This window comes from Nycticebus coucang, chromosome 9, assembly GCF_027406575.1.
Source record: "Nycticebus coucang isolate mNycCou1 chromosome 9, mNycCou1.pri, whole genome shotgun sequence".
NCBI classification, from domain to species: domain Eukaryota; kingdom Metazoa; phylum Chordata; class Mammalia; order Primates; family Lorisidae; genus Nycticebus; species Nycticebus coucang.
Genome location: NC_069788.1, coordinates 76,007,515 through 76,079,603, shown reverse-complemented (window position 1 = coordinate 76,079,603; position 72,089 = coordinate 76,007,515). Strand labels below are relative to the sequence as shown.

Genomic DNA, 72,089 nt, shown 5'->3' with positions numbered 1-72,089 from the left:
CTCAGCCTCCCAAATAGCTGGGACTATAGGTGCCGCCACAATGCTCAGCTATTTTTTTGTTGCAGTTGTCATTGTTGTTTGGCAGGCCCGGGCTGGGTTTGAACCTGCCAGCCTCAGTGTATGTGGCTGGTGCCCTAGCCTCTGAGCTATGGGTGCCGAGCCAAGGGACCTCATTTTTTTTTTAAAGCCTACAGGATAGTTCTTCCTTATTCCTTTGGGCTTATGTTCCCTTAAATTTCACCTCATGCAGAGACTGGACCTCAGGAGCCCTGGAAATTTGCTAGGGAATGATGGCTTTTGAGGTTTCTTCCAACTCTAATAATCTATGATCATATGCTTTCTAGGCAACAAAGCTAGACCACACAAGTAGATGAGATGAAGATTAGAGATGTTTTTTTAGGACAGAGTTTCACTTCATTGCCCTCCATTGAGTGCCATGGGGTCATAGCTCACAGTGACCTCAAACTCTTGAGCTTAAGCAATCCTCTTGTCTCAGCCTCCCAAGTAGCTGGGACTGCATGTGCCTGCCACAACACCTGGCTATTTTTAGAGATGGGGTCTCACTCTTGCTCAGGCTGGTCTCGAACTCCTGAGCTCAAGCAATCCCAGAGTGCTAGGAATAAAGGTGTGAGCCACTGTGCCCAGCCAAGATTTGGTACTATTATCCGAATACTTAGAGCCCTCCACATTCCACTCTGGAAAGAAAGGGGCATGTGTGGAATGGTCTGAATCAGACCAGTTGCCACTACTCACATCATGACATGTGAGTCTCCCACTTCACACTTTGCTATTTTTATGTAAAGATATCAATTTTTCTTTGCTTTGTTATTAGCAGAGGATGATAGAAATGTACAAATTGAGACTTTAAGGCATTCTTCAGCTTTTTTTAGAGAAGAAGCTCCTCTCTGCCCAGTCCCCCCCTCCTCTGTCTTATGTCTATCAATGCTTAGGAGGCTCTAGAGTTATCTGCCTACTTCCATATCTACTGGGCACTCTCTCTCTCTCTCTTTAATATATTGCTTCACAAGCTGTTAAACATGAGAGAGACAAATCTTACCACATCTTGTATTTTTGGCCCCTTTCCCTCGACTTGGAACTGAGTTCACACCCCTTAATGCAGTTGAATGTTGAGTCATCTGCTCCCCTCACACCCTCCTTCCCAGACTTCATAGCACTCATGTTGCAGGGCAGCTTCCAGGGAGCCAGGCCCAGATGATTGTACAAACCTTCCCTGTCATGCTTTCCCAGCAGTTACTGAGATCAAATAAAAGAAAACATTGGAAACATTTAAAGCCATAGAACATGTAAAGTTTTCTACAATCTAGTCCCAATATACCTTTCTAGTCTTTGATGTCACCCTCTCCCCATGTATTTGCTCTGTACAGATCTCTGAAGCAACCACTGCTTGCCAGGAATCAAACCACATGCTAAGATGACAGTGGAACAAGAACAAGAAAGTCCCTTCTTTTATGAAACTGACAGACCATTGGAGAAACAAACATTAAACTATATAAATAAGCAAGTTGTTATTAAAAGTGTTATAAGAACTGTAATATAATAAAAAATACATATATAGTCTTTGTATTGAATCTCAGTTCCTGGTACAGAGCTTCAAAAACCCTTGGAATTTTCTGAATGGTAGGAATGTCTTTATTAAGCTAATGAAGGAACTACTAGTAGGCCCCCAGATAGTCTCAGGATGAGGCTGGTCACCAAAAAAACCAACCACATAATTTTAGCGTTGGAATTTTCATCTTCCCAGATTCCAGGGAAGGGAGGGAGGTTAGAGATTCATTTAGACCTGTGACCAATGAGTTACTAGATCATGCCTACATAAGGAAACCCTAATAAACTCTCTGGACACAAAGCTCAGTGGACTTTGGTGAACACACTGATGTGTGGGGAGGCTGAAGCACCCAGACTGCACGAGGAGAGGGCATGGACGTATACTGTGTCTCCCTACCCACCATGGTGACCCGTGCATCTCTTCATGTGGCCATATCCTTTGGAACAAAACTGTAATTATAAGCATAATGCTACCTGATTTCTGTGAGTGATTCTAGTGAAGGGGGATCCTGGGAACCCTTGAATTTATAGACAAGTCAGACAATTGCGAGCGGCCTGGGACCCACAAAGCATAACTGGCATGCACATTTCATGCAGTATTTTGGATACTGTGGCCCTTTAATCTGTGGGTCTGCACTAACTTCAGGTAAAAGGGTCAGGATTGAATTGAACTACAAAATACCAAGTTGCCGTCAGAGCATTGGTATCAGAATGTAGAAGCATATAACTAGGGGAGCTGTCCTGATTGAGGAGTCTGGGAAAACTTGAGGAAGGCATGTAAGCTGACACCTGTGGATGAGTTGGGGGTTTGGAGAATATCTGCCTCTTCTATACTCTTTATACCCCTTTACTCTTGGTCTTACACTTGGGGTTCCTTTTGCCTTCACTCTACCAAACTCCTACCTAGCCCTCCATACCCAGCTTAAGCTCACCCTTCTCAGGCCTTCCCTGGCCCAGGCTGAGCCTCAGGGTTTCCATTTTACTTCCGCTACCACAGGCCTCGTTGTCTGCATCACCCATTTTGTACTCATGAGTTGTTCTTTTGCTGATGTGTCTGTATTCGTCAAAGGATAAACAATGGGGGATCTAAGACTATGCCTTCCACATAGTAATAACAATGGTAGTCATATATTATCCACATAGCTAACATGCACTCAGTGCTTAATTTGCACCAGGCCCAATCCTAAACCCATTCCAGGGGTTGCCTCCTTTAATTCACATGAGTAATTTATAAAGTGGACATTATTATTCCCATTTCAGAGATAAGAAAACTGAGGCCAAGGGAGGCTAAATAACATGACCAGGTTTCCATAGCTAAAGAAGAGGAAAGTATCAATGCTAGGGGCCTATTCATATTTGTTAAGAGATGATGGGCTCTGTAATTGTCAGTAGAGGCAACTATTCTTTTTATCATCCTCATGGCTCTTTTCTTGACCACAAAAGTTGCAGGAAGGCAGTCCATGAAAATCTAAAATTTCCCTTTCTAGGTAATAAAGGTTAACAGGAAAAGAAGCTGTTAAAAATTAGCCATTCCTCTGAAGGGTTGAAGTTCCTGGCTGCACACTGGGGACCCGGTGGGCTCTTGCACAGGTGGGACTCAGCATCTGCTGTGCTCCATGGTGCTAAACCCTTTCTCCATTCAGGCACTCCTTATTTAACAAACATGCATGAAGTGCCGTCTTGATGCCAGAGACTGGAAACACAAACTGAACAAAACACAGACTCTGTTTATAGGGAGCTAGCAGTCCAGTAGGATAGAGTGACAAGCAAATGAGAGATTATAGACCAAGTGATAATCACCAACAGACAGTAATGATGCCTGTTGCTGTCCTCCAGCCCAATCAACGACACAGAGATATCTCTGCAGACAGAATGATTAATTACGGGAAGACTGAGGCTCGCTCAGGCTTACAGCCCTTGTTCATTTTTATTCACTGTATTATATATCCAAACTCATCACATAAGAATAAGCAAGAATAAAGAACAAAAGCATTAATTGAGACTGCTATAAAAAAGTTCTTTTTAGCATAAATTTAGGTAGCAAAGTACCTACTTGTCATTTCTAAGTTTGGAGCATATAACTTGAAGATAAACTGCAAGGACACCAGGCTGTCTGTTTCTGTTTGCCCACCACCTCCCTAACAAGTTAAAAGAAGCTTTTGTGTAATTTGAAGTTAGGGAGTGAAGAGTAGCAGTTCAGCTCCAGACAGGTGCTAGGACTTGATGGGACCTCAGGGAATCAGATCTCAAGGCCTTTTCAGCTAGCAGGGAGGAATTAACCCCTGAGTCTCGCTTATAGCCGAGAATGGAATTTTCCCGTCTTAGGTTCTCGTACCACAAGGAGCACATATGAGACAAAGCCACCTTTCTGGGCTGCTGAGAACCGTGCCCCTTCAGATGCCCATGCCGCCTTTATGTGAATCAGGAAAAATTCCCCCCTCTGAGTGGGCCCAGAGCATGACAAGCAAGACTGTGGAATGAAGAGGCGCCCCTGCTCTAGGGCAGCCGAGCACAGGGCTAAGTGTTGCCCCCAGACCCTACACCTGCCGTGGCACTGAGCACTGGTTCTGCAGCTTGGGAGACACAGGTGACCCGGTCTGGCCAACATGATCTGGGAGAGATGTAGAATCAGAGTTGGACTTTGGTTCAGATCTGATGTCTGAGTGGTCTTGAGCACACAAATATTGAATTAATTTTCTTCATCTAAAAATGAAAAGGAAGAAAAAGATGATGATGATGTCGATGTCGCCCAACTCACAGGGTTATTTTGAGTAGTCCATGAGAAAAGCTTACAAGGACAGAGCAAGGTCTTAATAAACATTAGTTCTTGTTGTTTTTCACAGGCTGAGACACAAGGATTTATGACACAGGAAGGAAACTCGAAAAGAATAGGACCAGAGTGAAAAGGGAATCTGAATTGCAAAGCAGGGGGCCTTCCCCTGTGGTGTCAGCTCTAGCCAGCCCTGCTCACCTCCGAGCTCCTTGCTATATCCCCAGCCTGCCCAGGAAGGGAGGGAGCCCCTGTCCTGCTGTCTTGTCTTCCAAGGATTGCTGTGAGGTGGATCCATCTCCTCCTGACTCCCAGCATGAGGATACTGACTGCATTCTTAAGGTCTTCCACTCCAGGACTGAGCTCAGGGAGCTCTCCGTTTCTAAAACTACAGAAGCCCCAGAGCAGCTTAGCAAAGAGGCCCCCTCTGACCCCCTTCCTCCAGCTGCCTGTTCCCTCCAGTGTTAGTACAGTAAGGACACCCTCCAGGCTCCTGCTGGTGCATTTTTCTAATTAAAAGCACAAAGAAAGACTCCAATGTTACATCTGCTGAGGGTGTAGTGCTGTGGATGAGTGAGCATGCCTCTGCCTGTGTGCCTGTGAGTTTCTATGTGTCTTTGTTCCTGTGTTATATGGTCATGTGTCTGTGTGTGTACTCTGTGTGTATGTCTGTGTGTGAGTGTCCATGCAAATCTGTGTATCTGAGTATGTGTCTCTGTGTGTGCCTGAATGTGTGTATCTGCGTGTTTGAGTACATGCATGTCTGTGCATAGAAAGCACATAGAAATAAGCTGGGATTCATTTTCATTCTGTTGTTTGCGCTCTCTCTCCAACAGTCTCAGGAATGAATGTCCCTGGAGAGATGGTGCACTGATCACAGGTGTGTAGGGACAGCAGGAAATGGGTGTCTTAGTGGATGCAGAGCAGACCCTGAAGCCCAGAGGTCACCAGTCCATCAGTGCAGGGCTCCACTGTTCCTTCTCACTTTCACCTTTCTTCTACATTGTTAGGGAAACAGAAACCCTGGAAACCTATGCCTCTCAGATCAAGAGAATGTGTTCAGAAGTACTGATGGACACATTAGTTAAAAGTTTGATTTCATTCGGGTGCAATAATCTATAGGTTCCTAGCAAAGAAAAATCCGCTCTATTCTAGTTTACTAGGCCAGTCTCCACCCTGGTATGCCCCATCCTGTCTGGCCCTGAAACAGACTCTGCTGGGATCCTGCTACCTCCGTGTTTTCCCTTTATGAAATGCTTTGAACCCACCAGTTTGCTGGAAGTGAATACCAACACTGCAGCTCACCTCAAAACACCTGTGAACTGATTCAGATTTATAGATTTAGTGAGTACACATTGTATAGCTAAGCCTCATGCTAATTGCAGGAGTCCAGCCATGCACCTGAACAGATGCAGAACAAGAACCAATATCATAATGTTTAGGTCTTACAAGGGAGCAGTGGACAAGAGTCAAAGAAATGGCTGTGTAATCTCAAATTGTTGTAAATGCGATAAAGCAGAAATAACAGTGCACTTGGAGAAAGATGAATGGAGACCTACTTGAAATTTTGCAGAACAAGAAGGCATCAGTGTGGGAGGGCTGCAAATAGGAGATAGGGTGGTATGGGTATGCTTTTAGGTAGAAAAAATATTGTGTGCCAAGTCCCTGAGCTGGGACAAGGACAGGGACACCTCTGGGACACCTCTGAAGACATAAGACAAAATCAGAGAAGCTAGAGAAAGAAAACAGGAGGCAATGTTGGAGGCAGCAACTGGTGATGCCAGGCTAGGCTGGCTGGGAAGAGGAGTTTGGCTTCACCGCAGATGCAATGGGAAGTGATCACAGCATTTTAAGCAGAACAACCTAATCTGATTAGAGTTTCAGATCATAACTGCAGCTACTGTCTAGAGAATGATTTGAAGAGGGGGTACCTAAGGGGAGATTGGCAGTGAAAATGGAGAAGTGATTGGAGGTGAGAAGATTTGGAGGTAGAATCCGCAGGATTTCATGATGGTATGAACGTGTGGGGGCAGGGTGAAGAAGGGCTCCCAAGTATCTGGATGGAGCAAATTGGTAGTGGTGCCAGTCACCAACATGGTGATGTCTAGGGAGAAGCAGGTTTGGAGAAGGAAAGGAAAAAAGAGATTAGCTGTTTTGAATGTGTTAAACTATATGAAGAGGTGGAATCAAGGGAGGGATTTCTTGGGGGCGAGAGGGGGTGGTAGTAAATGTTGCATCCAACAGATGGAGAGACTGAAGAGGAGGAGTGAGGGAACTACAAAGGGAATAAAATTCCTGCCCGACTGGGAAGGGCTGGGATGAGGAGCTCCCTGCAGAGGGATCATGACAGAGAAATCCTAGCTCACCAAGAATGCGGGAGAGCAGGAGGGCAGAGGCACACGGTCGTGGACTTGGCAGCAGGACATTCCCTCTATTTTTTCAATGGAGCAAGATCATCTGCTGAGAATTAATGTGGACAGTGGAAGTTTGGAAAATACAAAGAAGGTAAGAAATAATCATTTTGCAGAGTGGAAAAGTCAGTTTACTAGAAAAAATAGCAGGATTGTAGGCTAGTGCTGAGGATTCATTTGTATTGTTAATTATGAATTTGTAATGACATAAGTCTTTCCTGTACTCTCTCAAAATATTCTGCTGAATTAAGAGAACTAAATGAGTTAATTCACATAAAGTGCTTAGAACCATGTCTGGCTCCTAGCAACGGTCAACCTGTATTAGCTGCTATTATTTTAACAGCAACAGTGACATCAGTGGTTGCTGTGTGTTAGTTCAGGCAGAAGAAGGCAGTGGTTGGGTACCCAAGCTTATGTAATGAAGGGAGGGAAGCAAGGAAATTGAGGATGTTTGCAAGAGGGCAGTGATAATGATGGACTATGGAAGAGAACTTGAGTAAGAGGGTTGATGGCAGAGAGAGATAAGGATTCTGTAAGTCGAAAAATTTAACACGTAAAAAAACCATCTTAAAACTCACATGGCATCTCCAGGGATCCCAATTAGGCAAGGCAATCTTGAAAAACAAAAACAAAGTTTGATGTCTCAGGCTCTTTGATAACTTACTATAAAGCTACAATAATCAAAACAGTCTGGCATAAAGACAGTCACATAGTCCAGTGGAATAGAATAGACACCCTCACATATATGGCAAAATGATTCATGAGGGTGCCAGACCACTCAGGGAGGAAAGGACATTCTATTTTACAAACTTTCCTGGGAAAACTGGATGTCCACATGCAAAAGCATCAAGTTGGGCCCTTACCTTCCACCATATACAAAACTAACTCAAAATGGATCAAAGACCTAAACACAAAAGCTAAAATTATAAAAATACTTATAAGAAAACACAAGGGAAAATCTCCACAGCCTTGATTTTGGCAATGATTTTTCAGCTATGGCATCAAAAAGATTTCTCAGCTATGATAGACGACAAAAGAAAAAATAGATTGCTTGGACTTTAGCCAAATTAAGAACTTATGTGACTGGGTTATAGCTTTCATGTGAAAACCCTAAATTAGTTTCATAGTAGGGCTGAGTACATTGGGTACATTTTCTTCCATTCTTGAGATACTTTACTAAGAAGAATATGTTCCAGCTCCATCCATGTAAACATGAAAGAGGTAAAGTCTCCATCTTTCTTTAAGGCTGCATAATATTCCATGATATACATATACCACAATTTATTAATCCATTCGTGGATCGATGGGCACTTGGGCTTTTTCCATGACTTAGCAATTATGAATAGGGCTGCAATAAACATTCTGGTACAAATATCTTTGTTATGATGTGATTTTTGGTCTTCTGGGTATATGCCCGGTAGAGGGATTACAGGATTGAATGGCAGATCTATTTTTAGATCTCTAAGTGTTCTCCATATCTCTTTCCAAAAGGAATGTTTTAATTTGCATTCCCACCAGCAGTGTAAAAGTATTCCCTTTTCTCCACATCTACACCTAGGGGTAAAGGGAGGGGAGGGAAGGGGGAGGTGGTAGAAGGAAGGGAATTGGTGGGATTACACCAGCAGTACCTCTTACAAGGGTATATGTGAAACTTGGTAAATGTGGAATATAAGTGTCTTGGCACAGTAACTGAGAGAATGCCAGGAAGGCTATGTTAACCAGTGTGATGAAAGTGTGTCAAACGGTCTGTGAAGCTAGTGAATGATGCCCCATGATCATATCAATGTACACAGCTGTGATTTAATAAAAAAAATAAATAAAAACATCAAGATAATAACAACAACAACAAAAAAGAACTTATGTGCATCAAAGGACACACGTGAAAAAGTAAGTATTTACCAGGTATGTATCTGATGAGCAATGAATATCCAAAATATATAGAGAACTCCTCCAACTCAATAACATAAAACCAAACAACCCAATTTAAAAATGGGCAAAGAACTTGACTAGACATTTCTCCAAAGAAGATATACAAATGCCCAATAAGCATATGAAAAGCTACTCAGCATCCCTAGTCATTAGGGAAATGCAAATCAAAACTATAATAAGATGCCACTTCATATCCATTAGGGTGGCTATTGTTTAAAAACAAACAAACAAAATGGAAAATAAGAAGTGTTGGAGAGGATGTGGAGAAATTGGAACTCTTATGCATTACTGGTGGGAATGGAAAATGACGCAGCTGCTGTGGAAAACGCTTTGATTGCTCCCCAAAAGTTAAACTAGAATTACCATATGATTCAACAATTCCACTTGTGGGTATATACTCCAAGGAATTGAAAGCGAGGATTCAAACAAGTATTTGTATGCCAATGTTTCTAGCAGTGTTATTTATAGTAGTCAAAAGATTGAAACAATCCAAGTGTCCATAGATAGATTAATGGATAAACAAAATGTGGTCTAAACATACAATAAATATCATACAACCTTAAAAGGGAAAGAATTCTAACACATGATACAACATGGACAGCCTTAAAAGCATTATGCTAAAAAAAATAAGACGATCACAAATGCAAATATTGTATGACTTCCATTTATGTGAAGTACCTAGAATAGGCAAACTCTTAGAATAGTGGCTGCCAGGGCTGGAGGTGGAGAGAGGAGAAGTTAGTGTTTAATGGGGACAGAGTTTCAGTTGGGATGATGATAAAGCTCTGGTGATGGTTGCACATCATTGACATAAGTGCCATTGAACTGTACACTTAAAAATGGTTTAAAATAAATGGTAAATTTTACATATATTTTACCACAATTATTATTTGATAGAATTTAGAATCAGTAATACAGTAAGCTAGAAAGACCAGGAAGTTGTAGCTAGAGGTGGCGTGTTGTGGTATATTCTTTTGGAGATTGCACAGTTCTAGATCATTAGAGTCCAGCCTATGACCATGGGAGTGCCTGTCTGAAGCCAACAGAAGCCAGTACTTTTGGCAGGCAAGAGAGCAAGGCACTGAGGCTGCATGGCAGCACGCCTGCCAGTGAGGACTCAGGCTCAGGGTGGTGAAGCTTGAATGGCAGTGGAGGCGTAGGAGACTCAGAGATGCTAGTTTGCTCCAGGAGCCAGCTTATGGTCTGCAAGTGGCCATGTGCAAACCTTGGGGTACAGGAAAACCTCAGGCTATAGGAAAATGAGCAGCCTCCCTAGGAGGGATGCAAGGAAAATGATATTCCAGGAGCAAACTAGGTTCTGCCAGGGTGAATAGGTGATGTTGGGCAAGGGAAGGGTGCAGAAGCCCAGAGAGGTGGTCCCTGCCATGCTGGTGGGGTGTTTCCAAGGAGTCCATGTTTGTCTTGAGACTGAACCCCTCTCTTCGGCTCTACCAATTTTCAATTTCATAGACTCCTCGTGGGAGAATGTATGCCAAAGATCTGTTTCATGACTATTACCAAACACATTTCACAACCAGCAATCATGATGCAAACACAAAGGAAATCTTGGCAGAGTGACAATCAATTTGAGATCAACAGGCACTGGCCCCAGGGTCTGAGCCATACCCCAGGGAACAGTCCTAGCAATGCTTCTTTCTCCTTTTGGTTCAGAGTATGAGCCAAGCCACGGCTGACACCTGCAGAGAGCATAGCTTGAAGTCAAGAGTAAGTCAGGGCTGAATGAACATTTCTGCATAGGCACACATTAAATCATCAAAGCGATAACAAGCCCTCTCTCTCAGGTCAAACACTGTTCATACTTGTCTTACTGGTGAACGTATATGCTGCACACCCAAATTCATCAACTTGAATAATTAATCCAGCTCATATGAATAATTTAGGCTCCATTGAGACCTATTGCTGAGAAATCCTACAGTCATTTGGCTTTTTCATGAGGTGTGAAGGAAAGAACCAAAGTAGGCGACACAGAGTAGAGAACACTCCCCTGCAGCCAGTCCCACAGGGAGCGAGCTGAGGCAGTAGCCACCTACCTATTCAAACACACAAGTCCACCTCCTTATCATTCTACAGGCCAGTCCTGGAGCCGGGTGTGTGGGGCTTCTGACTGCTTAGATCAGCAGTTCTCAACCTGTGGGTCGCGACTCACAGGAACTGTATTAAAGAGTTGCGGCATTAAGAAGGTTGAGAACCACTGCCTTAGATCCTGGTTGCTACAAAATCATCTAATTCTAGAATATTCACTCTTTTCAAGGGCAGCAAAATTTCCTAGGGCTTTAATAAGAAAGAGGTGGAATTTACAGTCTGTGGACAAAGGACAAAGGCACCTACTATACGCCAGCACTGGGCAAGGTCATTCACACTCACTGTTTCCTTTCGCTCACTCTTTTTGAACCATTTGGAAAGCAGGTGGTATACCGAAGTGTGTCTCAGGGCCTTTGCACATGCCATTCTCTCTCTCTCTTGAGCTGCTCTTCCTCACCATACCTTTCCTCATTTATCTTCCCTCCATATTTCAATGTAAGGGTCACTCAGGAAAGCCCTTTCAAACCCCCAAGCCACATCAGGTTCATCTGTTGTACTTGCACCTGCCTGGACAGAGATCCCAGTTGTAATTAAATGCTGCCCTTTGTGTCCCTCCAGCGAGAACATGAGCTCCCTTGGGGTCAGGGGCCTCATCTTCCTTGTTATGTAACTGCAGAGCCCACACAGAGTAGCTGCCCTACCCATGCTTAGGAGATGAAGCAGGCAGGAAGGAGGATTTAAACCCACATCTCTTAGACTCCAAAGCCGAGGCAACATCTCTTAGACTCCAAAGCCAAGGCACATCAAACTGCATCAGAAAGAAGAGAGAGGAGGATGAGGAAGGACTTTTGAGGTCAGGACTGCAGCTATACGATGGCCTTATATAAACCAAAATCTCAGCAACTCAAATCTGTGGGCAGGAGATGGCATGGTAGAGCAAGGGCTCTTCCAACACACTTGCCCTCCCATCAAGTCTGATTGTCAGGGAGACTGGTTTCAAACAAGTCAATTAGTCCTGAGGCAAAGCTTGTCATTTCTTCATAGCTTTGCTAAGAAAATTCATGATCCACACTCGACACTGTATGTCAAGGTCAACATCTGGGTAGGACAGGCCTTTCACCTGTCGTGATGCTAAATTCCCAGTCCTTCCCTTGACTACAGGCTGAGCACCAAAATCCTGCCATCAGAGTCTCTTTCTTTTCTTTTGGAATATTTATCCCTAACAAAGTTTTTAATATCCCTGGAGGAAGACTGCTTGTACTCTAACCAGGCTCCTGCATGTTAGGGCAAATGAACAATGTAATAGCAGTTTTCGCCGAGGCGATGGACTATGAGGAGGCTGTGATGGGAAGTGACTCTGGGTGTGAGTGTGTATGTGTAGGGATGTGGGGGACAGATAGCAGCTCAGCACACCCTGGAGAGGAACAGTGGCCCAGCCAGCATCTACCAAGGAGGTTGCAATTCCACACTGAGCCCAGGGCCTTTCTGCCATGTGTTTGAACAGGGATGAATACAAGCTGGTCAAATTCCAAACAAACTGCCCTTTATTCACTTTCTTCACCCTGTTTCTCCCTGTCCTGTTCCTGGAACACATTCAGATGTGTGCTGAGTGTTTTCTCTTCGTTATCCATGAACACATAAGAAAAAGCCTTACTGAGTCTGGCTAATGAACCATTTGGCTCAGTGGAGGGGGCAGGGTTTGTGTCAACCTCAGAAACAAATTGGCCTCTCAGATGCATTTTTCCTGTTTCCCTCTGAAATCAGTTGTAGAAATGCAAGTTGTGAATCATGCTAACTCTTCTTATACTCATTTAGAAATATAAATGTGTATTTATAAATACGAACAGCTAATTTCACCTTCAAGGAAATAAATATAAGTTGTTCCAGACCAAACTCGAATACAAATTGTTTCAAAAATAGATAACAGATTCTATCATTTCTCGACCATATTTTCTAGACACTCTGCTAACAGTTTTACATCCCTTATTTCATTTAATTCCCATAACAACCCTGACAAGTAGTTATTATTATCCTTGTTTTCAGTTGACAAAGTGAGGCTCAGAGAGGTTACATGATTTACTCAGAATCATATGGCTGTTCAGTGGTGTAGAAGGATTTGAACTCAGGTCTGTTTGACTCCAAAGATTGTACAATGACTGTACCCTACTGCTGCCTTTGTGATTTATCATAGCAACTTTGATACTTTTTAACAAATAACTACAAGAGAATAAATAGGGTAATAACTACTTTAGCACTAAAGTATAATAATCATCATCTTAACTAGAGCCTATCTAGCTACGATAATCAGGAAAGAGAGTGAAAATAACAAATCATGGCTTCCAAGAATGGACTTGACCACTTTGTGTATGAGAAGGGAAGTAGCCAGGCTCAAAGAGTGGGTGGTGCCTGCAGACCCACCAAGACAAATGTAATCCAGGCCCTGATTCATGTCAATTTTTCAAACTGATTAACAAAATAATAAAGTCAGTGATGAAGTCTGCTCAAGCTTGTTAGATGTTTACAAAAGCTTTGTGAAAATAAAAAAATCCCCAAGCTGCAGATGCTGGCGTGGATGTGAAGAAAAGGGAACACTTTTATACTGTTAGTGGGACTGCACACTAGTCCAGCCTCTATGGAAAAAAGTATGGAGAATTCTCAAATAGCTAAAAGTAGACCTTCTATTTGATATCGCAATCCCATTACTAGGAATCTACCCAGAAGAAAAAAAATCATTTTTTTACAGGACATTTGCACTAGAATTTTTACTGCTGCTCGCTTCACAATTGCTAAGACATGGAAGCTGCCAATCAACCCATAAGAGGATTAATAAACTATAGTACCCGGTTTTCCCGAAAATAAGACATCCTCCGAAAATAAGACCTACTTACAGGAAAGATAAGACGTCCCCTGAAAATAAGACCTAGTGCATCTTTGGGAGCACACCTTAAAATAAGACACTGTCTTATTTTCGGGGAAACATGGTATATCTATACTATGGAATGCTATTCAGCCATAAAAAGATGAAGACTTTACATCTTTTGTATTTACCTGGATGGAGCTGAAGCACATTCTTTTTAGTAAAGCATCACAGGAATGGAAAAGCAAGTATCCAATGTACTCAACACTAATATGAAACCAATAGATAAACAACTACACACCCACACTAGAGAAAACCCCAAGTATATTCAAGTAAGAGGAGTGGGGAGGAGGGAAAGGGGGGAAAGGAGGAGGCAGGGGAATTTGTCAGCTTTCACCTAATGTGTACAATGTAAGGGTGTATAGCGCACCTCCCAGTGAAGAGCTCAACTACCACTTAAACTTTACCTTAGAAATGCAAACAATGTAACTCATCATTTGTACCCTCCTATTAATATGAAATTTTAAAAAATGTATTGTCATACACACACACACACAAAAGATTTGTGAGAATCGAAATTCTTAGAGATGTTCCAGTCCATTCATCTACAAAACTGGCTTCTACCTCACTGTGACAAGGCAGCCACACAGCATGGGTTATGTGAGCTCTGAGAAAGACAGAGAGACGGGGGTGGGGGGGAGGTGGGGGGGCACATGTGTAAACAAAACATGTGAAGTAATGAACCTACTGGGATCACGCACCCACTCTTGGCCATGTAACAATTGTGGTTGGTGGATGATGAGGCAGTGGTTTGGGAGGCCTTAGGCTTAGAGAGGGCCGCGAGCCCAAATGTGAATTATGGGAGCAGGGTGCCTATCAGAAGAAAGGTAGGGTATCAGGGCTCCACGCAGAACAAGGCAGATTCAAGAAAGGACCCCGCCCCACCGTCAGGAGTCCGGATGCTCCCGCAAACTCAGATGGAAGCACACGCGGCAGAGGCCAGAGCAGAGCCAGCCGCTCCCTGAGCCGTGTCGCTCCTGCACACCCAGCACACTCCCCTGCTGGGCAGAGGAGCTGCTGACACGTGGCTGCTGCCAACGGGAGGAGTGGGGACTTCTCACACCTCATCTCCCACCTTACTTCTGACACTCCCAGAAGCCAAACAGATCATCACCCACAGGCCCCAGGAGACGCACCTGGAACCTGTCATCCTCGGGTGCCAGCCCCAACTGTTTTCCTCTAACAGATAAGCCAGACCCAGAGAACGTGTCACTTACACTTCCTCATTCATCTCTCTTCTTTGCTTTCTGGTGAGTGACAGGAGAAATTCTGTCTGCTAAGGGAGAGGTGTGGAGCCCCTCCCTCGGGACTACTGAAGACCAAGCTGAGCTAGGCTCCCAGAGGAAATAAAGCCTCCCCCGGGCACCCCGTGCACGCTGGCTCAGTGCAAGTTCATGTGGTGCCTTCCATGTGCACAGCATTGCTGTAGGGGCTGGAATGCTGGTAGTGAGCAAGACACACTAGGTCTCTGATCTCATTTAATCAGATCTGAGGGGCCCTGAAGGAGTTCCTGGGACTTCCAAACTGCTCAGATATTTTCTGGAAGGCAATCACATACCAGAGGAGTTTAGCTCTAAAGAAAGAAGTTTCTGGGCCATGTAACTCTACCTTTCAAATGTGAGCTGGGAGTGCAGACCGGTCTCCGTGACAAAGGCCACAAGGGATTGTATATCCCTCCCCCAGCAACCAGGAAGGGGTTTAAAGCTCCAGCTCTCTAAGTTGACTGTTCTCTGAGGGTAACCAGAGACTGAAATAGTCAGAGGTTCTTTTGGCAAGGGTTAAAAGAGCCTTCCAACGCCCACCAGGTGGTAGTCCTTACCACACGCTCTCACTGTCTTCGTTTAACTATAGAGTTACAGTTTTCTTCTCCCTTTTTTCCACCTTCCCTATATCCCACCTTCTCCACATCCTCGTACCATGTTTTTGTGGTTTTTTACATTCTGGCTGGTGCCTGTTCAGAACTGTCACATCTTACACATCCCTGTGTACTCAGTGCCTTGTGCAGGGTTTGTATACAGTAGGTACTCAATAGAAGTTACTGCCCTTCTTGTCTCTCTCCACCCCTTATCCAGGGCCCTCCTTACCCTCTCAGGCCTGGATGGGTGACAACATCATGTCACAGCAATGCTCATGGGGCTGCACGGTCTGGTCACCTGTCTGCCCAAACTCTCAGAGGACTAAGTCCATGGATTTTCCTACAGAAAGGTCTCCCCCAAACAGCAGGCTCCTGGGCTAAGTCAGTCAACTCCATTTATGAAATTAAAACAAAAACAAAAACAAAAACAAAAACAAAAACTTGGATGGTGGATAGGGTAAAGACTGTTCTTTTCTTTTTTTTTTTTTTTTGAGACATGTCTCACTTTATAGTCCTTGGTAAAGTGCTGTGGCGTCATAGCGTATAGCAACTTCAAACTCCTGGCTTCAAGCAATAATCTTGCCTCAGCCTCCCAAGTAGCTGGGTCTACAGGTGCCTGTCACAATACCCAGCTATTTTTAGAAACTACGTTTCACTCTGGCTCAGGCTGGTCTTAAACTCCTGAGCTCAGGTGATCTACCCACCTCTGCTAGGATTACAGGCCTTAGCCACTACGGCCCACTTCAGTGGTTAGAGCGCTGGCCCTGCAGACCACAGGCAGTGAATTTGAACTTTGCCCGGCCCTGATTAGAAAAAAAAGAAAAAGAGAGAAGACTGTTTTCAATGATCCCAGATTGCAAGTCACTGGGGAACTTTTTAAGCCAATCACCCAAGGGTTCCAGAGTATTTCTGAAAGCCCTGGTTGTCTGTTCCTACTGAAATGCATTAGCCACTGAAATCAGCCAAGATCAAACTAGTCCCACTGGGTGTGTGGAATGCCAGAGGGATACCTGGTCATTAAGCTCCTTTAGAAAATTAAAATCTGCTTCCAAAACCACAGAAATGAGGTCGGTCCCCCATCCTACAGTAGTCCTGCACTTGGTTCTCGGGCTCTGTCACCTTCACGAGCTGCTGTCTCTCTGCAGAAGATGACAGCGTCAATGTAAAGAAGCTCATGTTTTAGAACTGAAACTGTTGTGATCGGCTGCTTCAAAGATTATCACCAATCTTTATTGCCTTACTTTAGCAATAAACGGATTAGAGTGATAACCTAAAGTACTTAAAACAGAGAATTAAGATTGGGTCTTTATGGGCTATCATGGACTGATGGCAAGAATCGCCCCGATTTGTTCATACCTCCTTGTATTCATACCCTTGGGTAGTGCCTTACCACCTTGACACCGGATGTGGCTATTGGACTCAACTCAAGCCAGTAGGTGATAGTACAAAGGTGATGCAAATAGAGGCTTGAAAAACATTTGCACATTGGATCTTGCTCTCTAACTGCTCTTGGAACTATAAGTTGCCTTGTGGAAAAAATCTGGACTAGCCAGATGGAGGATGAGAGGTCCCTTGGAGCAGAAAGGATGAGCCATCCCAGCTGAGCTCTCCTATCTCAGCTACTCCTCAGCAAATCCAGCCAAGGTTAGCCATGCCTGGCCCCAAATAGCAGTTAAGCCCAGTTCACTTTGCAGGCCCACAGAACCAGGAGCTAACTAGGTCCTCAGTCGTTAAGTTTGGAGCTTAGGTTATGTAACAAAAGCTAACTGATAACAAGAGCTAATTTCCTTCGCATGCAAAGGACTCCTACCTTCTTTTCATGCAAAGAACCCTTAAAAAGAAATAAGGAACTTTATTCTACAAGTACATTCTCAGACATAAGAATTTTTGGATGCAAGGTATATCCATCATGTCTTATTTTGCAATGGCAAAATATTTGAAATTGTCTCTCTTTGCATCAGTAGAGGCCTAATAATATTCACATACGTTGCTGACAGGAGTGAAAGCTAGTATGATCCCTGTGGAAGGAAATTTGGCAATATCTGCCAAATTACAAATTAATCTACCCTTAGACTGGAAAATCTTCTGGCATTGCAGTTTAGGGAAACTGAATGATCTGGTGCTCATACCTGAAATCTCGTAGTCAGACACCCTTGCATCCTATCCTCTCCTACCCATGGCCTACCTGACCTCTGCTTACCATTTTCAATGTCACCCTTGTGGTCTATCCTCATCTGCTGCCAAAATTACTGCAACAGCCTCCTAACTAACTGGTACAGTCTGAATATTGGTGTCCTCACAAAATTTATATGTTGAAACCTAACCCCCAATTCACTTGGAGTAAGAGGAGGGCCTTCAGGAGGTGATTGGGTTAGGAGGGCTGTGCCCTCATGAACAGGATTAGTGCCTTTATAAAAAAAGGCTTGGGTGAGACTGAGTGTCCCTCTGCCATGTGAGGACACATAGAAGGTGCTACCTGGGAGGAATGTAGCCTCCTGAGTCTTCAAATCTGCCAGCACCTTATCTTATACTTCTCAGCTTCAAAACTGTGCCAGCACATTTCTTTTGTGTATGAATCACAATGCCAAACTAAGGCATTTTGTTACAGGAACTCAAATGGACTAAGACTCTAGTTTACCTGCTTCCTTACTTGACCCTCAAATCTACTGTCCACCTAGTAGCCAGAATGATCCTTTCATATGCCATATCCTGTCACTCCTCTGCTCAAAAGTTCCCATCTCACTCAGAATAGTAGTCAACAAGATCCTTACAGCCACACCCAGATACTCACACGCCTGATTCCCTCATCTTCTTCCAGTTTGTGTTCAAATAACACCTTCTCAGGTGAACCTGCCTGATCACCAGATTTAAAATCATAACCACCATCCTCACACCCTTCATCCTTGCCTAGTTTTTTGGGGGTCCTCCAGTTTACCTTCTAACATTCTATATACAGATAGATGCCCCTAGAATTACCATGGAATCATGTCTTGAAAATATTCTAAGTTGGGCAGCACCTGTGGCTCAGTGAGTAGGGTGCTGACCCCACATACCGAGGGTGGTGGGTTAAAACCCAGCCCTGGCCAAACTGCAACAAAAGCTGGGTGTTGTGGCGGATGCCTATAGTCCCAGCTACTGGGGAGGCTGAAGCAAAAGAATCACCTAAGCCCAGGAGCTGGAGGTTGCTGTGAGCTGTGATGGCACAGCACCCGACCAAGAGCAATAAAGTGAGACTCTGTCTCTACAAAAAAAAAAAAAGAAAGAAAGAAAACGCATTTAATTCACCTAATGTGCTACATAAACATAGCTTAGCCTGGCCCACCTTAAACATGCTCAGGACACTCACATTAGCCCACAGCTGGACAAATCATCTCATACAGAGCCTATTTTATAGTGAAGAGTTGAACATCTCATATCATTTGACTACTGCACTGAAAGTGAAAACAGAACGGTTATATGGGGATCTGAAGGATGGCTTCTGCTTTACGATGGTGTGTATCACTCTCACATCAAACTATTGTTAAGTTGGAGACCAGCTGCAGCTGACTTATCCATCTATTGTGCCCTCCCCCTATTCTATACCACTAGAAATAAGTCCTCATGAGCCTGTCGTTAATCTCTAGTGCATGGAGCAGCTTCTGGCTGCTCCATGGTGGGCACCCAGGTGGTGCAACTGGAATGAATTGTGAGTGGATGAACTAATATTTTGAAATATGTGAGAGGTTTATCTATTTTCAACATTAAATTAAGAGAAAAAAAGAGGAAGTTTTATGGGGAAATAAAAGAAAAGCTAAATAAATGTACTTGGATAAAAAGAATGATATAGTTTACGAATAATCTCCAGCCAAATCAGTAAGCTAAAAATCCTGGTAAAGGCGTATGCCAGTTCCTGGAGATAATAAAGGACTCACCTGCTTAGCTTGTTCTTCACATGCAAACAAACCCACCCAGGGTCCACACCCCAACCACCTCCTTTACTCTGAAACACTATCCACCTGCCCTAATCAACCCAGATCCCAGACAACTAGGGACAGTCCCATGTCCTACAGCCTGCTGGAATTATTCAAACTGGCCTCTCCTGTTCCTTCCTGCAGAAACCACAACAGAGGCTCATGTCCCCTCCACCCCTCCCTCTGTCCCTCCCCCCCATCTCCCTCTGCCTCCTGACCCACCCGGGCACTTCCCTGAGTGGGCTTCCACAGCACGGCACACCCCCTCCCCTTGAGATCTGCTGGCATAACAACTGTCTTTTCAAGAAGTGGCCTCCTGACCTGTTGGCCTTGCCATACCTGAGTAATAAAATCTACATTTTAAAGTTTGAGTCTAGCGTGGAATATTGGTGTGCAGAAGGCACTGTGGACATGGGATAGAAAAGTTCTAGATGCAATAAAAATGCTTATAAAGTGACAGAATGCTCTCTTAAATGAAAGCCAAAAACATGTTCTCCCCCCTATAGGAGAAAGTGGTGAAGGTTAGGACACACTGCTCAGGGCAGTTTGGCTGCTAAAGCCTTTGCCTATATTTCTATTAATAAATATTATATCCAGGAGAACTGTGTGTGTATTAACGAGCCCACGGTCTGCTCAATTTCCGGGTTGCTTGTGCTTGTCTGCTGTCCCACAATGAGGGCACATATGGGACAGTGTGTCATCAAAGGGCAGCGCCCAGGAATGTTTACATGGTGCCATTTTTCGCTTTAAGCAGCCTCACACCTAAAACCCAGCATTTGTTTACAAAACAAAGAGGGAACTTCAGTAGTATTTGCTGAAGGTTCTTGTCAAAAAGAAAATTCAGGTGACTTAAATGATTTGATTTGCCAAAAAGAATTTGTTTTAGTTACGCCCCACCTTGAAGAGGCCTGTCTGATGCAGTAAACCAGGTTCATGACAGTGGCCTTCACGCAATTGTCAGTAACAAAAGGCAGCGTCCAGGCCATTGCTGACAAGGGTCTCTTGGTTGCCAGAGCAGCGGGAGGAAAGAGAGAGCAAATTAGGAGAGACACAGATCTTTGCAGGAATGTGTGGGCAAGAGGGAAAATTCACACGTGAACCTGAAGTACTCTGCTGTCAGTTCTCTGAAACGATGGCTTAGAGGCTGAAAACTCTTCGTTCTTTCACTTGGTCAAGTTTTTTCTTGTTTCATTTGTTTTTCACCAGCACTTCAAATTTGGGTTATTTCACATAGAAATTCAGACTTCCAGCTTCTATGAAAAAGTAGGGACCTAACCATGCTGGGTGCACACTTCTGGGCAGAATAATGTGCTAAACTGGGGGCAGCAGCTGCCCCTCCATGCAGTGTGTGAGCTCCCAGCTCACTGCAAACCCCACCACACTGCGCTGTCTTCCCACAGTGATATTAAGTGCTAGTAACTATGTTATCATTGAGTTTACAGAAATATTTATTTGCATTACAACTTCTCGGGGTAACATGAAGCATGGAATATTGGTGAAGACCAGAAGAAGACCAGGTTTTTCTAAACAGAAGCCAGAGAATACTCTATTTAATAGGACAACAAATGTCCAAACCTCTGACCCCCAACTTGAGTCCTCATTGTGCATCTACTGGGGACAGTGGAGCTCTTTCAGTAAAGGCTGAGGGGGGAATTGGGGGGATCAAACTCAGGTCTTAACAGAAAAATATGGCTAGAGCAAAGGAAGCTGCCATCACAGCAGCCAGATGGCTGAGGAGAAGCACCTCTGTGGACTGTGGACAGTGAGGCTAATCCACAATCGGTCATTGAAAGGTAGATGGGAATGAATTGAACATGTGGATCAACTCTAACCTTCACTGCTAAACAAGATGCCTGATCCTTGTGTAGAAGTGAATCTGACTCTGGTCATTTTGGCAACTGGTCATCCTCGGTCAGCAACCCCCGACCAGCCTGTCTGAAATAAGGTGCATTAAACTGAACACTGCAGGACATCCAGCAGAAGGGAAATGCAAAATCCACAGAAATCTCATATGTTGTGCAGCTGGGTCACAAAAGAGGCTTCCTGTGCCTGCAAAGAGGAAACTGGAGAAGTCAAAAACAAAACACCCCACTGTTTGTTCATTTTTCAACCTGAACAGATCATTCCCTAGGGTGAGAACACAACAGTTTCCTAAATAACAATGTAATAAGAAGGCTGGGGCCCAGCCCCAGAGGTTAGCTGTTGGTTTCCACCCCTGCCCTGAGCAAGGGACAAAAAGCCACACACCTTTATACACAAGCATGTTTTTTTTTTTTTTACAGTTTTTGGCCGGGGCTGGGTTTGAACCCACCACCTCCAGCATATGTGGACGGCACCCTACCCCTTTGAGCCACAGGTGCCACCCAACAAGCATCATTTTTCTTTTAAAACAGTCTCGCTTTGTCACCCTCAGTAGAGTGTCGTGGCCTCATAGCTCACAGAACCTCAAACCCTTGGGCTTAAGCGATTCTCTTGCCTTAGCCTCCCAAGTAGCTGGGACTACAGGCGCCCACCACAACACCCAGCTATTTTTAGAGACGAGATCTTGCTCTGGCTTAGGCTGGTCTCGAACCTGTGAGCTCAGGCAATCCACCCTCCTCGGCCTCCCAGAGTGCTAGGATTATAGGCGTGAGCCACCGCACCCAGCCTATATACAAGCATCTTAAAGAGACCAGAGTAGAGTGACAGATTTTTATTTAATTAAAATAGATTTAAAAGACTGTGTAAAAGAATTAGAATTCTCAATAATTTACTATTATTTACATTAGCAAATGTCAGCCATTAGTAGACACTGAGGAGAGAAGCTCACAGAACCCAGACCCTCCCCTAGGGGCAGTGAAGCCTCAGCCCCCCTAGATTCCCATCCTTTCGGGGTCACCGTGGCTACAGCCCTGCTGAGGGCAGGAGATACACTTGAGCTCCTTCCCTCTTCAGGAGAATACCACCTCTCAGAACTAGCGCGGCCAATCCTAGCTGATATCCCCTATCCCTGCAGCCAGTATCCCTTTTTGAGCTTGACCACTCTTCTGGGTCCATCCAAACCCAGTTTCCAGATAGAAAATGAAAAGCAAAAAGGAAAGGCCTCAAATCCTGGTTTCCTGGGAATCCTGTGTTGTCCAGAGCATGGTGACTTGTCAAAAATCTCCCTTGAAACGTTTTATATGTTGGACGAGTGAGGGACTGGGGAGGCCCTGGGCCCCCCAGCCAAGAAAAATGCTCCTCCCGGGAAGCAGTAACAGTGAGAGCAGAGCCGGCAGGGACCATCCCCACCTGGCAGACCATAGCCCTGCAGACACCGAGAGCAAGAAGCCAAGGCCCAGGGACAGAGGAGCAGGCTGGTGGGGTCAAAGGGAGGGAGAAGACCCTCCCAAGCACCGGCCCTGCGGCCTCTGTGACCTGAGCCCTGGCCACTGGAGACCTTGTCGTCAGCCCAAGCTACGAGAAGCCCCTGCCACTTGCCCCACTTGCAGGACACCCAGCTATGGGCATGGGTAGCCAGTGAGGCCTGGGACCTATGGGAGGTCCAGCAGCTTTAGCTGTTGGGTCCAGCATGGTGGACAGCGTCAGAGCCACAGTAAAGGGATGAGGTGCAGGAGGCCTGATGCTAAGGCTCAGTCCAAAATGTCTGTCTCGAAAGGGACCAGGTGGTAGTAGGACAGGTTGGTGACGTAGGCTGTTGGGTCATCGCCGTCCTCCAGCTCTGAGGGGAACTCACTGCCATTCTCAAACCTGAAATCAGAAAAAACAGAGGTGAGGGATGGCTCATCAACCCCAGCTGAAGTGGGGCAGAGGTGACTGGTGGAAGGCCCTAAGGGATGGATGCCAAACCTCCATGGAAACTCAACAGCCCAGTGGGCACAGACTCCTACGGCCTGTTAGGGGGTGTTTGAGGCACCGTGAGGTGAGAGGACTCCGACTCTGCAGCTGTCGGAGCTCCTAGCTCTTACTGCCCTGGAGACTGCTGTCTCTGTTTGTTTAGACAACAGTGAGTGAGGTCTTGCTTGCTCCATTTATGGAGTTACGACCTTCCTTCTCTTGTTCTGTGCCAAGCCCTGGGATTGGCAGCAGGCATGGCAAGTAGGGCCTATCCTCAAGTAGAGGTGTTTACCTGGCACCAAGCACCACAGACAGCCCAGGGACAGGTGAGGAGAGCTCACGTGGCTGTGGCTCCCAGCCTGACTGTGTGGCCAAGATGACATGTGTGTGCTAAGGAGGCTGGGGGCAGGAGGCCAGAGAGGAGCGGTGAGGCCGGAAAGGTGGTGGAAGAGGCTGCTTCCTGTGGGCAGTATTTGCCTCAGGCTCTGAGGCCAGGGAAGGTTCAAATGTGAGGCCTCACGAGGGGCCTGGGGAGCTGAGGGGAGAGTGTGCGTCCCGAATGTAAGGAGACATGAAGGCCTCCTGAAATGGGTGCTCTGTGAGCTAGAGCTGTTCCCTCCCCGACCACTCAGACACAACCTTCTAAGCTAGAAAAAGACTCTAAAGCTTTAAAAATGTAGAACTGAAGGGGGAAAAAAGCGTAAGAAGGACATTCTCTCCAGGAAGAGAAACTGAGAGGTGCTGCTGTGCTATTTCCATTTCCCTCAACCTACGAGTTGGCCCAAACGAGGCAGGCCACGTGGGCGCGTGGGCAGAGGCAGGCTGCTCCCTTCCGTCTCCCAGGCCAGCCCTGCATGCTGCATCCCTCTGTCACTTCCCAGTGTCTCGCCCAGTGGGCAGTTGTAAGGCCCACTGTCAGTATGTCTGTACAGCTTCGGGGTGACCAGAAAGCTCACAGACTAATCAGACTACACAGCTTACACTAGAACACAGATGGGTCAGGTGGAGATGTGCCCCTCACACTGAGTACCTTGTGCAGAATCCCATGACCTCAAACAACAGTGCTGTGATGACAGCTTTAAAACAGAAAAGGCCAAAAAAGCAGTGCCCCAGGAGCACCACGCCACAGCCTGGCCACAAAGAGGCCTCAAGCTATGGATATGGATATGGAGGTGGAGGCTCCGTGGCTCACCTAGAAGAGACTGACTCTCCAACTGCATCCTAGGGAATTAAATCTCTTCCCCTAAACTAGTGCTAGCTGGGAACCCAAGCAGAGCCCTGGGTGTGTGGGCAAGGCTCAAGCCAGGCAAGGGCAGGGCAGCAGGGGTGGCCCCAACAGCTGCTCACCACTCTGCCCATCTTCCCCACCCAGGTCTGCATACCCTCCACAGCCCCCTGCAGAACTGCCAAATGCCTGCCCCTGGTGACCTCCTAGGAGCTGGGCGTCCCTTTAGCCAGCCAGGACAATCACTAACAGAGGCCCAGCTGTCCCCACTAACTCTATGTCCACTGGGCACACCCGTTCCCTGAGGGCAGTAGGGTCTGTGGTCTCCGGGGCCAGGATGAGGGATGCCTGCTCAAGAGAGCCTCAACACAGACCTGAAACCTCTGGATTCCGTCTTGGGCCAGTGAGGCTTCCAGCTCCACAGACAGCATGTCTCCATGACCTCCAGCCCTGTGTCCCCACCACCACCTGCCTGACAGCCCATGGAGTGCTGAAGCAAGAGGCTTCTGAGAGATGCATTGCAACCAGACCATCAGCTCAGCCACGCTGCCCTAGATTAGGCAGCTAGGGAGATGCCTGGTGAGCCTGAGTCAGGAATTCCCTCTAAATGCTCCCCTGAGCCTCTCAGAAGCACATGTTGCTTCCTGAGGCTTTCATGGGATCACGGAGATTTTCCCTGGCTCTCTCTCCCCACAAGAGACAGGCATCCTGGAGCAGGTGGCCACCTACTCAAGATTTGTCATTCCTGTCCACACAGAGCTCTGGGCAACCTGGAAAGCCAAGCTTCTGCCCTTTCTCCTCAGCTCAAAACTGTTTACAATTGAACCCGCTGCTTACATCTGGTCTTGTTCCAGGGGGCTGAGGGCCTCTCCACTGGGGAACCTGGCAGAGTCAAAGCTAGGACATGCCCAGCTGGGTATGAGGAAGGGTCTCTATCTCCTTCACCAAAACACTCCCCGGCCAGAGATGCCCCCACCAAGCCAACAAGCCCTCCTTCCTTTCCTCTGCAAATACACAGCTTTGCACTTACACTCCTGGTGGCACAGAACTGTACTGGTGATGAACATGGGAGCTGTGTATGTGGGTGCTGCACTGTGTGGGGCAAAGCAAGGCACACCAAGGGGTAAGTGGTGGGGGGGCTTCCCCTCGGCCCCACAGGCAAAGCCTCCCACTAGCAGCTCATGACATCTCCATTGCAAAGTCTCTTAAACATTCACCCAAGACACTCCCTGAGAACTGAGAAAATGGGGGCTGCTGGCCAGTGACAGTCCCATAAGCCCGATAGGGGTCCCCATTGCTCAGAGCAGGGATCCAGCAGAGGAGGCTCAGGCCACCTGTTGGAGCCCAGGTCCATGCTGGTGTCACGATGTCTCCTGCAGCCAACTGGTCCAACTGTCCCAGAGGTGGGTCTTGGCATGCGCACCTGGCCAAGTCCTCCCTTTTATCTGCTACTGTGGTGGGCTAACTAGTGGGTGACACTGGCCTGAGCCATTCCTGGGCCCACGGGGAGACTGCAGCCAGAGCTGTCTCTGCAGGGGCTCCCAGACGGGGGATTTTACACTCATCATCACTGGTCTTCAAAACGGCCCATCCTGAGAGAACAGAAGTGTGCCTCTTGGAGGTAACAGAAGCTAACAGAGGTTAAGTCACTTTCTGAGCACACACAACCAAGAAGCAACCTGGGAGCCACATTGTGACTTACCCTTATTTTGTCTGGGGACACTGCCCCCCAATAACACACCAACAAGATGCAGGGACAAGAGCTGTGGGTGGGACAGCTGTGCCTCCCAATGCTCCACGTGTCATCCAGAACACACGTTATGGTCACAGTTCTCTTATCAAAGGCAGAAAGGTCAGAGAAGACGGGGGCTGTCCAACCTTCAGTAATCAGATGTACCCTCTGCTGCTTAGAGAAGCCCCACGGGTCAGGCTCCACCCTGTCAGCCTCAAGGACAGGAGGCTGATGCGGTTCAGTCCTGGGGGAGCAGACCAGGCCCTGTGGGGTGTGTGGCCTTCCTGGCACCGGACCCTGGGTCCACAGCCAGTGTTGCACCCCTAAGGACCCCAGCATGAGCCAGGCCTTGGAACCCTGCAATTTCTACAGGCCCCTCACAGCCAGCAGCTCTGTCTTCCTGCAAGGTTTAGAACTCAAATCTCACCAGACTTTAGAAAAGGCAAACTTTAAAACCAGTATCCAAATATGGACGGTGACTGCCGGGTAGCTCTGGCACACCCACCTCCTTCTAAATGGGTAGTAAGCCCTAACCCTGCATAGGCTGGTGGTTTAGGGATCTTTCTACAGAAAGATATTCAAATCAGGCACTTACAAGTGCTCCGTAGGATCCACGCCCAGGTGCTGGTCTTTTCCGTTTGGTATACTGTGGTCAATAACTATTGTTTCAGTATTTGCCAAACAAAATCCATTGGACCTCATGATTTCTGAAAACAAAAGCAATAAGGTGAGTATTTAGGAGGGGTGTGAATTTGAGGTTTTGGAGTTTGGGGGCTCATACTGACCTTCCTCCTGCCCCCTCCTATTGCCTCCCTCTCCCCTACACTTTAAGAGATCTCTCTATACATGAAGACCTATTTCAGAGCTCTGCCATGCAGAAGCATGGCCAGGGCCAACCCCACGAGAGCCACACCTGCTGACCTTATGTGAGCTGAGAGGCTTGTCTCTCCTCAAACGATGCCCTGGTTGTTTGTGCTTAGAGCAGGGGTTGAAAGGTAGAGTACTGGACTCAGATCTGGGAGTCTGCGTTTGAGACCAGTCCAATTTCACAGGGACATGTGGACTCCGTGCAGGTTACCCCATCTTCCCAGCTGTCACAGGTGATTAGAAAGGAATAACAGCAGCTACCTACTTGGGTGGTTGTGCAGATTGATTGAGATCAGTGTGCATTTTAAACCAAGTGGGTGATTTTTTTTACTGTTTTGCTTTATATAATTCTGAAACTAAATGAATTTCTTCCCAATAAGCACCGCTTTTGGAAATTTAGAAAAGCCAACAAAGAAAATTTCCTATGTCTACATTGGCTGTATGGTGTTAGCTTTGGAGGTTGGAGGAAACCCAGGGCTTATCTGTGGAAGAGTTGGCGCAGATAATGTGCAGCCTGGACAATGAGCTCTGTGCCCTTAGGACTCAGTTTCTTCCCCTGGAAAATTTCAATATTGTATTAGAAAATCTCTGAGGGTCCTTCTACCTCTAAAGTCCTGCACACTCCTTGATTCCATAAGGCCATCTGGTCCATTGAAGCATAAAAAGCAAGGGTGGCTTGATTCTCTCTTCCTACTATCTGCTGTAGCTTTATTTATACTTCCCAAGGCGCTGTGTTTCAGTCCCTTCCCTTAGCAGATGAGCAGATTGGGTAACCATCCCCATTTCTCCTTGCCAGTGAAACCCTCCAGCTCCCTGTGAAGGTGGCTCATCTCCCAACCCCATCTCTGAGTCCGTGAAGCCCCATGCTCAGGACCACTTTTGTCCTTGCAAATCAGGACCCCTACAGACCTCATCATAAAAGTCATGCTTCAAATATACTCCAAGTATTGGATGCCTTCTCCAACCTGAAAGATTATCATCTTCCCATTTGGGGCCCAACACCCAGATACACACAGCTCAACAGAGTCCCCTCCTGCCTGGACATGAGCACGCTGGACATGAGCATCACTTGTCACCCACAGTGTTACTGGGCGTCTGATGCCTTAGTTATCTGGGGATTGTTTCCTTTATTTTTTTCCCCCTTATACCTTACCACAACTTAGATTGGTTTAGTCTCAAGTGTGAATTTGTCTTTTTTTGTAACTGCAGTTGTCATTTTTTGTTTATTTTTAATCTTCTAGGTATTTGTTCTCAAGTCTTTGAACTCTCCCCCAGAGGAAGAGAATGAGGGATATAAAGGACACAAAAATGAAGAAGGAAAAACGGATTTCCTCCTTTCCCTCCTAAGATCACATGACAATTCATTGATCACATTTGCTGAGTAATTGATAAAATTTCCACCTGACTTTCCGGAGAAGGGGACACTTGTGTTTCACGGGAGCATCAGGTCTCGGCTCTCCCCCGCTCCCTCTCAGGACCACCTGATGGGGGCTGCCGGTCCTCAGAAGGAGTTCTGCACACCCATGAAGAGTTGGTGCTGGACTTGGGTCAACTACATTTCCAGGTGCAAGAAGGGTAAAAAGAAGATGCTTCCTAAAGTCTGGCTGAATAGGCAAGACCCTGACAATTACTAAATCCTAACAAGATAGATTCAGAGTCTCTCATTTCTCAAATTAAAACAGGTGGCAGCACAGAACCACTTTCTTTTTTGTTTTTATTAACTCTGACCCAAATCTGTCTTTCTCAGGAAGCACATAAAACCTCAGAGCATCCTCTGTATAGCTAGTTGACAGCCCCCATCCCTTTTCTCCCACCCCTTTCCCAAGAAAATCAGAAGGGGGGGACAAGTTAAAAGAAATGTCACTGCTGAACAAAATTCTGAAGAGTAACTGTGCATATCTCATCTTCCTTAAATGTGAACTTTGGAGCCCTAGAAAATGAAATCTTTATCAGCCCCCCAAATAGATTTGTCAGATCATTGTCTTGTCACTGCCTATGACAAGAAGCCTTTGTGCAGATAAATGTGGCTTAATTGTTTGCAAGTCTGGCTGGGTCCTGGAGGACACTAGGTATGTCTGGTGCCTCCTGCACGGCCCAGCGTAGAGAAGGCCTCACTTAGATACAGCACATTTCACTAAAGAGGGTACCCAGAAACTCTCTCCTGGATCCCACTCCAATCTCTATCATGCCATGACCTTGAATAACCTTGGAGCAAACCAGGCTATGCAGCTGGCAGGTTTTCAGTGACCTGCAGAACATTTATCCCAAAGTGGTTTGGAAAGGGATAATTTATTGAAAAGCAAATTGTCTTTTAATACATAAGCAAGTATCAGACCAGAGCACACTTAAAACCTAGAGAAACACGCACGGCTTTCTCTGCCTGTGTTAGTTAACAATGGAGCACAGAATCCACAACAGTTTACTATTTTTATTTATTTAGTCACTTTAATAAAAAAGTCCTAAGAAAACCTATACAAATTAGTGGTGACCCAAAGTCCAAAACAAGGAAAAAGCATTTAGCTCTAGCAAGCCTCTAAATATGGAGAATACCAGTTTAAACAGATGATCTTGCTAAGGGAGAGTGACTTGTAACGAGGTCTGTTTGGTAATTTTGCCAGCTGCCTTCAGCCACAGCACCAGCGAGTGTCGAGCATCTGTCGTGTGGAATGCTGACTCCCTAGGAGGCACACAGATGGAAAAGCGTGCAGACTCTGCAGTTACAAAGGGCTCTGCCACTTATGTTAGGGGACAGATTACTTCTTGCTCAGCTTCTTCATCTATAAAATGGAAATAACAGTATTTTCCTAAAGGGCATGGGTGTAGATTCAGTGAGATTCTATGTGTAAAGAATCGGACAAATGCTGGGCAGGGGGCTCAATAATCAATAAACAGCAGTTATTACAATCATTATTGATAACCGCAAATCTGCTGTGACATGAATAAGATCCAAAGAAAATGTTACAAATAAGGAAAAATTACAGCATCAGAAGCCATACTTCTACGTGTGAATTTCTCAGAAGTCAGTTTTAGAACTTACAGTAAAAATTAATGGCCAATTTAATTCTTTAATCACATACATAACGGATTCCATAAAATACTTTATTTTCAAGCCACTTTTTAACATTGGTGGTTTTTACCTAAATAAGAACCCTGCTTTACCTGTCTCATCTTTTTAAACTTTTAATTTGGGGCTAATTTTAGACTTACAGAAAAGTTGTAAAAGCAGTGAAGAGAGATCTTGTATACCCCTCACCAGCTTCCTCTAATGTTATCATTTTGTATGACTGTGGTATCTTGATCAAATCCAGGAAATTAACGTGGGTATAATACTCCTTTACTAGTGTTTCACTGTTTTTCCCACTAATGTTCCCTTTTTCTGTTAGGGACACACTCTAGGATCCCTCACGGCATTGAGGGGTTGTGTTTTGGTCTCCTCCAACCTCTGATGGTTCCTCTGTCTTTCCTGGTCCCTCCAGAACAGAACACTTTCAACAAGGACTGGGGAGCTATTTTAGCAATGTCAGTCAACTCAGGTTTGTTTGAGGTTTCCAAGTGATTAGATCAAGGCAATACATTTTTGGCAGGGACCCTGTATAGTGACGCTGCGTCCAGCTCAGTGAAGCATGTTGGGGAGTGTATGGAATGTCTAGGGCCCCATGACTGGTGATGCTGGCCCATATCACCTGGAGAAGGAGGCTTCTCCCGGCTGTCTCCATAGCAAGGTTACTATCTTTCCCTTTCTTGGGGGAAGATGCCTTGAGACTGTGCAAATCCTGTTTCACTTCAAACTTTCACCTACTAATCTTGGCATTTACCAATCAATGGATCTTTTCTGGGGAGGGGGCAGTAATTACCATGGTGCCTGCTCACCTGACAGTGATTTTTCTCTAGCTGCAACTGGGTCTTCAGATGCTCCCAGCCCTTCATTTTAGTAATTCATTTAATTCATCTGTTCCTTTCTTCAACAGACATTTAGTCTCAGCCTTGAAAGCATTCATTATATGGCTTTTTTCCCTTTCAAATCCTCTTTTCTAGTATCTTTTTAATGTACTTCAGCAGCAGAGCAAAACCCAAAGCAGGACCTTTATGTTAATCAGCTAACTGGGCTATCCTTGTATAGTAAAAATTATGGCTAAGATTATATGGATACTACATTGATGAAAAATAAAATTATAATCCATTTCCAGCACTGCCCAAATCTGTTTTTTTTTTTTTTTTTTTGTAGAAACAGAGTCTCACTGTACCGCCCTTGGGTAGAGTGCGTGGTGTCACACGGCTCACAGCAACCTCCAACTCCTGGGCTTAGGCGATTCTCTTGCCTCAGCCTCCCGAGCAGCTGGGACTACAGGCGCCCGCCACAACGCCCGGCTATTTTTTTTGTTGCAGTTTGGCCGGGGCAGGGTCCGAACCCGCCACCCTCGGCATATGGGGCCGGCGCCCTACTCACTGAGCCACAGGCGCCGCCCCACTGCCCAAATCTGGACCATCAGATTTTATGATTGAAATTGATGAGCCTTAGGGCCAGATCAAGGCTGAGGTTTGCATTCCATTTTATGCTGCACAGCCACAGCCACGATGCAGAACGCTCTAGTTTAGAATTTCTTACATTTGGTAAACATTTAGATTAACACATGGGGAGGAAGAATGGTTAAGTCTGAGCTGGTCCAAAGCATTACAGAGGCCGCAGTCCTTGGTGCCCATCCTTGCTTTGATCCCAGGCATGATGCTCAGCCAGCTAGTGTCTGGCGCCATCTAGTGGAGGCTATGATCACTAAACTGAACTTCTGAAAGAGGAAGTCGAGGCAGGCAGAATCAGTGTGCAAGCATGCCTACATCCTGACATTCAGTGTCCCTGCCACCATGCACGGCCTCCCCAAATGCCATGCCCTCAGCAGCACAAAAAGGCACATAAAACGGACGCACAGGGTAGGTGTGGGTCTCAGCGCTGTAGGGCGTTTCCAGGGGAGACTGGCACTAACGAGAGCAGAAACGGACAGGCGGGGTTCGCAGGAAAGATCCTGCAGGGCCACAGTAGCAACGGCCGCCCAGAGTTCACTGGGGGAGACAGAGGGTCTGGGGTACAGGTGACAAAACTAAAAGGCTAGCATGGGCCTGAGTCTGATACACACAGAGTGACTAAGGGAATCGGGCTTTATCCTAAGGGTAAGGTTTTAAGAAAACTGACAACCCTCAGAAGGCAGTTTGGGGATGATCAGTGCTCAGGTGTGCATTCTGGGGAAAGGGCAAGGCACCTGTGTGGACAGACTCGGATGGTTGAGAACTCTCCGGACCTACAAATCCACAAACACACAGACATGGGGCGAAGACTGATAACAACAACCTGTGTCTGCACAAGAACTATTTTCTCAAAGGAACGTCGGGGCTACTCTGAACAGCTTAAAAACCATCCCTGAGCTGTTGTAATCCACCCACTTCAAGGCACTTCTCACTCTGTGAGTAATAAAGTTCCTCCTGCACCTGGCTAGCACGTCTCCTCACCCCTGCTATGTGTACGCCGATCTAAGTTAGGAGGCCCTGCCTCTGACCTGGAGAAGGCCAGCCAGCCCGGGAGCAGATACGGCAGCGTCTGCCGTCTGGGTCCCGGAGACCCACCACACAGAGAAGAGACGAAAGCACCCAGAGAAGTTGGGGATACTCAGCACTGGGAATCTATAGTCTGTCCCCCTACTTGCTGCCTCCTGAAGCAACACTTCTAACAGCCCCCACTCTCTGCACTGAGACTTTCAGCCACAGGTTTTGTACAGGCTGCATGGTTAGGGAACCCCGGTTGTTAGAAGGTTCTATTCTGAGCCAAACTTGGCCACAGTCATGCCCACCCATGGGCCTTGTGCCATCCCCTAACTGACCCGCTTCCCATGGTGGCCAACACCTGAGGGTGGCATGCTCTTCCTCCCAACCACCTTCCACAAAGCTGCCCACTCTTCTGACTTCTCCCCATCCCAGGTCCTATTCTGTGGATGCAATGACTCCTCTAGTGATGTCGCTGGGGCAGGCTTGACACCTCACATGACCTAGGGTCTCGACCTACATAGGAGAACCGCTCCCCAGTCATCTTGGAAGGCCACAGACAGCAGCAGGCTAAAACCTGCCTCTATGTTTGCAAAAAGTCAAAGAGAACATACTTAAAACTGCAACTTGGTACTCTCCGTTATTCTTTAGGACACACACAGGCCATGGGTTCGTCCAAGGCATGGATAAAAACAGGGCATGAAGGCAGAGGGCTGGGGGTGCTTCGGGTTGTACCATCAGGAGTTAATTGATCAGAGGAAACTCCAGGCAGCTCTAGTGTGTCCTTCTCACACTAGGGGGCCTCTGTGTCATCTCAGAGCAAGGCCCTAAGAGGACTTTTCTGTGCTTCGCCCTCTCATTTGACCACAACAGAGCCACTGGTGCTATCCTCTTCCCACTCAGAGAAAGGAACAGAGGCTTCCCCATGCCCAGTTAGGGAATGTGAAACCTGATACCACAGACTATTAAGATTTCACAACATTCCATGAGCCCTATCAGATTAGGCTCCATACAGGATAAAGGACAGAGCCATTTTCAGTCTCTTATAAAGAAGGTTCTGGATGGCTCGGTGCCTGTAGCTCAGTGGGTAGGGTGCCGGCCACATACACTGAAGGTGGCAGGTTCGAGCCCAGCCTGGCGTGCTAAACAACAATGACAACTGCAACCAAAAAATAGCTGGGTGTTGTGGTGGGCGCCAGGAGTCCCAGCTACTTGGGAGGCTGAGGCAAGAGAATCCCTTAAGCCCAGGAGTTGGAAGTTTCTATGAGCTGTGACACCATGGCACTGTACCAAGGGAGACATAGTGAGACTCTGTCTCAAAAATGAAAGAAAGAAAAGAAAAGGAAAGAGGGAGAGAGAAGGTTCTGGAGACTAGTGCCAGCAGAGAGGGTCCTGTACTCCCTGCTCAAAAGCAGCAAACCAGGCAAGTGATCTACAGATTCAATGCAATCTCTATCAAAATACCAATGACATTCTTCACAGAATAGAAAAAACAATTCTAAAATTCATGTGAAAGCACAAAAGATTCTGAATAGACAAGCTATCTTTAGAAAAAAGAGCAAAGCTGGAGACATCACACTATCTAACTTCACAATATACTACAAAGCTATAGGAGCACACTAGAACCATACTGGCATAAAACAGACACATGAACCAATGGAACAGGACAGAGAACACATAAATAAATCCACACACTTACAGCTAATTGATTTTCAACAAAGATGTCAAGAACGGACAATGGAGAAATGACACCATCTGCAATAAATGGTGCTGAGAAAACTAGATATCCACATGCAGAAGATGAAGCTAGACTCAAAAATCAACTCAAAACGGATTAAAGACTTAAATGTAAGACCTGAAATAGTGTAACTACCAGAAGAACGCATAGGGGAAATGCTTAATGACATTGGTCTGGGCAAAGACTTTTTTTATAAAAGCCCAAAGGCACAGGCAACAAAGGAAAAAAAGACAAATGGGATTAAAAAGCTTCTCCTCAGGGCATTGCCTGTGGCTCAAAGGAGTAGGGCACCGGCCCCATAGGTCTGAGATGGCGGGTTCAAACCCAGTCCCCGCCAAAAACTGCAAAAAAAAAAAAAAAGAAAGCTTCTCCTCAGCAAATGAAACAATCAAAAGAATGAAAAGGCCACCTGTAAAATAGGAGAAAGTATTTGCAAACTATGTACCTGACAAGTGGCTAATATCCAGAATGCACAGGGAACTCAAGCAACTCAACTGTAAAAAAAACAAATAATCTGATTAAGAAATAGGCAAAAACCCTGACTAGACATTTCTAAAAGATGACCTACAAATGGCCAACAGGTATATGAAAAAAATGCTCAACATCACTAATGATCAGGGAAATGCAAACCAAAACTACAATGAGATATTACCTCATCTCTGTGAAAGCAGCTGTTATCCAAAAGATGAAAAAATAAATACCGACAAAAATGTGGAGAAAGTGTAACTGTTATACACAGTTGGCGGGAATGTAAATTATCGTAACCAATAGGGAAAACAGTATGGTGTTTCCTCAAAAAATTAAAAATAGAACTACCATATGATCCGGTAATCCCTCCACTGGGTATATATCCAAAGTGAATGAAATCAGTATGTCCAAGAGTTATGTGCACTCCCGAGTTTACCACAGCACTACTCACAGAAGCCAAGATATGGAATCAACCTAAGTCCATCAACAGATGAATGGATAAAGAAAATGTAGTATACAGCAAAGGAAGGCTGTAATATTAGTTAGCCATAAAAAAGAATGGAATCCTGTCATTTGGGGCCACGCAGATGAACCTAGAGGACATTATGTTAGGTTAACTGAGCGAGGCACTGAAGAAATATCACATGATCTCACTGGGGTGTGGAATCTGAGACTCTCCGACCGTGGAAGCAGCGGGTAGAACAGTGGTTCTCAGAGGCTGGAGAGGGAAGGGGGGCATAGTGAGAAGCTGGTCAACAGATATAAAGTTACAGGCAGGAGTAAGTTCTGGTGTTCTACTGCACAGGAGGGTGACTATGGTTAGTACTGTACGATATATTTCAAAATAGCTAGGAGAAGAGACTTCTACATCCTCAGCACAAGGAAATGACAGATGTAATAGGGATGGATATGGTAAATATCCTGACTTGATTTTTACACAATGTATACATGCATTGAAACATCACAGTGTACCCACAAGTATGTATAATAGTAATGGGTCAATGAAAACAAAACCAAAAAAAAGAAAAGAAAAATCAGCAACTGCAGACAAGCCGAGGCAGAAGCCCTGCACCGCACACACGACATCGTATGTACAAACACCTCTTCTGCTCCAGGTTCCAGAACCTGCCTACCCAGTCCAGTTCCCCTGAGCTCAAAATTAGGAATTGTCTCCCAAGTTCCTTTTTAGTAGACAGCGAGAAGAGAAGGCTCACACCCTTCTCTTCTGCCAACTCTTTTCCACCGATATCTTGAGATTCCCCTCACTCCTCCATTCAGAAATCGAATGATGGATGCAGGATCCCTCCCCCCTCCTTTCCACACAGGCACTCTCCATGGCCAAGCTGTATCTCCTCTTACAACTGCCTCCCCTCTCTGACCATCTTCAAACCCCAACAAGATCTCACTCAAATGTCACCTTCAGGTCACAGGTGACTGCCCTTTGCTTGGGCAATCCCAATCCTGGAGACTCACAGGACAGAGCTCTTTTCCTACAAAAGGGTCCTCAGCAGCTTTTACCAAAATAGCACCATGAAAAACAAGTGTACTCATGACACACGCAACTCAAATCTCAAGAAGTCACCCAACCTGGACTAGCCAAGAAGGGAAGGTGGCCTTCTTTCCCTTCCACTGAGCCTGCAGGTCTTTTTGTGGACAACTCCATCTTACTGATGGCCTCTTCAGGGCTAGAAGGGGCAGTTCCATGTCAACAATAAGATACCTAAAGTGTGTGTGTTCCCTTTTATCGTGGTTGCACTAAAACACACTCAATGCTACACGCTATGCACTCTCGCTTCAGCAGGCTGCACCAGTACCTCCCTTCAGAAGGCCTCGTCAATGTTTCCATCATTATACTATTTCTTAAGTAAATTCCAACACACATGCCAGATCAATCCCTTTGGAAGTACGGAGAGTGTGCACTCAGGTCATTAAAAGCATGCTGCTTAATAGAATTGGGGCGACAGTCTCCCTCCCTCTGTGTTCCCAATTCTGATGGATTATCTTTCCAGAGCCCAGTGTGGACATGCCCCACCATGTAGACATCTCGCTGGGAGAATTCTGCAACCACAGCCAGCGCCAGCAGTTGCCCTACACCTTTGCAGCAGCTCTTACCTGATATTTTGACTGGACTTTGGAAGCTGGGTTGAATTTTATGTACATTATCATTTTTTAACACCTGATCCAGAGGAGATCTTTCAAAGAAGGTAAGCACAACTTCTGACCTAGAAAACTGGGAAGAAATACAGTCATTACTAAAAATGAACAACTCCCACAAGTTGGTCCCGAGTGTTTGCCTAGGAGGGGGCATAACTCCTCTGCAGAGCCCCATCCGACGCTAAAGCCCAGTGAACTGCTCAGAAGCTCTGATGACTGACAGCACTGGTGAGGCCCCAGTCACTGCACACTTCTCATGCTTTTAGGGCCCCAGGAGGCTGAAACGCAAGGCCGCCGAGATGGGGTTGCTTAGTGGCAAAAATGGCAATGTATGTGACAGCGTTCCACTCACATCTCCCTTCATCTTCACAAATAACTGTGAGCCACATCTATCTATTTTCCCCAGTTCCCAGATAAGGAAGAGGAAACTTAAAGCAGTTAAGTAGGTCTGCTGGGCTCCCCAGTCCAGCTTCTTAATTGCTACTCACTCCAAAGCTCACAAAGTTAAAAGGGAGATGATGGCCAAATCTCTGTGACATCACCCACCTGCCAGTCCTGCTCACGCTCTGCCTGGCTTCCACGTGCCTCCTCTCATATCCCTTCTGCAGGAGCAGAGGGTTCTGAGCAGAGGTGAGAAAGCAAAGACCTCTGTGGCCAGAGGGACCTTACATGCCTTCTGACTCAACATATCCTAGTGACCCCCATTGTTTTTGCCAGGGAGAAAAAACAGAGCAACTGGAGTCCACAAAAGGCTTCCCTTTCCCTGATGGCATCTGCCCCATCCCTACAAAGAGATACGGAGCAAGCAGTTCAGTTACATGGGGAATGGACATCGTTTAAATCTCTGCCCCGCTGAGCCCTGCCCTACCCCGCTCACCCGCTCACCTTACACGGCATGCTGATGATGGTTTTCAGCAGCTTCTCTACCTCGTTAAGCCTGGTTTCTATGTCCTGGGCATCCTTTATGGCAACCAGTCCTAGAATTAAGACAGAAATGCCCAAAATAAAAAATGCAGGCCAGGAAATGTGCTCTCAATAAAATACAGCACCACAGGTGCCCCCGAGCCCCTGGCGTCCTCTTGCATAATGACGTCTGAGGATGTGCTCTCGCCTTCACGGACATAAAGCCCTGTCTGAAAGTCCTGCTGTAAACCTCATTTGAAGTTTCAGCTACCCAGTGATTTAGGTCTGTGCTGTCAATCTGAAAGGGAGATGGTAGGTTGAGGGGAAGGGAGGGGTAAGATCCCTCCAAGGGGAATGTCTGAGCCGGAGCTCAGCCCCTGCCAGCGTGGTGGCTGTAGCAAGTGGAGGCTGGCCTGAGACCCACCCACCCCTACTGACACGGGGAAGGACTCGCCCCACTGGCCACAGCTGCCCAGACCACAAGGCCCATGTAAACGGAGCCCCTATTTAGACAAGTCATTTAAATGCAGTGTTCAGAAGGAAAAATTCCAGGTTCCTGCCTGGAGAAAACCAAACTGGGCATGACTCACGGCACTTTCCAGGAACCCGAGAGCCTATGCTTGTTACAGTCACCACCAGCAGCCCCGAATGCTGTTGGACAGTGCCATATTTATTTTATTTTTAAAACACGATAGCTCAAGGCACAGACATTTAGAGTACTTTTCTGTCTCCTCGTGAGCAGTGCAGAACCTCACCCTTCCTGTTACTGTTTCTATCTGTCCGCTTTCCAGGGATGGGGGAAGTGAGGTTCCCGAGAACACTGGCCTTTCCCCTAAACTTCATGGGACCTAGGACGTCACCATGCCTGTGAGCTACGACCACATTATTTATCAGTCACGGGATTGAAAGTTTTTAGAAGTTCTGGTTTCGTTTTGTTTTACAGTGGAGAGAGGTGTTCAGTTTTTCATGCCATTTATTGACTAGTCCACAAAAGAAATAAAAACGATTTCCTAAACTGATTGAAATTAAGAAGCCCAGAGCATATGGCCCATGCAAATTTCCACCATGGGCTCCCTAGACATAGGGCAAAGGTATTTCTGAAAGCCTGGGCCATAGTAGGGGGCCCTTTACAATGGGATCCATAGGGGTTAAAGTGGAACCCTTCTCCCCACATCCTCAAGCACACGCCAGGCGCACCCTTTGCTTGGCCCACCTGGTACCCAGGTGTCCAGCTGACTGGTCCTGCCCACTGCACCCTCCTCAGCCATACAAAACCCAAGCAACCAGTCACTCACAAAGCAAGAGTTGCAGAGGTGAGGGGGGACTGTGACTCAGCCACTGGAAACCCCCAGGCCTCCATCCTTGAAGCTCATATGTACACCCAAGCTTAAGTGACGGCCCTCCCCAGGGGAAGTGCCTAGGCCACCCTCTGTTCCAGTCTTTCCTCACCACCCTGCATGCTGGGGGAAGCCAGGAGGAGCAGGAAGAAGAACAGAATGAAATTCTGGGTACCTCTTCCCTAAGTCCTAAATTTTTTGCACAGAATTTCAAATACGTTATGTATTGCGATTTATGTGTGTGCGTGTGGGTGTCTTTATATATATGTGCGTCACTCCTTGCACCACAATGCTTTGATCCTCTGCTTGCTATGGGAAAGTCTATACAGGAAAAGAGAAGCAATTCAAAAGTTGTTTTTGAAGTGAAAGTGGAGACAATTATATAACTTATCCCCATCTCCACAAAGTGCTTCTTTATTCTAAGACGAGCAAAACTACTATTGTTTCAACTCAAATTACAGCTAGAGTACTAGTTTCAAATGGGTCAAATCTACGACACAGTAGTTGTATTTTTATGTTCTGTAGATACAACTTATAGGAAGACTGGCCTCTTGTATATTTGACATATACAGCATGTTTATCCCCATTTTATAAGATGTAAAGATATAATAATTTAACAATTTACAAATCCAGTTTATAATTCTTCTATCTTTGCCTTGATGACCTATCTTCAGCTACTTCTTTGATTTTAATTAGTGTTCCACTCTCGATCAGATTTATAACCTCCAAGGGTAACATTTATTAAGATAAATACATTCGGCTGTATCTTCTTTTTAGTGTGGCCAAATTTAGCAAGTAAGATCCAGGATATGTAGTTAAACAGGAATTTGAGGTAAACAATGAACAATTCAAACTTACACTAAAAACTTATTTACTGTTTATCTGAAATTCAAACTTAGATTTGTGCCCTGCCTTTTATTTGCCTGGCAACACACTCTTGCTTGCGACCCATTCTCCAGACCGAAGTAGAGGGAAACAGGCAGGAGCACCTGGTCTGGCCTCTGGAAACAGTGTGAGTACTTTACCTTGGTGCACAGACCCTCCTGGCCCTGACTTCTACCCACCCTTCTAGCTCTGTGTCCTGTGAAACACATCCTCATGCCAGCCCCACCAGCCAACATGACCCACACACAGTTGCATAGCACTGTCCACCTCTAGGCTTGAGTGCAGGAAAAGTCCACCCTGGTGAAGGCCACCTGCTCTTTGACAGTGGGAGCTGGTCCTGCCTCTGGGCCCCCAGATAACCCATCTGAACTTCTGCAGCCTTCACCATTCTGCACAGTGACTGTGCATTGACCATGGGTCTCCTGTGGGAATGTGAGGGTGAGGCGGTGTCTTGGGCTCTATTACCAGGAGCCAGCACAGTGCCTGCCACACACAAGGGACCTGATAGTCACTGGCTGGCTACTGATGAAACAAGCTTGCATCAGAGAAGACAGATGACAAACATTAGTTACCTTATTGGGTGTTTGCTCCAGCTTGCCCTCGAGTCGTAGCCCCAGCCTGATCCCAGGCAGGACAAATAGCCAGCTGATTCCTAGGTTAGGGGTCTCACAGGAGAGAGCTGCTTGAGGGCCAAGTGGCACTGAGACTACTGAGCCCTTGTGGTTCAACTGCATTTGTGGAAATGTGCAGAGCCATAATGCTGCTTTTCTCTGTTTTTATGTTTCTAAATGGAAGCCAAACAGTGCTCCTTGGAAATGTAAACATTCTTAAAGACCAAACAAAAGGAGGCTGAGAAAAATTAAATAGGGAAAGAGAAGATGCTGGAATCCCTCTGTGCAAGTACAGAAATGACAGCTCATTATTTTCTAAGCTCTGGGCTTTCAGTTAGGGGCATGTTTATCCTTCAACTCCCCATCCTGGGTCAGGTGTGGTGACTCACACCTATAAGCCCATGACTTTGGCAAATTGCAGAAGGATTACTTGAGCCCAGGAGTCCAAGACCAGCCTGGAAAACATGGCAAAACCCCATCTCTACAAAAAATTTAAAAATTAGCTGAGTATGGCGGGCTAGCCTGTGGTTCTAGCTACATGGGATGAGGGAGGGTTGCTTGAGCCCAGGAGTTTGAGGTTGCAGTGAGCTATGGCACCACTGCGCTCTGGCCTGGGCAACAGACCGAGACCCTGTCTCATAAATAAATAAATAATCCTCCATCCTGGCTCCTGGGTGACAATCTGGCTGGAGTCTGCATGAGCTTTATTAAGGGCTATCTCTGAGAACTCTGTCCATCTGACAGACAAGGAACACTGGCCCCTTTTCCAGGAGGAGCCACTACTGGACCATGAAGTAATAGATTTGTTGAACTGACTGAAACCATCTGGTAATTAGCACAACTGGGCTCCTATTGTTTCAGCTGCAACCATCTGTGCTGCAGACAGAGCTGGGAACAGCATGAACCAGTAGGGCTGCCCCCTCCCAATGGAGACTTCCTCCAGAAAGCACCCCGGTGCTTCCCCACTCCAGTTAGGGCACCTAAGAGTCATGAGCCAAGGGGCTTCAGACAGTCCAGCCTTCTTAAAACACCAGAGTTCAGGGTGGCACCTGTGGCTCAAAGGTAGGGCACCAGCCCCATATACTGGAGGTGGTGGGTTCAAACCTGGCCCTGGCCAAAAACTGCAAAAAAAAAAAAACCAAAACACCGAAGTTCACATTTCCCTTCTCTCCAGGGTCCTGAACATCAATTGTTTTTAAATTTTTTTCCACCAAACGGATGAGTGTATTTAATGTGGAAGGAAAACACTTAAAAAAAAAAACTGTACTGTGGGGTCACAGTGCAGAAATGAAATAAATCTTCATTGCGAAATTTCTATTTGTCTCACACTCACTGGGGTTTCTCAATTTCACAGCTGGTGAAAACCTCAAACACCTGCTGCCAATGCCAAAAATGACAAATTCTCCAAGTGATACATCCCTGAGTGGTGAGGTTCCGAGCAGAATCTTCATCTGAGACACGGCTTTACTTTTCAGGGACAGACTGTGAGTCCAGAAGTACTGTTACCTCCGAAACAAAATGAGTGTAGTTATGCATTTGAGTTTCTTTCTATGCTACCTGTTGTACTTTTCCTTTAGGATTCAAGTGCTTTGGCTTTTAATGGCTAGCATAGCTTTTCCAAATGTCACTTGTTGGGCGGTGCCTGTGGCTCAGTCGGTAAGGCACCGGCCCCATATACCGAGGGTGGCGGGTTCAAACCCGGCCCCGGCTGAACTGCAACCAAAAAATAGCCAGGCGTTGTGGCAGGCGCCTGTAGTGCCAGCTACTTGGGAGGCTGAAGCAAAAGAATCGCTGAAGCCCAGGAGTTGGAGGTTGCTGTGAGCTGTATGATGCCATGGCACTCTACTAAGGGCCATAAAGTGAAACTCTGTCTCTACAAAAAAAAAAAACCAAAAAACCAAATGTCACTTGTTTGCCATAAGCAACAATTTTAAGCCTCATTTATTAAAATGTGCTTAAACGCAATCATTTAGGATCATCTAAAAATTTTGACTTTCATATTCCAAATATCGTTGATAGCATAATTCCAACTCCCTTTTACTATCTGACATCATAAGGATAAACAATTGCAAGGTTGCAAATTCCATGGGAGGAACGTTAGAAGGAAACCAAAGCCTCTTGAGTAGGAGGCTGTCGTTCCAATAAATGCCAGAAGGAGGCGCGAGCACTCTTTGGAAGCGGCAAAATTTGGTTCGCTACAATCCACATTTAAGAAAATTAACTCAGAAGAATTCACAGCTCTCAAAAATTATTCTAATTTCTGTTAAGGTATGATCACTAAAATAATCTCAACTTTAAAAATTTCACTGTACATAATTTGTGACATGAGAATGTTACCTAGATTTAGCCCAGTTAAGAACTTGAAACTGGAAAATTGGGCCAACTGTCCACACATCTGGGGGCTAAGTATCAGCCTGGAGCAGCCAGTGTGCCCTTTCTCCCTCCTAGAGGAGTTTTTTTCTTGGAAACTGAGAATACCAAATGTTTTTGCCAGTTTTGGAATTGGCTGCTTTCTGCAAACACAAACACCCTGATTTATTCTTAGAACCAAAACTGAACATGCCGGTCTCAGCACAAAGATCTGTCAGTGAGAGCAAACATAAACAAATGCGGTTACCTAATCCCAGAAACCAGGGTCCAGAGCCCCCCTTTTTGGGGGAAATGGAGGCTTTGGGCTGACCACTTCTGGTAACTGTCCCAGGCTTCTTCAGCAGAGGCCTCTGGTAGTCTGACTCTAACTCAAGTGCTTCTTGTTGCTGTCATTCTCGAAATAAAGCCCAGATGCTGCCTGGGTCCACTGGGGGAAAGCACATTAAGGAATGCCCATTACCCAAGAATGGGCCTCTCTTAGAAGGAAGCTGTCCGGCTGGCACACAATAGACAGCCCTGGAGAAATTTTCTACCAAGTGAAAATTGAGTCAACTAATGAATCACATTTAAATGGTTTCTTTTCCATTTAACAAATGTGTCTCTCCACATACTGTGCACAGATGCCTGCTGCTTGGCTTAAGGGTGGAATGCATTAGTCCTGCGCTGCGTAAGAAACTTGTATTCCGTTCAAGATTGAGTGTGATACATATTATAGAAACAAAATATCTTAGGTTCCTTTAGGAAAACTCAAAGTACCTGTTTTATAAATAAAAATACTGAAGACAGTAAGAAATAAGCTTATCATTCTTTGCATAATTAGCCCAATGGAAGTTCTAACTCCTGGACAACTGAGGCTGCTCTTTGCTACATGAGACTCCCATGTCTCCCACCCTGGGGTATCGCACAGTACCGGGAGTATGGCCTATGCTGGCATCAGGACAAAACACCTCTCCTCCCACACTCCCACTTGGTGACACACCCTGCACAGTGACTGCCCACAGTCACCACGAGGTGGGAAGGAGACCCACGGTCCTTCCTCTTCTACATCTTCTTGAGAGTGAAAACCAGGCAGAGAGTGCAGCAGGAAGAGCCAGAAGAGGGAGAAAGAGAACACTCTGAGGGCCCAGGAAGGAGCTGGATGAAGCCCGTCTTCCTTTCCTCCCCTGTGGCTGCTGCTTCCGGCACCCAGGTGCCTCCTCGAGTGAATCAGGCCTTTTTTACCGGAGTGAGGAGGAAGCAGTCAACTTCCACTTCCTGATCTTTGCTCTGCTTTTCCTGTAATCCTTCCTTCTCCAGCCCCCTTCATTATTCTCCCTCCCCACTAAACACCAAATCCCCTTCTTAAACTTTAGAATCAACATTTTAAAACAGCCATTCACTTAGCCAATCTGTCTGGAAGCATCAAAGGTACCCAGGGATACCAGCCATTCTAAGCTGTCACAACAGGAAGGAAGCACTTCTTCACTCACTCTGCCCAAAGGACCCACGATGTCCTTCTCTGTGCCAGGCACACGTCAGGGCACACCACCATGGGCAGGACTCTGGCCTCCTGGTACCTTCATGCTAGCCGGGAGGGCAGGCAAGAGGCAAACACTGACCAGATGTCACCTGCCAGGCAAAGCCCAGGGGCTAGGAGGACGCAAAGCTGAGAACCCGCCCACCTCAGGCAGGAGGAGGCCTTCAGGGCGAGCAGAGGTAAGGAAGAGGGCAGGAGTGGGATGGGCACGTGGAGGCCCCAACAGCAGGCCAGGGCAAGGGGTGAGGAGAGCTGAGACCAGACAGGACAAGCAGGGCCTCAAATCGGGTTTGCCCACGAGGGGCAAGGGGCCCACGGCATCTCAGCCCATGGAGGTTCTGACCACAAGAGCTCTAGGCACTTGGCCATTCTATTTCTCAGGGTAATTCAGACTCTGGCCCCAGGATTCCAGGAACCCAAGCCTAATCCACACCCAGTACCAAATTCTGGTTTCCAGACCAACAAAGCCACAGGCCCGGTCTGTAGGGCTCCCACTGAAGTCCAGGGGCAACCCCTCCTTTGTGGGTTCTCTCTTTGGCCAGGGCAGGAGGCACCCTGAGGGCAATGGGGGCTATACCTGGAAAGGATGCTGTTGGGGGCAGTGGGTGGGCCCACGGGCAGGCCAGCCCCACGAGGCAGCTGCTACTCTTGGAGCCAGCCTCCTTGCTCTCCTGCTAGACTGCAACTTATGTTTCACGCTCAGTGCTGAGCACGTAAGGACACTACAGGTTTCAGTACTCACAACACCCCCACCATGCAGATATTATTGTCAATGCATCAAAATGCACCTGAGGCTTGAGGAACTGAGCCTGAAGTGACAAGGCAAGCGGCAAGTGATAAAGCCTGACTCTGATGCCCCACCCGTCTGGTATGTGCTTTCAGCCTGAGACTGGCCCCTCCCACTGAGACCTGGCTGTGTCCCCCGGTGGGTGATGCCCAAGCCTGTCCTCTCCCACTGAGACCTGGTTATGTCCCCAGGTAGGTGTCCCAATCTCACAGGGCCTCAATTTTCTTATTTGGGAAAAATAAAGTGTTACTGGTAGATGAAGAGTCATAACATTTAAAAATTTTAATTACAATTTCCTTCCTCCCTGCTCCCTTTCCACCCGCTGTCCAACTGCTGCCCATCATATATTTCCTACTAATCTAAGTCACATATCAGCAAAGGGTCACCCGGACATCTTGTTCTTAAAGCAAATGGGAAGAAAAACTTGCAGGTGTACGGCAGCCAAAGAGCTATGTGGAGTGCACAGTCCTTCCCTCTGGGGTGGGTGTGCAGGGCATGGGCTGCAGAACAATGTCACCACACCTATTGTGTGCTCTGCAGGATGTGACTGTGCTGCCACTGTTTTAGTGGCACAACCTTGAAGGACAGAACAGAGCACAGAACCCCTTGCCTCAAACATCCTCACGCCAAGGAGAGAACTCCCAACTAGGTGTTCTGAGGGGCTTCCCACGCCTGCTCTGTGACAAAGGAATCGTCTTTTCAGTGTCAACAACCAAATGTGGTGGGAAGCAATGTGCCCTAGAGTGTGCTACTGAACCACTTGTGCAAGTCTCCTGCTCCAAATGGGAGGTGAACTCCGTGTACCCTGGGCCCTCCAGGTACAGTCTGAGATCTGCGGTGACCACAAACCCAACACAGCCAGATGGTCGTTTATGGAGAAAGAAGAGGAACCCAGGAGCTATGGGAGAGGGAAATAGAATCTGGGGTGGGCAGCTGGGTGTGGATTTGGGAAAGAAAACCAACCAGAAAGAAGAGAGAGGAAGAGGAGGCTGTGTGCTAGTGGGTGGTCCTGCCAGCAGCCCCAGCAAGATGTCCCCAGGACAGGGGCAGCACACCACCCCAGATCAAGAGCCCTATATATGGAAGAGAGTCAGAAATAGGCCTGTGAGTCAGGATAGACTCAAATCCCCTGAGAAGTGAAAGCTTCCCCTGCTGGGGGGAGCAGAATGCCCCAGGTGAAGCCTTGCATGGTGCTTGGGCCACGGCAGAGGTGAAGGGCAGGCCCACCTGTCTGGGCAGAGATGGTGTCTCTGTGCCCCTGCTCTGCTGCCTGGGCCCAGCATACCCACTGATCATCTTTTAGCCACTAAGAAAGAGAAGGCAGTGGTTCTGCATCAAGTAGGGTTCTCCCCTTGTGTTTGGGGTTCGCACAGAGCTTCTCCCCTGACCATCCAGGTGAGAAAAGTGTGAGCAAGATCAGGCCCCAGGAATGGAATATACAATTTTTTAATTGTAATTTCTCTTGGGGCTGTGAAAGTCTGGTGGTCACATCTGTGTCCAGTCCTTCTTGGTAATATCCCAGATGCCTTAATCCCCTGGTACTCAAATCTTAATTCTAAAAAGCAACAATCTACTTGATGTAGATCAATGTCCTCAGTGCTGGTGGTGAACAAAGACAAGTGTCAGAGCCCTGCACACGGGCTGGCAATCACAGCCCTCACCCGCAGAGAAGGCTAACATGCTGCATTCTGAATTGGGTTCCTGCCCTGCAGGTCTCCCCATTGCAAAAATTGCTGCTTCACAGGCTGAACAGTCCGAGATCCTCCCCAGTGCTCCTTCACACCCCATATCTGGGGTGTGCCTCTGTGGCTGTCCATTAAGGCAAATCAGAGTTTGCTCACTTCTCCTACCTGCTCTGCTATGCCTGGCACAGGACCCCAGAACCTGCCTCCCTGATCCCCATTCTCCTCTGATCTTTCTCAGCACAGCAGCTGAATTTGAGTTAGATCAAATCACACCACTGCTCAGAGCCCTCCAGTGCCAACCACCATCTACCTTGCAGCTCAGCACTCCCCACTCCAGCCTCTACGGTTTCCTGGCTCCTCAGATGCACAGGCACATGCTGGCCCCAGGATCTTTGCACTTGTTCTCCCTTCTACCCAGAATGCTCTACCGTAGGCATGCACTGGCTTGCTTCCTCCTTTCCTTCAGGTCTCTATTCAAAGGTCACCTGTCAGTCAGATCACTGCTGGTCACCCTATCTAAAAGAGGAACCCCTCCTTTGCCCCTAGCAAGTCATAGACTTTTTCTTGCTTTCTTATTTTCCTTCTAAACATTTATCATCATCTAACATGTTTTTACTTCTTTATTTTATTATTGGATTTCTCCCAACCATAAAATAACAATCACCAAGACAGGGATGCTCTTGGTCTGTTTTGTTCACTGCCATGTCCCTAGCACCTAGAACAGTGCCTGGCATGTGGCAGGGACTCAGTGAATCTTTGGTGGAACAAATGAACATAAAACCAAAACATTGACTGCATAGCAACCAAGAACCAAAGATCGCCTGATGAGCTGTGGAAGCAGTATCTGTTGTCACCGTGACCAGGCCAACTCAGACATCACAAGGCCTGAAATAGGTAGTATAAAGAAAAAAAATTGAAAAATCCAGGAGCCTCAGTCAATTAGGGAAAGTCTGCATGCTTATGTTTTAAACTGTAAACCATTCTAGATATGAGAGATATAAATAAAGAGTAACCCTGAACCGGGTTAAGTATTGCATTGAGGGGATTTAAATTAAGACTCAGGCCCACTTGTGTTAAGAGTGCAGAAAAAGAAGGAAACATCTTGGTAATCCAGAGATAATATCCCCCAGGAAGCAGGTAGTTTCCTCCCACGGAGCGGTGGGATGAGAAAGTAAGTGGTGGTTTTTCAGACCCATATCAAGAAGAGGGTTAAGGTAGAAGTCCAAGAGTCTAAAGAAAGAGGCTGGAGGACAGAAGCTGGATAAGCCCTTAGGTCAGCCTCACCCTACCTCACCCAAATGGAAGGCCAGACAGGTATGCGAGTGCCTCCACCCCAGATAGGGGTTTAAATATCCCGGCAAATGAGTCACTGTGACACATACAAGGCCGATGGATGGCTGCCAAGCATAACACTACAGAGTGTGTGCAGAGAGAAAAAGCACAGTTCTCTCCATGTAAACATTCTCCCCTACTGCAATACTCCAGGGACCAGGAAAAAGGGCTCAGTATCCCTTTAATTGCCTGCAGATTCAAGAATGCAAGTGGGGGCCAAGGCTTGCACGCCCTCAAAGGGTACATAGTCAGACACTTACAAAAGTTGCCAGCCTGCTGCCAGCAGAAGCGCAGAAACCCAGATTTCCTCACAAAGATTTTCAATGAAACAAGAGAGTGCAAACCTAACGTAGCCCAGAAATAGTTCAGTAAATGTAAACTGGGGAATCTGATGGGGAATTATCCTGAGAAAAGCTGCCATCACCAAGACAGTACTATACACACATCTGGTTGTCTTTTATATTTATAGTTTATCCAGACATTTTTTTCATGCAAATAATAAATCTGCATAGAAATAAGGCAGAATCTTTTTTTATGTGACTGTGATACATTTTACTTAGCAAACAATTTCCCTGGACTTAAAAGGACCAAAGAAAGGCAAAGGACTTCCCCAACATTGCACAACAATACTAAAGTGTTGGTAGGCAGGGGCCAGCTTGCCTCCATCCAGAGAACCACAGCCTAGAATGCACACAGGACTTGAGGTCACCCTCCTCAGGTCCCAGCCCCCAGCATAGGCTGGGCTGGCCCTTACAGGGGGCCTCCTCTGGATAGCACTTGTCACTAGCCAAGGTAACATTTCCAAGAGTTCTATCCTGGGCTATGAGAAGGTCCTTTACACCCATCCCTGCCAACCCCCCCACTCTCAAGTCTACTCCCTCGTGCTGATTTTTGTTCCCCTTTAAGTACTCAATGGCAGCTATCACATCCCTTCTGAGTCTTCTTTTCTCCACAATAATCACTTCTTCCATGCTCTTGGTGCATCCACACGTCTGGACCCTGCACAACTTGCATGAACGCAAAAATCACAGAGCTGGGCATGTGCACCAGGAGTTCATCACACGCCCCCCCTCCCCCCCACCTGCTTCTGCTCCAGGTAAGATGCTTCACCTGAGCGTACCAAGGCACTGAATCCACATTCCTCTTCTCGTCTGGTCCACCAACCCCAGCCAGAAGCAGCTGATGCTGGCAGTAACAGTGATGACATTCGTGGAAGGCTTAGTGTTAGATAGACGCTGTACCATGTGTTTGAATCCTCACAAAGGACAGAAGCAATAGGAACGATGTTGCAGGTACAGCGCCACACAGGGGGGAGTCAATTGCAACCAGTCTGCCTGGGGTCATGGCTCAGCTGGGACACTGGACCAGTGAGGCCCAGAGCCTCATTCTGGAAAAAGTTACTGAATAAACCCTGTTCCTTCATGACGCTTTCCTGATTTGGGCATTCATTTGTTAAAGTAAAAATATCATAAAAATTGTGAATCCTAGGAAAACTGCTTCCATGCTTGAAATAACAGTAAACTATCTCGAGAACAGCTATATATGTGAGAATGCAGGGAGCAGAGGGAAGCCTGAAAGGCAGGTCTTCTCATTCAGGGCCCCAAACTCATTTGCTTTGGGAGGCTTTCCAAAGTATGTGTCTGCCAGAGGATGTGTCATGAGAACTGAGCTTAATTGTCCACATAATCCACACACTGGGTGGGGGACTGTCACCAGAGGAAAGCAGAGGTTATCTCAGACAGCCAGACAGGTGGCAAAGTAGACTTGGACCACCACCCGGACATCCTCCCATTCTGAATCTTCCACCCAACCTTCCAGGGGTCTTTGCTTAAAGGAAAACTGCAAAAAAGGAGACGCTTACCCTGGGCAAGTGTTCCTGATTTTCAGGGTCACATTGCCAGGAGTTGGGGGGGGAGGGTCCCTGCACAAAAGACCTACAGTCTTCCCTGCCCTCTTCTCCCCTCCTGGCCCTCTCAGGTGGCCCCTCTCCCCAACCTGGCACTCCACCCCCACATCTTCCTGTCTCAAGTTCATTCCCCCTCTCTGCCTAGCCTTTAAAGGGCAGCCACCCCAGGGCAGTAGGAAAAGGGAAGCCATCGCAGTTTCTGAGGACAAGACTCCAGGGAGCCAGGACCACGCACAAGGCCAAAGCGCAGGAGCTGGAGCTAATCAAACCCAAATGAGGCCCCAGCCCTGGGGTGGGACTCTGGGTCGTCCCAGGCAGCCGCAGGCGGGCGGCTCCCTCGCGATGAGGGGTGAGGAGCTGCCTGGCACCTCGCACTCGGGCTCCACTGTAGCCAAAGACCACGAGAGGCGTAGCCCCGCCCAGGGAGAACTCGGGGAGGAGGCTGCCAATGTTACCCCCAGTTCTGACATTGAAGTTAATTGGTCCCAAACGCTTCCCCAGTCACTCCTGCCGCCCGCTGGCCCTGTCTACCTGTCTATCCTGGGGAAGCGCCCACCATTCCGGGGCAGGGGGCTGCGCCGAGCCGACACTGGGTGCTACACTTCCACTGGTCATTCTTGGGTGCCCCCTCACAAGGTCACGCCTTCCTCTGAAAAGACTCATCCTTGGGGATGGTCAGGGCGTCTGTCCTGTTGGCTTAGCCCCTTTCCCACCCGTTCTCCTTCCTCCGCCGGGAATGCCACCGGGTTTCATAGGCCGGCTTCCAGTACTCCCTTCATTTGGGGGTGCGCGGTCTAAGTGTTCCCCATTCCGTGCCAAGGCGGAGGAGGGGTGCGCAGAGAAGTGGCAGTCTCGGTTTAAGTAACTTCCCGGCCTCGTTCCCTGCACTTACTTCAGAGCTCACACGCACCCACGTCCTTACCCCCCGGGATCCCCATCCACGGCGCCCCAGCGCCCCACGGCCCCGCACCTTGCCGCAGCGGCCCGTGCGCCAGCTCTGGCCGGTCCTCGGGGAAGGCGTCGCGGAGGCGCTGCCACAGGCGGCGCAAGTCGGAGAAGCTGCGGTGCAGGTAGAGCACGCTGCGGTCGGACCACTCGGTGCGGATCTCGAAGAACTCCTCCTCGTCGCCGCGCCGGCTCACGATGAGCCGGCGGATGCCGTTCACCCAGCAGCAGCGCACGAACATGTTCACCAGCGACGTGCCCTCAAACACCGCCGAGGCCATGCCGCGGGCCGCGCATACCCCCGCCGCCGGGGGCGCCCTCGGCCCCCGCCCGCGCCCCGATCCGGCCGAGGTCTGCCCGAGGACCGGGTCTGTGCTGGACTGGGGTCTCAGTCCGGGTCTCTCCGGCTCCGAGGTCCGTCCAAGGACCGGGTCTGTGCCGGACTGGGGTCTCAGTCCGGGTCTCTCCAATTCCAAGGTTCGTCCGGAGTCTGCCCGGGCACTCCCAGGACTCCGCGAGCGCCCGCGCTCGGAGCCGGTTGGGACAAGGCGCGCCGGCGGGTCCGGGCGGCGGCTTTATAAGACACTTCCCATCGCGGGCGGCGCGGTCGTCGACGTCGATACCAGGCCCGTCCGCCTCCCTCCCGCCTCCCGTGAACCGCGGGCCGCGCGCGGAGGGGGTTTCCTGGCCAGCCAAGCCCCGCGCCGCCTCCTCGGAGCCCGCGCCGCTGCAGCCGCCGGGACCCCGGGCAACAGGAGCGCGCGTCCCGCCCCTGCGCCCCCCGCGCCGCCTCCTCCCGCGGCCCCTGAGCCGCCGGTCGGTGACTGGACGAGACGCCGGGAAGGGAAGGCGGGGCGGGCGCCCTGCGCTCACGGGGGAGCTCGGTGGAGACTTTTTTTCTCTTTCCGTTTTGCGATCCTCGAGATCTCTCCGGTCTGGGAGCTGCACGCTCCGCCCGACCCCCCAGGGGGGCGGAACTGCAAGTCTCTGGGGGTCCCCAGTGGGGGCAACGTGGCCGGGGCCAGGGCTAGGGCCAGGCCGAGCGCCAGGCGTCTGGAGAGCGGGCCTCGCCCTGGTTTCCGCGCTGTCCGCTGCTCACCCCAAGCTGGGCCGGGCCCCGGGGACGAGACCCAGGCCGGCCCGCCCCACGTCCCCTCCATTCCCGGCGTCCCCGCCCCGCGTGCTCCCGCGCCCTCCCGCGCATTCCGGTCGTGCCTCAGCCAGACCAAGGCCAGAGTCGCGGCGGGACACACCGACCGCGGGGCCGGGCCGGGGAGGGGAGGGGGCTTCCCAGGAGGTCCGCCAGACAGCCAAGGGGCCATCCCCTATCTTGGGAGGTGGGACGGAACGCTCGTGGGAAAGGAGGTCTCCTCGGAAAGAGCGTCCCGGGGTGAGCCGGACGCCGTTTGCGAATTTGAGCAATTTCCGGAGCGAACTGGGGAAACTGCTCACATTGAAAACGGATTCACAGCCGTTACTTAGGCTGTGCCTAACTGAAAGATACATTTCTAAGGATAGTTTAAGAATTGCAAGTTAGTTCCAGAAGTGACTCGAGTGACCTCACATCGCTGTAGGCACGGGTGAGAGAGCAAAGGCGACCCCTACAGCCTTCGGAGCGTTCTGGAAAGACTCTCTCAAATCTGTCTCTCTCTCCCCAAAGCAGCCCGAAACACAGGCTGACAGCAGGTGTCCTGTCTCCTGGGACCCACATGTGCGCGCCCTCCCACACACACACAGACACTGATTTTTATTAAAACTGCGCCAGTGACTTGTGGATGTCATCTTCAAAGTTCTCCATCTGGGTTTACCTTCACCCCCATGTGTTGTTGGTCAGCCTCCCTTTTTGCCTTGAACTGAGGAGGAGAGGGCTCCACACTCTGGTGTCCCAACCCCCCGCGGTGGGCGGTTGATAAGTGCTGGGTGACTGACCCGAGGAGTCAGCGGAGGGGTGGAAGGGCAGAGGCGCCGCGAGCTCCACCTTCCCCACTCACCAGTAAAACCCCACTGAGGCCTTCTCTCCCCCACTCCACACCGCCTGGACACACCTTTCTATCGCTGCCCCCAGCTAAGCAAAGGGCCAGAATTAGGGCGCTTTTATGACTCTACTGTGTACATCTTTACTAGGAACAATCAGGTTATTGAGACAATAATGAGATCGTAAGTCTAAATCTCTTTGTATGACAAATATGGGCCCACTTAAATGTTAAAGTCTTCTCAGGTCTGTTGTCTTCTACACAACTTTCCTTTAAATCCTTTCTGGAAATAAGTGGGTTATGAAAAATCAAATATTAATAAAAAGGATGATTGCTAGAATACAGAAAAAAATCAGGACGTCATTCTCCTGTTGCCTAAAAGGCCTAACCTTGTGACACCATCCTTCAGGAAACACCATCTTTAATTATAAAGGAGAAAGTGTTTTCATATTCTCTTAATGTTTGTTTGTTTAAAGAGACCGGGAACTGGAGAAAACTAGATAGCCAGCTAAACATAAGTGCCCAGAGGTCGCTAATAACTACAGAAATTCGGATTAAAACAATGAACTGCTATTTTTTGACCACTGGACTGGTACATACTTTTAAAATCCATTAAAGAAAAATTATCCAAAATCTGGAAATAGAGCCAACAGGATAGTCATACTTGCAATGTGTGTCCTTTCAATGCCATAGTGAAACATTAAAAGGCCCAAGGATTACTTAATCTTCTAGTACACTATGGCATTGCTTAATGTTGCTGTTTGCTGTTAATGAAGGGCTAAAGCAGACCCTGTGACGATATATATTAATTTGTAGATTTGTGCCTGGTAGAAGTACAATAATTTTTGTTCCAAAGAAAAGATAACTATAAAAGTTATAATTTATTTTCCTATAGAACATTAATCATTCTTGTATCTAGCCTTGCAATCTTATTTATTTTTATTATTTTATTTTTACTTTTTGAAACAGCATCTTGCTCTGTCACCCAGTCAAGAACGCAGTGGTGTCAGTGCAGCCTTAAATTCCTGGGCTTAAGTAATCCTCCCACATCAGCCTCCTGAGTAGCTGAGACTACAGGCAAGCACCACTGCTCCCAGCTGATTTTTAAAGTTTTAGTAGAGACGGTCTTGTTCTTGTTCAGGCTGGTCTCAACAGCAATCTTACTTTAATACTCTATTAAAGACTATATAAATCCAGTCTACTAAATGGTCATGGAATCAGCTTTTTCATCTTAAAAATGTTCTTGTTATTAATGAGTTGAATAAATTTTTTTTTTTGTGTGTGTGTGGTTTTTGGCCGGGCCTGGGTTTGAACCCACCACCACCAGCATATGGGACCAGCGCCCTACTCCTTAGGCCACAGGCGCCGCCCGAGTTGAATAAATTTTTGACACGTGTGTATTCCATATTTCTAGAAATGTTGAAGAAGTCATATTTTTAATCTGTGAAGATTATATCTGGACAAATTTGACAAGAGCAATCATTTTTGCAAGGTTATGAAGAAGCTTTTAGGTGTGTCAATTAGAACAGCCTCTTTGGAAGGTAGGCTAGCAGTAGTTGTTAAACTGAAAATCGGTGTAACATTTGTGACCCAACAATTCCCTCTTCTAGAATTTAGTCCTAGAAACATTTCCATACGTGCACTGATAAATGTACAAAGACAATTACTGTCATGGCTGCTTGTGTTCTAAAATGGAGTTTTAGGCCGCTATCTTCTGTCCTTGGTGCTTGGGGTACTCTTGGCCAAAGAATGACCAGACATCCCAAGTAAAGCAAGCATGAAACAAAGTTTATTGAGAAAGAAAAAGATAAGTTTACAGAGCAAGAGCAAGAGATAGGTCTACAGAGCAAGATACGTTCTCTATAGACAACAAATGGGCCTCCTCTGTCAGGACAGAAAGGCAGAAGGTCATGGCCAGCGGTTCTGTTTCATGCTGCCTGGACTGGGTCTAACTCTTGGTTCACAGTTTACCTTGGAACCAGAGTCATATTGCACATTCAGACCTCCTATGAACCTCTCTGAAGCCCACGGTGGCCAGAGGCCCAGAGAATCCTTTACTTCCTTTTGCAACTGGCATGCTTAGAACTGCCCTTGTCCTTTTTTCCCAGGAGAGCTGGATTCCTACTCTTTACCTAACAATTGGTGCACTGTTTGCTAAAGTGAGAAATTGGAAATGACTTAAACGTTCATCAAAAGGGGAATGAATAAATTAAGGACACAAACGTATAATGGAATTGTGTACAGCCACTGGAAATGAATTTGTTAGGAAAGTATATATAAATCTGCCAAACAAAATGTCAATGGCAATGCTGATGGGTACTACAGATGGTAACATGGATGTAGAAGACAAAACAATGGTAGATTTGGAAAGATACCTACCTAACCCATAAAGGTACCTCTGGGTGGTCAAGAGGGGAGAGTGTCAAAAGGGACTTCTATCTATATGTTCTTATATACTGTTCTTAAATGAACGCATAGACTCCAGTAATATTTTATAAGGGAATAGAGGCTGTGGGAGGCTGGAAATAGTCAGTGCTTAACTCTAGGTGGTAGGGATAAGCGCTATTAATATTTTCTTCTTAGTACTTTTCTGTTATTTGAATATTTTCTGATGATGAGGAAAGAATCTCTGACATAAGTAAGAACTTCTGACTACTGATCCTGCCCAGCCACTGAAGAACTCCAACCGTGTGATCTCAGACTGCTCACTTGTTCTTTCTGTATCTCGATTTGCCTTTCTGTGAATTGGGAATTTAAAACAAAAATTATTAATAACGCTCACAACTATGTGAGGACAAATAAAATGCGGTAGAAAGTGGGCTGTAAACACCTTTAAGGACCTTTGTTATATAAACGTCAGTAACAGATACTGAGGAGGTAGAGTGGTTTCAAGTTGTAGATCAAGCTGATTAGCTAGTTCAGTGCCAGGCTACATAATAGAACGTGAAAACTAGAACTAAGAGGAGCTCACTGGGTCACCTGTCCCATCTTCTAAGCCCGGTTTAGAATTACAAAGGTGTATTTGAGGAGGAGCCCTGGATGTAGGTAAGAGCTTTGGAAACCAGATACTTCAATCCGATTAATAAGAGTAAATAATGAGAATAAAAGACTTCTTGAAATCAAGGCCTTTACTGTTCAGGGAGTGCTTAGGTATCCTGTTTATTTTTCCTCGGTGGTGGTTTTGTTTTTGATACACTTTTTTTAAAAGCTCTATCCTTTCTCCCTAGTGAAGAGAAAGGCAAGGCAAAGGCTGGAGCCATTCCTCCTGGCCACCTCGTCGTGACCCCCTCATCTGGCATCTGACAACACAGTAGGAAGCTCTTTGTCGCTAGAGTCTGAAAACCTAGGGCCAGGGAGTGAAGTGGGGTAAGAGAGGAGATGCTGTCTTCAGGGTGGTGCTAACTCCCTGGGACCCACTATTTGTAACCCATGCACACCCCATCCACTCTACCTCTTCCAGTACACAAAATTAGGGCTAAAGAGGGTCCTTCTTCCTCACCACCTGTCCGCAGGAAGTTTGGAGCCTCACTTGATTGATAAGTTATTCATAAGAGCACCCTCATTTGCGTTTTGAGTTTCGCCTCACCAGTTGTTCTAGACACAGTCAGATAGTCCAGTGAGCACCCCGCAAACCGCAGCTGTCCTCTGTTTCTCTTCAAAATAGCAGTGATGAGCCCTCACAGTTGTATTTTCAAACATGTTCACTAATGTGGTCCTCGCAATAGCCCCAGGGGATGAGGTGGAGATCGGAGTTCCTCTGCAGCTGAGGAAACTGAGGGCCCAGAGAAGTCCTGAGCAGAGGACTAGCCCCAAACCAGAGCCTGTAAGGCCCGATTTGACTGGCTCCTGCAGATCCCCCAGCCTCCCCCAGCCTTGGTCTGGCACACTGGCCTTCCCACCCAGAGTCTGCTGAGGCCTAACAGACCCTCGCTGGGGAATCCTTCCCACCTCTGCCTTAGACTGCTGGCTGCTGCTCATCCTTACGCAGGATCTTATTAAAAAGCAGATTTGTATTTAGTAGATCTGTGTGGGGCCTGAGACTCTGCATTTCTAACATGTGCCCAGAGCCCATCTTCTAACTGAGAGCCACTCTAAGTAGCAAGGCTGATGTTGGCATAAGCCTCACTTTGTCTGGAAGGTGTCGGGAAGCCCTGTGGTGTAACCCACGGTGGCCTGCATCGGTTCATAGTTGTAGCGAATGTTCATTCTATTTTCCCAGCTAGGATGTAATCTCCATGAGGGCCAGGACTGTCAGGGTCTCATTCGTATTGTATTCCCAATACCTAACACAGAGCTCGGCACATGATAAATGCTCACAGAATATCTGTTGAGTGAATAAGGGAGTGAAAGGCATGAATGGCCGAATGAGCTGGATGGCCAACACTGGTCTTCCCATAGAAAATGCTATCCCCTGATTTCCAAGGATGGAACCTGGGGAAATTTCACAACATTAAATTCAGATGTTACTGGTGACCCCAAATCCCAGGCACTGAATCATCTTAAAAGGAGGCAAACTGAAGTGCTCATGGTGATTCTCTCTCTAGAGTGGGATTACAGACTTGTAATTTCCTTTGTGTACTTTTTGAATTTTCTGAATTTAATGCAATGAACAAGCGCTGCTGCAGTAACTCAGAAGTAATGTGGAAATTCATAAGGAAATCCTTTCTCATATCCCCATGATTACTTCTCCCTTGTCACTGGTCGCTGCAGATGGTGACCTAGCCGTGTGGTCACAGTTCATCTCTGTGCTCGCTGTGACTTGGTTTCCTCAACTGCAAGGTCCAGTGGACTGCAGATGTCTACCAAGACTCACCCCAGCATGAATCGTCTAAGCAGCTATCTTTGTATCTGTGTATTTCTCTGCCTTGGGACTCCGAAGCAATCCCAGCCCCATTCCTGACTCTCATTTCTGCATGTTCCTGCCAACCTGAGTGCTGTTTTATGCTGCCCCCTTTCTGAACATGGAATTTGTAACTTGAGGCCTAAGCTGCCACCCAGATGTTTGCATAAATTTAAGTTGCCATTTTTGAACACCAAGACTCCTAAAAATCAATGAAAATCTAAGACTGTTTTTAAGACTGTTAGCATTAGAGCAGGGCACGTGCCTGCGGGGCTGGCTCCTTGGGAGGCTGAGGTGGAAGGATCCCTTGAGCCTCAGCAGCAGGGAGTTTGAGATCAGCCTCGGCTGCATAGCAAGACCCTGTCTCCAAATTCATAAGAAGGCTGTCAGCAGACTATCAGCATTAATCACAGCAACAAATAATCCCACTGGAAAGGGCTGCTGGAATTTTATATTTTTCATGTACTGGCATTGCAGGAAATATTTAAAAAATAAAAACAGCATATAATGTTATTCAGCAAACAGCCTATGGACTGACAGAGCATTTGTACCTTCTCCCCACACCCACTGTATTTTTTCTGAGGATATGGATGCTTGAATACATATTAGCATTATGTTTTGGTTTGAAGCTAAACTTGTTTTTTTTTTAATATTTCTTAGCTCCCTAAAACATTGGCTCATCTTACTTTCAATAGAATGCCCCGAGCAGAGTTAGTGAGTTTATATGTGGGAACTATGAAGGAAAAATAAGGGAAGTTTAAAGTTCAAATTTGAAATATTTTGAGATTCAACATTGTGACTTGAGGCATAGTGACATAGTGCTTGCCAATCATATTTATACTAGGACTATCTGTTACATTATCACAAACATTGGGCCTTTTTATATGGTTAAATAAGAGATTATTACAGCCAAGATTCTGCATTTTCTTATATCCTGAACAGAAACAGCATTTCCACACCTCCACTTTGTTCTTGCTTGTTGTGAGTTAACATAGCTCCTCATATTAACTATGTCCTCCCTATGTTCTCTCCCTGAGCCCTGCTTGGTTCCTCCACCTTATCAAAGAGGCCTTCATTGGCCACCCACCTGAAAGAGCTCAGTCTTGGGCTGGGGTAGGGGAATGAGGTACTAGGTAGGGGAAGAGGGAGGGGGATGGGGAACACAATGTATGGCACACCTCTTGGTGGGCAGAACACAAGTATAAGAGGGAGTTTATCTAACAAATACAATTAGTGTAACCTTATTCTCTGTGTCCTCAATGAATCCCAAATAATAATAATAATAATAATAATAAAAAGAGCTCACTCCTGCCCGTCCGTGTCCTTGCTATGTCTTCTGTTCTTCAGAGCACACACCATTCATTATATGGATGTTTATGACCCGTCCCGTCACCAGTGTGCAAACCCGGCAAGAGGATGGGCATGCCCTGTTTTGTAGACTGCTGCATCCTGACAGCAGCAAAGGGTCAGGGTTGCACTCTCTGGCCAGGGGCAGCGCAGGTCTTCTGTTTTGTTGATTGATGGTGTATCCATGTGCTTTCGAAAAATACCACCTGAGCATTCAGATTATAAGATGAGCTTCATTTCATGTAAAAATTCTTGTCTGAATCTGATTAATCTACACAACAATGTCTGAGGAGCCTCCCACCTGTATTGGGGATGGGACAGGGAGAATCTGCAACTGGAATTTCCCACCAGCTGGGAGATGCTCTCCCGCATGAGCAAAAACAATCAAGATCCTAAAGTTAGTCCATGGAGATTTGAGCCTGGGAAAAAAGTTCAAAGTAATATTTGCTGATCGTTTGCTATATGTCAATACACATAAACAGTTAACCAACGTAGACTTCTGGCAATCTCGCCCAGTTTTATGTTATTAAATAAAAATATATCTCCAGGCAACTGAGTGTAGTTAAATTATCATTTGCCAAAATGATAATTTCGGTGTAGAAGAGTCTCTTAATCCCTGCTCTCTGAGAAAAGAGTGAAGCCAAGCGTCCATAAAGTCACTTGTAGTACATAAAAATGAACCATATAGTGAGCATGAAGGATAATTTCAGACCACTAGAAAACTTAATTATAAAGAGGATATTAGATGACATTTCAGAATTTTTGTTTATTTTCTTCTTTTTTTTTTTTTTTTATTAAATCATAGCTGTGTACATTGATATGATCATGGGGCATCATTCACTAGCTTCACAAACCGTTTACCAAGTTTCACATATAGCCTTGTAAGATGCACCGCTGGTGTAATCCCACTAATCCCCTTCCCTCTACCCACCTTCCCCCTCCCTCCCCTCCCTTTCCCCCTTCCCCCTATTCTTAGGTTGTAACTGGGTTATTGTTTATTTTCTTAAAGGTAATAATGGTATTTGGCAATGTAAATGTCCTTGTTTTTAGGCTTTGCATGCTAAAGTATTTAGTAATGACGTGCTGTGATGTTAAAAACTGTCTTTCACCTGGCTCTGCAATAAATAAGTAGGTAGATACATAAAGTAAATTAGGCAAAATGTTAATGTTGTATCTAAGAAAAGGGATTTGGGCCTTGATATACTATTCTATTTTTTCAACTTTTCTGACTATTTGGAATTTTTCACAAGAAGAGATTGGAAAAGGAGAATGATGTTTATATTTCTACTCCTTTTAATATCCAGATAAGCTAAACATGGTTTCACATGAATAGGCCATAAGTTAAAATGAAGAGAGGAAAAAGTTCTATTGTCTGCATAGAAAAACCATTTATTTCTGCTGATATTCTCACAGCAGAATTAAGGCTCTGATTCTATATAAACATTAATGGCTACTAGTTTGGAATTAATTAACATTAATTAACATTAATTAATTCCAAACTGGTTATTATTCATTGAGTCAAAGATCAAGGAAAAAAACCAAAATCAATCATCCCTGTGTCTGTAATACAAGTTCATGGACTATTTATCGAGTATATAACGTAGCTTCACAGAATTATCCACAAGGTGGTGAAAAATACGGCAGCAACCATATCTAAAGCCTCCTTATTCCTGAGAAACCCAGGCTCCTTGCACATCCCCCTCACCAAAGGAGACAAGAGCAGCCAAAAAAATAAATCCAGAATATTGCATTTTATACCCAAACCCCCAAGTTAGAGATTCAACTAAACTTTAATTGAATCATTTAGCATTGAATCAGATGAAATGGATTTTAGTGATCATTTAACTGTAGTGAATTTTGCTTGTAAAACCATTAATGTTCTGCAGGGCAGAGATACTGTTCTAGAAGTATTTGCATTAGTTCTATCATATAGCATTGACTTTCTAGACTGGTACCCCAGTAAATATTTTGTTCTATGAATGACTAAAAAGATGATTGAGGCCCTCAGGCTTGTTCAAGGAGTTGTGGAGATTTGGGCCAACATTCACTTCAATTGCTATCTGCTCATATCTGTGCCCCCAACATCTTGTCCATTTTGTGTATTCTCAATGTAATCACACAATCAGCTACTTAGGACTAGGTGAGCAAGAGCTCTTGGTTCAGAAGACTAGGTTGAATCCCATTGCCCTTCACCTCCTAAAAAGATGTGGATGGGCTGAGTTTCTATAATAGAATGGATATGAATTTGTAATGGGTGGTATATTTCACTATTTAACCCCACCTACATAAAGAGGCTTGGATTTGTCCCCAACAGCACTGGACTCACTCTGCTATGAGGGGAATTACATGGCTTGGGCTATTCGAAGGAAGTAATAGGAGGCCCTTCTGTGGGGAGCTTATTAAGATGTTTGGGTAAAGAGCGGGATCCTATCTGTAGGCAGGTTTGCGTGGAGTGTCCCAGCCCAATGAGGACAGGCTGGAAGAATAGCTTCTCCCCACCTGTAAGGCGTGCTCTGCAGGTGTGGCTTGGTTTCCAGACAGCAGCATGTGTTGGCTGCCACGCAGTCCTCTCCATGTCCTCGTCCCTTCCCACCCACTTTCAAGGGCAACCCTGCCACACTTCCCTACCCCCAGGACGTTAGGCTTTTCCTTCCGTCTCTTTCCAGGTCATACCTTTTGCTTCCTGGAGCTCTTGTGGCCTTATCCTCCTGTCTGGTTAAGTGTCAGAATAATTCAACATAACAACTAGTATTAATACAAATGTACTTAATTCTATAAAAGTCACTCCTTGAACCAAGACAACGATGTTGGTTTCATTGCCCTAAGGTTTTTTTTCCCCCTGGTTCAGTGTATTGTACCTCTTTTTGCCTGAACAGAATTTAAGCTCCATGAGTGAGGTTTACACAGGCAATAAACAATGTATAGCAAAAAGTTGGCAACTGGCTGAAATACCTGGGAAATGCAGACAGGATCTGCAGGACCATCTTTAAGGATCTAAGAGCATCATTCTTTGCATCACTGACACAATCCTAATTCTTCTTGAGGTAGTTCCCAAACCAAGGGAGTATGGGAAAGTTACATCAAGATAGTGTTTAAAGATATCTTTTTTTTTTTTTTTTTTTTTGGCCGGGGCTGGATTTGAACCCACCACCTCTGGCATATGGGACCGGCGCCCTACTCCTTGAGCCACAGGCGCTGCCCGTGTTTAAAGATATCTTACTACCAGCCAAAAAGAACTTTTAAGCTCTCAGATGACCCTACTTTCTAAAATATAGTTTCTAAAGTATAGATTTGATTTCCTTTTGTGTACATTAATATTTTATTTTCTTTTTTTTTATTAAATCATACCTGTATACATTGATATGATCATGGGGCATCATACACTCGCTTCATAGACCATTTGACACATTTTTATCACAATAGTTAACATAGCCTTTCCGGCATTATCTCAGTTACTGTGCCAAAACATTTACATTCTACATTTACCAAGTTTTGCAAATACCCCTGTAAGATGCACCACAGGTGTGATCCCACCTATCCCCCTCCCTCTACCCACCACCCCCCCTCCCTTTCCCACTTCCTCCTATTGTTAGGTTGTAACTGGGTTATAGCTTTCATGTGAGAGCCCCAAATTAGTTTCATAGTAGGGCTGAGTACATTGGGTACTTTTTCTTCCATTCTTGAGATACTTTACTAAGAAGAATATGTTCCAGCTCCATCCATGTAAACATGAAAGAGGTAAAGTCTCCATCTTTCTTTAAGGCTGCATAGTATTCCATGGTGTACATATACCACAATTTATTAATCCATTCGTGGATCGATGGGCACTCGGGCTTTTTCCATGACTTAGCAATTATGAATTGGGCTGCAAGAAACATTCTGGTACAAATATCTTTGTTATGTTGTGATTTTTGATCTTCTGGGTATATGCCCAGCAGAGGGATTACAGGATTGAATGGCAGATCTATTTTTAGATCTCTGAGGATTCTCCATATATCTTTCCAAAAGGAATGTATTAATTTGCATTCCCACCAGCAGTGCAGAAGTGTTCCCTTTTCTCCGCATCCACGCCAACATCTCTGGTCTTGAGATTTTGTGATATAGGCTAGTCTCAGTGGAGTTAGATGATATCTCAAAGTAGTTTTGATTTGCATTTCTCTGATGATTAAAGATGATGAGCATTTTTTCATATGTCTGAAGGCCGAGCGCCTGTCTTCTTCAGAGAAGTTTCTCTTCAAATCCCTTTCCCAGCCTGCGATGGGATCCCTTGTTTTTTTCTTGCTGATGCGTTTGAGTTCTCTGTGGATTCTGGTTATTAAACCTTTGTCAGAGATATACCCTGCAAATATCTTCTCCCATTCTGAGGGCTGTTTGTTTGCTTTACTTACAGTGTTCTTAGCTGTGCAGAAGCTTAGTACCTATATTACTCAACCTGTTCCAAAATGTAGAAAAAGAAGGAAGACTACCCAACACGTTCTATGAAGCAAACATCACCCTGATCCCCAAACCAGGAAAAGACCCAACAAGAAAAGAAAATTATAGACCAATATCACTAATGAATACAGATGTAAAAATATTCAACAAGATCCTAACAAACAGAATCCAGCAACACATCAAACAAATTATACATCATGACCAAGTTGGTTTTATCCCAGGGTCTCAAGGCTGGTTCAATATACGTAAATCTATAAATGTAATTCAGCACATAAACAAATTAAAAAACAAAGACCATATGATTCTCTCAATTGATGCAGAAAAAGCTTTTGATAATATCCAGCATCCCTTCATGATCAGAACACTCAAGAAAATTGGTCTAGAAGGGACTTTTCTTAAACTGATAGAGGCCATCTACAGCAAACCCACAGCCAGTATCATATTGAATGGAGTTAAATTGGAATCATTTCCACTCAGATCAGGAACCAGACAAGGCTGCCCATTGTCTCCATTGCTTTTCAACATTGTAATGGAAGTTTTAGCCACCGCAATTAGGGAAGAAAAGGCGATCAAGGGTATCCATATAGGGTCAGAAGAGATCAAACTTTCGCTCTTCGCAGATGATATGATTATGTATCTGGAAAACACTAGGGACTCTACTACAAAACTCCTAGAAGTGATCAAGGAATACAGCAGCGTCTCAGGTTACAAAATCAACATCCATAAATCGGTAGCCTTTATATACACCAACAACAGTCAAGTTGAAAAAGCAGTTAAGGACTCTATCCCATTCACAGTAGTGCCAAAGAAGATGAAATATTTGGGAATTTACCTAACAAAAGACGTGAAAGATGTCTATAAAGAGAACTATGAAACTCTAAGAAAAGAAATAGCTGAAAATGTTAACAAATGGAAAAACATACCATGCTCATGGCTGGGAAGAATCAACATTATCAAAATGTCCATACTACCCAAAGCAATATATAATTTCAACGCACTCCCTATTAAAGTTCCACTGTCATATTTTAAAGATCTTGAAAAAACAATACTTCGTTTTATATGGAATCAGAAAAAACCTCGAATAGCCAAGACATTACTCAGAAATAAAAACAAAACAGGAGGAATCACACTACCAGACCTCAGACTTTACTACAAATCGATAGTGATCAAAACAGCATGGTATTGGCACAAAAACAGAGAAGTAGATATCTGGAACAGAATAGAGAACCAAGAGATGAATCCAGCTACTTACCGCTATTTGATTTTTCACAAGCCAATTAAAAACATTCAGTGGGGAAAAGATTCTCTATTTAACAAATGGTGCTGGGTGAACTGGCTGGCAACCTGCAGAAGACTGAAATTGGACCCACACCTTTCACCATTAACTAAGATAGACTCTCATTGGATTAAAGATTTAAACTTAAGACATGAAACTATAAAAATACTAGAGGAGAATGCAGGGAAAACCCTTGAAGAAATTGGTCTGGGTGAGTATTTCATGATGAGAATCCCCCGGGCAATTGAAGCAGCTTCAAAAATACACTACTGGGACTTGATCAAACTATATTAATATTTTCATACTCAGGTTTACACAACACAGGTATGGCCGTATCAGTGAAAGCCTCGAATTACCTTTCTCTCTAGTCAGCCTGAATACCTGTTTCCAAGTATAGCCCAAATTACTTACTCTAGTTGTCTGCACCTCCCAAGTAATTCAGCTAATTGTCAAGTTTCTGCTACACATTGGTGACTGCGTAAACCTTGCCCAAGGTTAAATTTTGCTCAGGAAAAAAGTTTGCAGTGAACTGAACCCAGAAAAAAACCTGGGGCAATGAAACAAACACCATTGATTGGTTCAAGCAGTGCCTTTTATAGAATTAAGTACATTTGTATTAATACTAGCTGTTATGATGAATTGTTCTGACACTTAACCAAACAGGAGGTTTAGTTGAAGTTTCTCTTCTCAGGTTTTCTGACTCACACATTCAAAACCACCTGGCCTCACTTAGCCCAGAACAGAAGTCACAAGGGCCAGATTGAAAAAAATAAGTAAATAAATTTTTAAGGAGACAGAGAAAGCATTGTTTTTCAAAAACATCTAATTCAGGCCAATGATTGAAAAAGAACTAAGAATAACTGCAGCATTTGTTTCTTCCTTATTTAAAAAATGTTTTGTTGCTTATAATGCTTATTGGACCTCTGAGTGCGGGGTGTGTATATGGGTGTGTGGAAAGTTTATGCTTGCAAGTCTTTCTTGTAACCACTACCCCTCCCCCTCAAAATACATAATCTAGAAAACCAATGCTAGTTCTGATGACCAACTTTGGGCTAAGCCACAGCTATAGTTTAGAAGCTAAGCAATTGCAGAGTACACTGAAGGTTTTGATTTTGTGTTAATAACCTATTTTAAAGTTCAGCAGACAGCCATCTCTTTTGATTCTGATTATATTCCTCCTAGAACTCTACTTCAAGTTCAGCGTCAGCAAACCCTCATCTGATAGTAAGGGTGTTTTCTTGGTTTGCCCGGGCATGGCATTTGAGAGACAGACTCAATCCTAAAGTGGCTGCCTTGACAGAACCCACATTGCCCTGTCTCAGACCACATTGTCACGTGGTTTTGCTTCAAGGCAATCCCTCTGAGAAGCTGGTCCACTCTGGCAGCCGTGTGGGCATGCTGTGGGCAGGCAGCCAAGGCTCACATGACATCCACGTATTTCACACCCAGGACCACACCCTCATGTAGTCTGGGCGACTGTCTAGTCTTCAGAGGCCTTTACGTAATTTTACATTCAATCATAGTCACTCGTGGTGATTAACTCTGCTGCTTTGGGCCCCTTTCAGGAAAACAGGCTTTGACATGTAGCGCATCTATTTCAAACTGAGAAAAAATGGAATTAAAAAGAGTGTTTTCAAAGGAATTTGTTCCAGTGATTTTGAGTCCTATGTTAGAAAAACCGTAATTCCTCCTAGAATGTAACTACACACATACTGTTCGATTATTTATAGTAACTATTCCATTCCAAAAGTGATTTGAAGTGGCTTCCACAAAATGAATGAAATTCATAGCAAAGGATACTGGGCAGAAACTGGGCATATCCATGGATTTCATTTCTCTAGTTCTGTGGGCATTCATTTTTCTTCGTGACTGGCTGGAGGAACGTACATTGAATCTGGGAATAACCTGGTTTAGATCAGAAACTACACAACAACAGATAGGCCTGAGCGAATTATTCAGGCTGCTTTTTGAACAACTTAACTATTTCATATAAATATTGAATTTAAAGCATTTTTTAAAGATGGGTAAAAATATTTCCACATCTCCCAAATTATCCCAAATCAGATCCTCCACTCCAATCAAGCTGGCACTGTCCTTTAGAAGCCTGTCCATCCCTCCTCCTGCCTCTCAGGGGTTACACATGTTTCTCAATAGCTGGATTCCCCTTTATCAGCTTCTAGCTACAAGAAGCAGTCAGTGTTTCCAAACAAAAGGCATTTCCAGGAACTTCCAGGTCAAAGGGAGGACTAACACACAGTTCTCTTGGTTGGAAGGGAGTGGGGAGAAGGGAGATGAAGGTGTAGGGTACCCTAGTATGGTCTCCTCTTAATCCAGTGCTCCGTGGTCTCCCAGGCTTTTCAGTAGAATAACAAAATGGCCGGAAAACAACACTTCAGAAAAGTTTCCATGACAGCATGTTCTGAACGAGCACACTTCCTAAGGAAATGAAACTCCTCCATGCCTCAGCAATTTTATTGGTCATCTCGAGAGAAGTTGTCTTTTTTTTTTCTTTCTCAATTTGCTGATTATAAATCCAGATGCAAACCTATAACTACTTAAGCAGTTCTTATGTGTAATCTTTTTTGGTTTTGATTTAATATTTTTTTAAAATGTGTTCATCTGACACCATCTGTCTCTCCCTGTAAAAATCCCTCTTTGCTCACAGTTTTCTATCCTTTCACAACTCATTCATTCATTCATTAACAGATTTTTATTACTAGGCAGTGGATCAAGGGAAAGCAACAGCAACATGCGTGGAAAATTCTTCTGTGCTTTCTGGCTGCTTCTTAATAAAAGCAATAATAAAAACAATCACTCTATACCTAGAGATGTGACTAGGAGGGGGTTTTGTTCGTTTGCTTATTTATTTACTTATTAAAATTTAGATTTGTCAACCTAAGAGACCATGAATTACCAGGCTCTTGAGGACTTCAGGAAAGGAAAGATGATATTCTAGAAGCTGATCATCTGGTACCTCTGATAAGTTCATATATCAATTTTTAATTCCCCCATGGCTTTGTTTTCAAAGTAGAAGAAATGTGTAGCACGTTGTAAGCAATAACTACCATCTCCCTCCCTGTAATCAACGTGAGCCTGTTAGAATGTTGCTTAACATTTAGTGAGGGGGTCATATTATCTATACCTCGTTTGGAATGCCGCTTGGAAAATAAAGTTTGGGGTTTTCTTCTATACATCAAGACATCAGGCCATTTATTTCTGCCTCTATTTTCTCACCTATTTTAAGGAACACTTCCTTCGTGGCACTTATAGATTGAGTTCGTAATTGGAGAAGCGCCGGTTTTAGACCTTCCTAATAAATTTAACATAGCACATTGAATTGTCCTAGCAGATGTCTCAAGTGCTCTTTATAGAATTCACTTACACATCCTGGGTTTTAGTCAGTCTGTAGATAGGGGCAGGGAAGGAGATCATTGATGGGGGAGCCTAGGGATATGTGTAACTACGAACAGCAAAGCCCCCAAATATCCTATTTCTTTCTTCTGATAAAAAGAATCATCACCAGGCAGTATACTTCTGCTGTAAGAATTTCCTTTATAAAATGCTAATAATTTGAAGCAATGAAGAGCTTTGTGTCTGTAAGGCAAACAGAGATATGGAAACACAACTGAGTCTGACACTGAATGGAGAGTAACCACGCCTAACCACAGGGATAAAGATGGAAATATCCGATTCATTCTTCACCTTCCCTTTGACTTTGTTGCCGCAGCTCCATTTGCAAGGTGAGCAGCCCGCAGGGTTCATTCTCATGCAGCCCCCAGACCTAGCCTGCGTATGGGGCAGCACCAGCGAAGAGGCATCCTCTCAGGGGGTGCAATTTGTAACCAGCCACATCTTTTCTTTAAGGAAAAGAGAAGTTTCAAGGCTATTTTCTTTCTATTTTCCATCACTTCCCTGCCTAATGCATGCACACCATATTTGCATAATATCTATTTGGACTGCCCAGGGAGCCCATGTCTGGCTTCCTGAAGGTATGAGAGGGTATTTGAATATGTATTTTATCCTGTATGATGGCTGAGAGTTGAGCCTCCCATCTCATCACCAGCCTGTTTGCTTCGATTGAATTATTCTATGGTCTTCAGAATTGTACCGCCAATTTGTAAGCCTAACTAACGATTACATTTTTCATTGCTGAAAGATGTTAAATAAAAGAATGCTTTTAGTGAGAATTAAATTAAAGATCTTGGCCTTATGCAGCTCCAACCCCCAACCTGGATTCTGTGCTTACTCAATACAGGCTGGCATTATAAAACTTCCCTTCTCTAGAACTCTCATCTTCACCCAAAAAAACTATGTTAAAAACAGCGTAGTTTAACCCAACTCACCAACTGCTCTAACTTGACCACCTCCAAGAAAGATTTATACGATGCACAGTCTCTGAGTGAGGGGCACACTTATAATTCTGACTGAAACTGTACAAAACAATTCATGTAACCAAAATATTTGTACTGCCATAATATTCTGAAAAAAAAAAATAAGTGGAGTAGCCTGATATTTCTGAGTTTTGAACATTTTAAGTAAAACTACTTTTTTAGTGAAACTGATAAGACTTAACCAAGGACACATGGAGTGTCTAAAGAAGTGGAAGGCAGTTTTTACAATATCAGGGAACAACACACACACACGCAAAAACTCAAAGAAAGAAAAGTCTTGTTAACTATAAACTGGTTGTAAGCCTTTTTTCTGTCTGTCCATATCTCTAGGGGCTCTCCTCACCTGACCATTTACACACAAAATTCCCCAAATCCTCGTGTGCCTCCTACTGGTGGAAGAAAACAGGAAATTAAAGGTTGTTTATGGAAAGGAAAAGGTCAATAAATGGCAAAAGGTACACAAATGTTAAATCCAAACAGACTTATTCCCTGGCCAGGAATCAAACCCAGGTGGCTGAGGTGAAAGCACAGACTTTCAACCATTAACCCACAAAGTGAACTGTCTTTTGTTGTTGTTCCCTAGGAATAAACTATTTCCTGGGGTGGGGGAGTCACATTCCTGATCTTATGGGGAAAGGAAGAAAAGAACAATTATTTTAGGAAAAAAGGTAAAAGAAAGTGTAAGAGAGGAAGGTAAGGATAGAAGAATATTCAACCTTTTTTCTGTTTTATTTTAATTATTATTATTCTTTTTTATGGGAGGCCATGAGAGACTTTTGATTTCGTTTAGAAGGCTTACTATAGAATGATCTTCATTGTTTGGCTCTACTATTGAATGATCTTCAATATCCTCTCTTTTTCAACTGCATATGCTTAGATGAACTAGAGGTCTCAAGATTTTCGCTGTGGCCAGTAAAGTTTAAATCATCTCAGGGTAGCTTTATGATCCCAAATATTTAGAAGGATTTCTTCATAATTCTTAAACACACAAGCCACTGGATTCCCTGCTGGTGCTGGATCAGAGATTGTTTCCTTAGAACCAAGCTTCTTTGTACCTGCTCTCTTAGTTCTCTAAACTGTTTCCTTAGAGCTGAGATTTTCCATAACTGCACTTGCTTTATGAAGGTGTCCCTCTGAGTGCCTTTAACATGGTCATCTTCTTAAAACCTTATGGGCCAGCTGAGTCCAACTGCACTGGGAAGGTGCCCCCCAAACTCAAGGCCAACAAAGACATTCCCTATAGAGTCTAGACAGAAGGAACCAGAACTGGGAAGAAATAAAGAGACAGAGTAGAGAGAAATAAAGTCTCTGTGATCTTCATTCTAAAAGCAGGAGTTTTTTTTTATTATTATTAAATTATAGCTGTGTACATTAATGCAATCATGGGGCACCATACACTGGTTTTATAGACCATTTGACATATTTTCATCACACTGGTTAACATAGCCTTCCTGGCATTTTCTTAGTTATTATGTTGAGACATTTACATTCTACATTTAGTAAGCTTCACATGTACCCTTGTAAGATGCACCATAGGTGTAATCCCACCAATCACCCTCCCTCCGCCCATCCTCCCTCCTCCCCTCCCCTCCCTTTCCCCTTTCCTCATATTCTTAGGTTACATGTATTCTGAGTACATTGGATACTTTTTCTTCCATTATTGAGATACTTGGCTAAGAAGAATATGTTCCAGCTCCATCCATGTAAACGTGAAAGAGGTAAAGTCTCCATCTTTCTTTAAGACTGCATAATATTCCATGGTGTACATATATCACAATTTATTAATCCATTCGTGGATCGATGGGCACTTGGGCTTTTTCCATGACTTAGCAATTATGAATTGGGCTGCAATAAACATTCTGGTACAAATATCTTTGTTATAATGTGATTTTTGGCTTTCTGGATATATACCTAGTAGAAGAATTGTAGGATTGAATGGAAGGTCTATTTTTATTTTTATTTTTTTTATTATTACATCATAGCTGTGTACATTAATGTGATCATGGCTCACCATACACTGGTTTTATAGACCATTTGACACATTTTCATCACACTGGTTAACATAGCCTTCCTGGCATTTTCTTAGTTATTGTGTTAAAACATTTACATTCTACATTTACTAAGTTTCGCATGTACCCTTGTAAGATGCACCACAGGTGTAATCCCACCAATCACCCTCCCTCTGCCCATCCTCTCCCCTCCCTCCCCTCCCTCTCCCTCTTCCCCCTATTCTTAGGTTATAACTGGGTTATACCTTTCATGTGAAAGCCATAAATTAGTTTCACAGTAGGGCTGAGTACATTGGATACTTTTTCTTCCATTCTTGAGATACTTTACTAAGAAGAATATGTTCCAGCTCCATCCATGTAAACATGAAAGAAGTAAAGTCTCCATTTTTCTTTAAGGCTGTATAATATTCCACAGTGTACATATACCACAGTTTATTAATTCATTCATGGATTGATGGGCACTTGGGCTTTTTCCATGACTTAGCAATTATGAATTGGGCTGCAATAAACATTCTGGTACATATATCTTTGTTATAATGTGATTTTTGGCCTTCTGGATATATACCTAGTAG

General features: G+C 45.6%; 1 protein-coding gene across 1 annotated transcript; it reads right to left on the bottom strand.

Moving 5' to 3' along the window:
- Positions 1–22,608: 22,608 nt before the first annotated feature.
- PXDC1 (PX domain containing 1) lies at positions 22,609–51,661 on the bottom strand. Its single transcript, XM_053601953.1, has 5 exons — positions 51,273–51,661; positions 37,856–37,947; positions 36,929–37,046; positions 26,810–26,921; positions 22,609–23,170 (listed from the first exon to the last, which is right to left on the bottom strand). The coding sequence occupies exons 1-5, from the start codon at positions 51,526–51,528 to the stop codon at positions 23,053–23,055; spliced, it is 696 nt and encodes a 231-aa protein (XP_053457928.1). The 5' UTR covers positions 51,529–51,661; the 3' UTR covers positions 22,609–23,052.
- Between the last annotated feature and the right edge of the window lie 20,428 nt (positions 51,662–72,089).

Excerpts from the sequence above, each read along its gene's own strand:
- PXDC1 (XM_053601953.1), bottom strand. The coding sequence starts at position 51,528 with ATGGCCTCGGCGGTGTTTGAGGGCACGTCGCTGGTGAACATGTTCGTG. Across the intron at positions 37,047-37,855 it reads TCATCAGCATGCCGTGTAAG|TTTTCTAGGTCAGAAGTTGT; the intron begins GTGAGCGGGTGA and ends ATTTCTTCCCAG. Across the intron at positions 26,922-36,928 it reads AAGTCCAGTCAAAATATCAG|AAATCATGAGGTCCAATGGA; the intron begins GTAAGAGCTGCT and ends TTTTGTTTTCAG.